Here is a 72089-nt window from a genome sequence, read left to right as displayed (position 1 = left end):
CTGTCCACCTCAATCGGACTGGTTTTTCATTACGCCCATCTGGTGCCAAAGGGATCAAAGTCGATCCGCCAAAAGACACTTGGTCATCCCATCTGTGACATTATCAGTTGTAGATATCTTATTGAGGCCAAATTTCCCTGAAATGACGCAGTCCCGAACAAAGTGATATCGAACATTGATATGCTTGGAGGCGTTGTGATGAACTTGATTTTTGGATAGAGCGAGTTGGAGTCAACTTGTCAAAACGTGTGCGCCAGCCGACCGAGCCATAAAGCCTCTTTCGCCGGATCGGACGTGGTTACGTATTTGGCCTGAATTGTTGATGTGGCAATGCACTCCTAAGTTTCAATTTCCACGAAATTGTTCCATTACCAAATTTCGTTGAAGTCAACGGCATGTTGTTGTAGGAAACACTTCACAACTAACCTGGTCTTGTACTTTGGGGCGGCTGAATCGGGCATCTCTTTGATTCAAGAGACCCATTTGCATGGAAGAGCACGTCAATTCTTCGGTAATTCAACCAAGTCCCAAGTTTTGTTCGCCCGAATGGAGTTCATTTCTGACTCCATCGCCAGATGCTAGGTGGCCGAATTGGCTGATGCTGATGCTTCTTTTTATGGCATCGGTTCACCAACGTCCGTAAAGAAGATTCCAAAAGAGTACCTCTCAAGGGGTTGCGACTGTCTCTCGGATCTTCGAGGTATGACTAGACTACTCACATTGGATGGTCCAAAGCCGAGTCATTCGGTTATGCCGAGTCGGTCTCTGCTGAATCGGGGCTAGAGGATTCGGCTACCCGTGAAGCTGACTTCGTGTTATGGGATGGTCCATCATGAAGGTTTGGCACTTTAGAAAAAATTACCCTTTGGACTTCAATAGACCATTCGGCCATCTTATGCATAATTGACTCATTGAACACTACATCCGAACTTCAGACAATCTGTTTGTGCTCAGGTCCAGAGACGGCATCCAATCTCTCCATATGGTCCATAGCCAAGGAAAATACATTTCATGGACCTCGGTTCTAATTTTCGGCGGTTGTCTTTTGGTATGAGGGTGTACGCCTTGCCTCCGAAAATCCTCAGCTTGTCGTAATTTGGTTTGCAGCCCATCCATAATTACTGAGGTATTAGAAGTCCTAGAGGCCTACTCGGCGACATGTTAATAATTTGTACTATTGTCAGTACGGCCTCTGCCCAGAAGCGCCATCCGACAGCGCGGAGTGTTGGAGCATGGAAACTATCTATTCTTGATTGTTCTGATTCATGCGCTTGGCAATTCCGTCTTGCTCCAGGATATAGGGTGTCATGTATTCATGTCGAATGCCACGTTGTTGGCAAAATCTAATGAATTCTTTAGACTTGAACTCTCCTCCATTGTCGGTCCGAAGGCATTTCAGCTTTTGACCAGACTGGTTCTCTACCATCGCGAGCCATTCGGAAAATATCGAGAACACTCGATCTTTGGTTTTGATCGAATAGGACTATACCTTTCAAGTAGAATCGTCGATAAAGCTCACAAAGTACAAGGCACCAGCAAGAGACTGATGTGGAATTGGGCCACAGACGTCCGAGTGGACCAAATTGAGTGGACTCAATTCTCTCGGTGTTGATGTCGGGTGTGATGCGACAATTTTTTTGCCATACTGGCAGTGGTCATAGAACTGATGATTGGAGAAGGAGAGAGGTGCGTGATGTCGGCCTTGTTGAGGGTTCTGAGTCATCCATGCCATAGTGACGACACGGGAATGTCAACTAGGAACAAGTCACTGTCTCTAAGTGTGATGTATAATGAGTACAATGAATGTACTTTTGGTACTCAAACAAGCAGGAGGTTCCCCCTATGGAGTGTCCACCGTCCTGATGAGAAGTCGACATGGATGCCTTCTTCATCCAATTGTCCGACTGAGATCAAAGGTCTTAAGAGCTCAGGTACATGTCAGAGTACTAATGTAGAACCACCTGGGAGGTTGAGTTCTACAGTGGCGATTTTGACAATAGCGCAGTGCTACAAATTTCCGACTCATACTGAGTCGGAGTGTCGGGCCGAATATTGCCAAAATTGGGATGTGTGAGGGGTCACATGGTAGGACAAACCCGAATCCAAGAGCCATGTGCTCAATTCCTCAATCGTAAGCAAAACTTTTGATTCAACTAGGTTTTCAATGGATAGTATGTTCGGGTCGTTCGACAATACTTCAGCTGAAGACCCGATGTAATTGACCTCCTCATGCCGGCTACTCTTTTGATCCGCTCATTGAACTTTGTCATTTTTGGCTTTGAGTGCGCGGCAATAGGCTTTGATGTGCCTGACTTTCTTGTAGTAATTGTAGACTCGATTGTCCCGAGATTTGCTTCGACTTCACTAGTTGTTCGGATGTCGGGAAGAACTTCTTCCTCGACTGTTCGATCGGTCAGTCAAACTTTGTACTTCATAAGCGTCATTGGCCAAATCGTTTGCAAACAATTTTCTCTGAGCTCCTTCAGTGAAAATTTAGCTCGTTAATGAGGAGTATTTTACGGCAGTAGTCGACACGTTACACATAGTAGTGACGAAAGTTTACCACGAAGGGAGGAGACTACTCATAAGCAACATTGCTCTCAGTTCATCTTCGATCGTTGTCCCCTGGGCCGCAATTTGGGAGCTTAAACTTTCGTATTCATTCAGGCGTGCCTAGACCGAGTCAGATTCTTTCATCCGAAGATTATAAAGGCGCTGAATCAAATATATCTTTGTGGTGGCAACCTTCTTTTCATAAGTATTAGAAAGTGTCTTCCATAATTAGAAGGTGTTCGAACACGATTGCACTGTGAAGTACACTGACTCCGATAGGTACATCTGAATGGTGGCGCGGACAATTCTATCAAGTTTCCTCCACTCATTCAGCTTGATTCCTTCTGGAGGGTTTTTGTTCTCAATTGGATCTATCTGATCTTTGACTATCAAATAGTCTTGCATCTGCTCCTTCTAGAAATTGAAATTTGATGCGTCGAATTTCCTTAGACTCATCTCTAACGAGCCGGATGTTGATGCCATTTGTGTCAATTTACTAGACTTTGTCCAGAGTCGAATACGAACAGTGGTGGAGTGTGGCCGAATGGCTCACTCGATGTTGTTCTAGTCGGATTTGGATACAAGTCAAATTGACTTCGAATATTGGCAGATTCTGTCCAAAGTGACTACTGTAACAGTCAATCGTGTAAGCCAAATTGGACTCAAATTTGCCTATTAGATGTCGAATGTAGATTTCAAGATGCCAATAACAGATTTTGTGTTGATTATCAAGGTCGATCCGGCTTTGAGTGACCACAATGATGAGAGGGACGACTTTGGGTGATTGTCATTCAGCCGAATGAAACGCAGATTGGGGTTGTTCCCTAAAGCCGGATCTGCTTTGTGAGGTTACAACAACTGAGTAGATAGTGTCTAACTTGGTAAATCATGATCGATGTCGATTTGATAGATATTCCACTCCTAACAGCTCCAATCATAGAAGCAAGGTACAACCGACTGGCTTACCTCAAGAGTGATCTAACTCGGTGGAGTGCAAATCTTCTGTTTTCTTTCTCTTCTGAAGATCAGATCTTGAACTTAGGTTCTTCAAGGGAGACGAAGCAAGAGTGTTGATGAAGACTGATGACGGTTGGCAACAAGTTGAAGAACCTTCGCTCTGATACTAGATATTGAGAACTGAGGTCGTCAGTGTGGAAACATCAACAACACTTTTGATATGAAGATCACCGAGTACACAAATCGAAGACAAGATCAGAGAACGGAATGAGAGAGAGAGAGAGGGATAAAGAGGCACACAAGGTATCAGTTTATTCACAATAGTTATAGTGTAATGGAGGCAACGACTTTCTCACAATAGCAACAACAACAAACTAGGTTACAAAGCCCCTTACATACTAACTGGGCTAGGGCAACTGCCGTTTAACATATTTACAAAATTATCCTAAATCTAGTTTATCCAAGATACAATGTGAATACAACCATTATAGACCAATATTCGACAACTCGTGCATCTTGTAAGACCAAGATGCATAGTTGCTTCTATCGAGCTTCTTTGTTGGAAGCGAGCTACCCACACCTCTGTCCATGTTCCTGTCTTTTCTTTTCCGGAAGACGAAAAACTTGTCTCTGTCTTGTTCGCTTTGTCTATAGCAGATGATTCTTCTAACCCTCATGCTTTGGTACCATGTAAAAAGATTTATGTGCGGAAGCATATACAAAAGACATAGAGTACACGATTAGTTATTCGGAAGTATAATAGTTAGGTAAACATAGAGAATGTAAGAGAGAGAGAGACTGAGTGAGAGCATATAGCAAAAGTTCTATTCCAAAATGCTAAGTACATACAATGTGCTCAATGAGCACTATTTATACAAGTCCTCAATGGATTGACGGAATTACTAACAAGCACTTCAATGCTCTTAAAAAAACCTTGACACTAACTGCCTTGTAAAAGAATACGATGTGCGGAAGCGTGCGTAAAAGACACAGAGTATACAGTTGATGTTCGGACATAAAACAGTTCGGTAAATGCAGAGAACTCAGAGAATGAGAGAGAGAGAGAGAGAGAGACTTAATTCAAACAATAGAATGTGCTCTGTACATAGGATATGCTCAAAGAGCACTTTTATACAAGTCCATACGGACTGACAGAAGTATTGACTCGTACTTCAATGCTCAGTAATGAGTCCCTCCACTAAACCCCAAAATATATTCCTCCATGGAATAGCTAGTTTACGCACCCAATGTTGAGCTTGTATCTCAACACTCCCCCTCAAGCTCAACTTGAGATTCCGCTTGCTCTTCTGATTCTTCGCTCCGGCTTCACCTAGCTTCACACCTTAGTCGCACTCCTCGACCCGTTCGATTCCCCACACCTCGACCCTTTCGGTCGGCTTCTCTACTCATGCGGCCTTTCCCCAACTCCCTTGTTGTCACGTTGTTGGCGCCACTTTCGTTGCCCTTTCTTCTACTTGGACTTTAGTTGATTCGGCGTCTCCGAATCAAACATTCGAACCGAATCGGTTGACTCCGATTCGTTTCCGGTTTTGTCTGAATTTGTTGTCTCCAATTTGTTTTCGGTCTTCAGGCTCTTGGCCACATCTAACCATGTCTTGGTGTTGGCCTTCTTGCCCTTCTTGGCTTCATCTCTCCCTCGTTCGGCTAACTTCCGGCTCTTCCCTTCAGTTTCTGCCCCTGTTTCCGCCTTCCGCTTCTTTAGTGGACCCGAAATCGAATTATTCATTCGACTCAGCTTTGCAGTCACTTCTGCTCCTTTCCTAATCTCTTTCCTGGTCTTTTCTCCCCCTCAAGTTCGGCACGTCGAGGTGCTGCAAACCAAGCGCACCCGAGAATTGCCGCAACTTGTCGAGACCAAGGGTCTTGGTAAACATGTCGGTAGTCTGCCGATCCGTCGAAACATATACTAGGTCAACTTCACCGGAGAGGACACACTCGTAGACAAAATGGTAGTGCACCTCAATGTGCTTGGTTCGGGTGTGGAAGACAGGGTTCTTCGCAAGTTAGATGATCCTAAGGTTGTCATAGTAGATTGTCCTTGGATCAGACACCTCCACCTGCAGATCCTTGAGTAGCCTCTTGAGCCAAATGGCTTCGCATGTCGCAACAGTTGCTCGTCGATACTCAGCCTCCGTGCTTGACAATCCAACTCTCGCCGACGAGTTTTTTGGCAATACCGATCCAATATAGCAGCGCCCTATCCTTAGTGTCAGGGACATAGGGCAATATCTGTTGCGTGCATTTAGGGTGTTCAGTCGTGGGTTGCGACATAAATTGACTGATCAGGCTGACTGGGTAACTGAGATCCGGTTGAGTGATCGTCAAATAAATTAGGCTTCCCAATATCTCGGCGAAGCTTGACGTTTCTGTCCCAAGGAGTTGAGATGGACTTACAGTTTGCCATCCTGAACTTGAAGAGCATACTCAGCACGTAATGTCGTTGACTGGTCTGTATGCCTTCGGGGGTGCGGATCACTTCGATCCCTAGGAAGTAATGAAGGTCCCCTAGGTCCTTCATGTCGAATGATGCCGCAAGCTGGGACTTACACAACTGATTTCATCCGCTGGCGATGACTAAATCAACAACATAAAGTAAAATACTAACCAGTCCATGTCGACCTTGCCGGATGAAGAATGAAGAGTCCGATTTGGATGTCGCAAACCCCATTCAACGTAGGCGCTACGTGATCTTCGCGTTCCACACGCGCGGGGCTTGCTTTAGTCCGTAGAGGAACTTCTTCAGTCAGCATAACGCCGAGGAGTTCTTTCTGGACTGAAATCCGGGGGTTGTACAATGTACACCTATTCCAGAGGAACCAGACTAGATGAGGATCGCGAGCAAGGAGGGAGGACACCACAAGGTGCCCGACGAAAGAACCAGTTGCCGCAGACACTAACACCACGATCCGAGCTCAAGTTGATCTTGAGGGGGAGTGTTGAGCGAACAAGCTCAACCAGATCCGGATCGGTTGAACAAGCCTGAGCCCCATCGTATCCAGATCGATGTCCGGATAAGTATCCGAAACGGATGGACCAGATCGGTATACGAGACCAAGAGCTGGATCAGGGAGCCGCACTCCAATGTGAACAGGTAGGCCGTTTTGAGGCCTACTCTTCTAGACAACTAAGTAGTCATGGAGTCATGGTCCTCGTAGTTAGTGTCAACCGCTTGTATGAGCATTGAAGTACATAGTACTTCTGTCAATCCCTTGTGGACTTGTATACAAAGTGCTCACTTAGCACATCCTATGTACAAAGTGTTTTTTTTAATAGAGTTTATGCTTTCTGTCCTCTCTATCTCTCCTGTGTATTCTCCGTTTTTTAAGCTTCCATTAAAGCTTCATTCTCTTTTTCTTTCTGTTGCTATCCAGATAAACCGGTTTGTCAAAGCTTCCACGTATTAACTTTGACAACAGGTAATAAGTACACCCTAGTGGCCACATACTACTTTACGAAATGGGTCGAGGCCAAAGCATTACAAGATAACACAGCAGCATCCACGACACGATTCTTCTACGAGCACATCTAGTGCCGTTTTGGATGCCCTATAGAGCTAATCAGCGATCAAGGAAGCCATTTCCTCAATATGGTAATCCATGAGCTCACCAACCATTATGCCGTAGTTCACAAGAAAAGCACGACGTACTATCCACAGGCAAATGGATTCGCATAATCGACGAATAAAACACTCCAAAACATCTTAAAGAAGATCGTCAATGACAACCGCACGAATTGGGACACTAAGCTCCATAGCGCCCTATGGGCATACCGCACTAGTTTCCATTCCGGCTGGTGTTCGGACTTGAAGTCGTAATGCTTGTGGAATTCCAGGTTCCGAGTTTACGGATACAAGTGCCAGAACGCCTCTCCGAACGACAGTCCGAGCAAGTTTGCTTACAACAACTGGTCGAACTCGGTGAAGCTAGACTCCACAGCATGGCAATCTTGGAACACGAACAATGACGGTGGAAGGCGTTCATGGATCGGTACCGCGGCACCAACGAGAAATGGTTTAAAATTGGAAAATTCTTCCTAGTGTTCCACATACGTATGGGACAGATGCCAAGAAAATTGTGATTCAGATGGACCGGACCGTACTGGATAGTAGGAGTAAAAAATGGGACATTCGCGTTGGGCACCCTGGTAAGAGAAGTGTTACCCCAGAAGATCAACGGGTTTCAGTTGAAACCGTATTGGGGTCCCACTCCGCCAAACCCTTTTCAAGTCAATGCGGACAAAATGATGACTGAGAGGAACAGTCACATGCCACATTAAGCGCAGCCCTAATTGTAGAAATGTAACACTAGTGTACTATAAGGACATCCATAATCGTTAGATATGAAAAAAAAAAGACATTCACGACTATTTAAGGGGTTACATGCATGCAAATCTTCACAATCTCTCTGCTCTCCTCACTCTTCTCACTCCCCTCGTTCTCTTCAGTCACCTCACCATCATAGAAGCTCTATTGCTCAAACCTTGCCTCTTAAACGTTCCCCTCGCTCATCCCAACCTGTCCCCGAGGATATGATGATTGACATCTCCCCAACCCTATGGCGGTGGGTCCACGACAAGGGCCTTGCAGGCTACATCTGAGTAGCAGAGGCACCGCCTCACCCAAACTCACAGGACATGGCAAAGAAACTCAATATCGACACCATCACAAATGCCAGCATCAAGAAGAAGCAAGGTCTGTCCGGAAATGGGGAACGCCACTTCGAGATCCCTCCAGCAAGGGTGCTCGAGTGTTACTTTGCGGAATACTCCATCTTGGCCAAATCCTACAGGACGCGGGATTCGCCTAATCCTTTCTTTCGCGAAGTTGCGAAGTTCTTACTCGAAGTAGGGTGTGTGCACAACAATGCGTACTGGATGCCTAAACAGAAAGCGGGCATCGTCATCGCGACGTTCGAGGGACAGGCCATAGATTGGGGAGTCATAACAGGGTCAACACTGCGAGAATGTTGGGAGACAGGCCCCTCCGGATGGGAAGGGAGAAGAACAATGCCGATGAACAAAGGCTGAGGCCGAAATCGGACTAGGAGTACCCGGCTACGGAGGACTGGATGGTGCAGACCCAGTGAGAACCGAATGAGGAGTACCCGGCTACGGAGGACCGGATGGTGCAGACCCGGTGAGAACCGGATGAGGAGTACCCGGCTACGGAGAGCCGGATGGTGCAGACCCGGTGAGAACCGGATGAGGAGTACCCGGCTACGGAGAGCCGGATGGTGCAGACCTGGTGAGAACCGGATGAGGAGTACCCGGCTACGGAGAGCCAGATGTTGCAGACCCGGTGAGAACCGGATGAAGAGACATATTCGTAAATATGTTTCTGAGAGTCCATCGTGGTTATATTTGTAAATAGCTGAAAAGTCATATTTGTATAAATATGACTTATGGCAAACTTATAGTTACTGTTGTTGTCATTTTCTTGTTGGTGCAAGAAAAGAGAGAGCGTGTAACTGTGTACAGAGAGAGAGAGAGAGAGAGAGAGAGAGAGAAAGAGGTCGTTGCCTCTGTTGTAACCGCCGCCTGTGGCGAAGATCGTGAGCACGAGGTCGTTGCCTCCGTGAACTCACTGTTGTACATTCTAGCATAGTGATAGTTTGCAGCCTGTGGGCTGCCGTGGTTTTTTCCCTAGTTTGGGTTTTCCACGTAAACATCCTGTGTACTCTTCTCTTGTTTGTGTCGTGCGTTTTATTTCCTGTTTTCTGTGTATGATTCTAAGCTCGGTTGCGGCCGAGCGGTGTGTATAAGGAGCGTTGTAGTTCCCGTCAGAGAAGGCCATCACGCATTCCAAGCCGAGAAGAAACCCCACCCCATCATTCAACAGTATTTGATGATATTGTTCCCTCCCCATGCCCTCACCGCTCAGGAAAAGACCCACCATGCAACCACGCCACAACCAACGAAACGGAAGCTCACCGAACTCGCTACAACTGAGTGGGAGGATGATGAAAATACACAGGTTACGGAACCCGTAACCTCAGAGGTCGAACAACAAGCTAACCCTGCCCCACGAGTCGAAACGCGACTTGATGTAGTTGCACGGGTCGAGTAGGACCAGGCCCCAAGTAGCCCAAAGGCCAAACGCCGCATACTAGACCGTAAGGATGGTCGCAGACTTGGGTTACAGAACCCATAACCTCAGAGGTCGAACAACAACCTAACCCTACCTCGTGAGTCGAAACGCGACCTGATGTAGTTACACGGGTTGAGCAAGACCATGTCCCAAGTAGCCCAAAGGCCAAACACCGCAGACTAGACCGTAAGGATGGTCGCGGACTTGTCAAGGACACGGCTCCAGAAACCGAGACCTCCAAAACAACCGGGACTGTGACGACATTGGAAGTGATTCCACACCCACGGTCAATCTTGACAGGACAATCAGAACGAGGTAAGGGCGTATTAACATCTGAAGCAGAAGTGTTGAGCTACCCAGACATTTCGGACACGACACATGAATTCGGGACCCTCTTGCAATTTGGCACCACCTTTGAACTCATGGAGCTCCTGGCTACACATCAGATTAAGGTATCCCAATGGCTACACATCAGATCAAGGTGTCCCAACGCATGGCAGAAGAGCACGCTGAATGCCAAATGATCGAACGCGCGCTGACTCCAATAGTTGAAAGCAACGGCGAAGGCCCGTTGGCTAGGGTTGAACGAAAGAGAAACTTCGGCGTTTGCCGGGTAGGCATCGAGCTACCCCCACTAAATATGGCCTTACTCAAAGTACATAGGAAGCTTGCTGCGGTTACCATTGGTGCCATGGATATGACAGCAAGGAACAAAAATCAATGGAACACTATTAAGGTAACATAGCAACAGCTGGAAAAGGCGCAACAGAGGATCGTAGAGCTGGAGAGCAACACACAAGCACGAATGGAGGCGGCTCCTACCCTAACCTCCCTTACACCAGAGATACAGATGCTACGGGAGGAAGTCGAGGCGCAATAGGCAATCACGGACAAAGCAAAACGCATCACAGAGCGGGCCGAGATGGAAATCGAACGGCTCCAGTCCGAACTCCGGCAATCCTCAGACAGAGAGGCTGATATTTAGGCTAAAGGGCGCAAGGTCGTAAAAGCAATTCAAGAAAAACTGGATGCCGAATTCGTCGCGCACAAATAAATGATCGTCGAACTCAACAAACAAAAGGAGGATGTAACCCACAAAGATAAGATCGTCACATCGCTTCACGAGGTGGGACAAAAGAAGCAGGTGTGGTAAGACAAATAGCTCGAAAACGAACGGCAAGTCACTTGAATAAGGAAATGGGCCGATTGGAGGAACTCCATGAAAAGGAGTCACAAATATGGAACGGGGTAAAAGATGGCAAAACCCGCTTGAATAAGGAAATGGGCCAATTGGAGGAACTCCATTGTTGAGAGACAAGCTCAACATTTGTGCGTAATACGATGCGTAACCAGTGCGTAGACTGGGTGCGTAAAATCGGTACGCATAACATGGTCGTAGCGGTGCGTAAACCACGAGGCCGATTGAAAGATATTCCTCGTAAGGAATAGTTTTGGGAGTGAGTGTCGAGGCTCATTTATGAGCAGTAAAGTACTGTCAATACTTGTGTCAACCCGATTGTCAGGGCTTGTATAAAAGGTGCTCACTGAGCACGATGTATGTATAGATTGAGAATTATTTTTGAATTAAGTTCTTGTGTTTACTCTATCTCTCTGTCTCTCCCGTGCGTACTATGCAAACCTAAGCTTTCCATTAAACCTACGTTTTCTGTTATTCGGTTTCCTATAATGCTTCTACACGCCATTCTTTTCATGGTATCAGAGCGCGAGGGTTGAGAACCTCTGCAGCCGACTTTGCCTGAAGGAAAAACCAACGAAGAAGAACAAGAAAACCGATGGACAGAGGAATGGCTAGCTCGCTTCCAACAGAGAAGCTCGACAAAACCAACTACACATCTTGGTCGTACAAGATGCACCAGTACCTACTCGGACACGGTTACTAAAGCTATGTCAATGGAGCAAATGACACAACACCCGATTCAACACACAAAGACTTCCCGGCGTGGGAGCAATCGGCGAGCAGAGTCCTGTACTGTTTCGCGTCTTGTGTGGGCGAACAACTGTTAAGCTACGTTCGGGATGCAAAAACGCCGAAAGGTGTGTGGGAAAATCTGAAGAAGATCTTCGCCGCGAGCACCACATCCAGGAAGCTTCAGCTTTGACAAGAGTTGAGCAACCTACGACAACGCGATTTGTCGGTGGCCGACTATACCTCAAAGATGAAGGACATATGTGACTCCTTAGCTTCCATCGATGTGAACATCGAGGAAAGCGAGATGGTCCAGGTCTATCTTGGGGGTTTGGCGTCAAAGTTTGGAGCGTTCCGAACTGCTGTGTGTACCAGGGAGAATACATCGTCGTTTTTCGACTTATAGTCGATGCTCCTTAGAGAGGAGAATCACGCGGGTACGTCGACAAGCACACATGTCGACAACAAGATGTTGTACATTGAGGGAGAGAGGACCTGTGGTCGTGGCGGACGAGGGGAGTCGGCACGCAATGGAGGCGGCCGACGGGATCAAGGAAGAAGGCACCGAAGTGATGTTGACAGCAATTCTGGACCCTCCAAAAACAGGGGGAGTCGAGGCAACGAGAACCGGCAAGGGAAATCCGCCGCAGAATGCTGGTACTGTGGCAAGAAAGGCCACAGGGAGAGCAAGTGCTGGAAAAAGCACGCTGAGTCAGAGAGAACCGGTTCTGGATCTGGTTCCGGACATACCGACAAAGGAAACCAGCAGTGATCGCACTATGCCGAAAGATCCGGAAAAGCCGGAAAAGGGTCACATGAAGCAAACTCAATGAACAAGTCCGCCCCGAAATCAGACGAGGTGTAGTACGTCGACTCCGGCGCGTCAAACCACATGACGTGCCACAAGGAGTGGTTCTTATACCTTGAGAAACCGACGCAACCAAGAGTAGTCACAACCGGAGACGACACTCCGCATCCGATCGCGAATGTCAAAGAAGTTCCCCTGAGCCATGTCGGGCAGAAAGGGAAACTCATGAACGTGCTACACGTTCCGACAATCACGAAGAACTTGGTGTCGGTCGGACAGATCATCGACCAAGGGATGCAGGTCCGGTTTACACACCTCGGGTGCTTCATTGAGGAAGAAGGCCGTATTATTGCGCAAGGGCGCAGAGATGGGAGGATGTTCATCCTCGACTCTACTGACGGTGACACCGCAATGTTCGCGAAGGGACAAAAAGTCGAGTCGGACATCGACTTAGGCACAATCGGATAGGCCACGTCAACTACCAACGGCTTCAAGACCTGCAATCGAAACAAGTGGTGTTCGGATTGCCCAAATTTAGTGGCCGGAAGGCGCAAATTTGTGAAGCTTGCCAGCTAGGGAAGCAACACCAACTTCCTTTCCCCAACGAGCGTAACTGGAGCCGGAACAAGCTCGACTTGATACACTCCGATGTGTGGGGGCCGGCACAAAACGTTAGTCTTGGCGGGAGCCGATATTTCGTCTCCTTCATCGACGACTACACGCGGCACACGTGGATCTACCTCATTGAGAGGAAGAGCGAAGTCTTCGACTGTTTTCGGGACCTCAAAAGGTTTGTGGAAACGAAAACAGGAAGGAAGATCAAGTGCCTACGGTCGGATGGCGGAAAAGAATACTTTTCCGGTCAATTTAACGGTTATCTACAATAGATGGGAATTCGGCGCAAATTCAGTTGTAGATACACGCCGGAGCAAAACGGCGTGGCCGAGAGGAAGAATCGTTCGATTGTGGAATCGGCGTGGGCAATGATTGAAGAAAAGATCTTGCCCAAGTTCTACTGGGTCGAGGCGGTACGAACCGCAGTATACATCTAGAATCGGATCGGAGAAAAAGTGTCGGCGCACGAACTATATTTCGGAAGGAAGCCGCAACGTTGTGTTTGACGAGTCCGCGTCCTGGTACTTGCCTCCGACTCCAGACCTCACCTCCAATCCGAGTTCTGATGATGAGGTCAGCGAGGCCGAGATGCCTCCAGATGAGCCTGAAATCGGGACCTGTGAAGAGAGTCTGATTTCGTTTCAGTTAAGCAGATCGAATGGACGACTGAGTTGGTTCGACCAGTCCGATGAAGAGCCGGCGAGTAGTGGAGACTCGGTCGTGCATTCTCTGCGCAGGAAGCCAAGGAGACAGCTTACGCGCAAAGAGAAAGGGAAGAAGAAGGTGTCGGATTCCGGCATGGATAGGAACAAGTCAGACCGACACGAGTCCAACTCTGAGGGAAGCGGTGTACATGGTACAACCCCCCGGATTTCACTCTGGAACAAACACGTCGGCAGTGTGCCGATTGAAGAAGTCCCTTTACGGACTAAAGCAAGCCCCGCGTGCTTGGAACGCGAAGATCACGCGACAACTGCATTGGATGGGCTTTGCGACGTCGAAATCGGACTCCTCACTGTTCATCCGGAAAGGTCGACTCGAGCTGGTTAGTATTCTACTTTATGTTGATGACTTGGTCATCACCGGCGCCGACCTAAGTGAAATCAACCGCGTGAAGCTCCAGCTTGCGGCATCATTCGACATGAAGGATCTGGGAGACCTTCATTACTTCCTCTGGATCGAAGTGATCCGTACCTCCGAAGGCATATTGATCAGCCAACGCCATTACGTGTTGAATATGCTCTTCAAATTCGGGATGGCAAACTGTAAGTCCGTCTCGACTCCTCTGGATAGAACCGTCAAGCTTTGCCCCGAGTCCGGAAAGGTATGCGACACGACGAGGTCCCGACAGATAGTCGACAACCTTATATACTTGACCATCACCCAACCAGATCTCAGCTACCCGGTCGGGGTGATCAATCAGTTCATGGCACGGCCTGCTGAGGAGCACCTTCAGTGTGCGCAACGCGTACTACAATACGTAAGCGGCACTAAGGACCGGGGACTGCTATATCGGACCAGTACAACCTCGGAGTTGGTCAGCTACACTGATGTTGATTGGGCTAGCAATGTCGCCAATCGCCGATCCACGTCCGGATACACGTTCTCTCTTGGGAGTGCCGCGATAGCATGGAGCAGTAAGAAGCAGCCGACAGTTGCACTGTCGAGCACCGAAGCTGAGTATAGAGGAGCGGTTGTCGCGACATGCGAAGCCGTATGGTTGAAGCAGCTACTTAAGGATCTGCAAGAGGAGGTGCCCGATCCTACGACGATCTACTGCGACAACCTCAGCAGCATCCAGCTTGCAAAGAACCCCGTTTTCCACGCATGAACCAAGCACATTGAGGTGCACTACCATTTTATCTGTGAGCGTGTCCTTTCTGGTGAAGTCGAACTTCAGTATGTTCCAACGGATCGGCAAACTGCTGACATCTTCACCAAGCCCCTTGGTCTGGACAAGTTGCGGCAATTCTCGGGTGCACTTGGGTTGTGTCACCTCGACGTGCCAAACTTGAGGGGGAGAGATCTCCCAAATGACCATGGAAGGAAGCAGGAAAGGAGCGGAGAAGACCGCGATGCCAAGTCAAATGACGAATTTGACTTCAGATCGGCTGAAGAAGCCGAGGGTGGATCTGCGGAAAAATCCCGAAGCGGACATAAGGGAGCAGCCGAAAGGAAGAGCCGAAGTCAACCAAGCATGGGGGAGATGACGCCGTCAAGGCCAAGAAGACCGAAGACAAGTTGGAGACAGCCAACTCAGACGAGAGCGAAAACCGATTGAAGGTAGCCAAGTTGGTTCGGATGTTTGATTCGGATGCACTAAATCAACCAAGGACCAAGCGGAGAAGAAGGCAACAGGAGAAGCGCCAACACTGCGACATCAAGGGAGTTGTGAAGGGCCATGGGAGCAGACAAGCCGACCGGAAGGGTCGAAGCGCGTGGAGTTGAACAAGTCGAGGAGCGCGAGCAAGGTGTGGAGCTAGGAGAAGCCGGAGCGTAGATCCGGCGGAGCAGGCGGAACCTCAAGTTGAGCTTGAGGGGGAGTGTTGAGAGACAAGCTCAACATTTGTGCGTAATACGATGCGTAACCAATGCGTAGACTGGGTGCGTAAAATCGGTACGCATAACATGGTCATAGCGGTGCGTAAACCACGAGGCCGATTGAAAGATATTCCTCGTAAGGAATAGTTTTGGGAGTGAGTGTCGAGGCTCATTTATGAGCAGTAAAGTACTGTCAGTACTTGTGTCAACCCGATTGTCGGGGCTTGTATAAAAGGTGCTCACTGAACACGATGTATGTATAGAAACACGTTCGCGTTCACAAGTGGAAGGATTGCGCATTCCACTTGTAGAATCTTCTTAAAACGAAGCAAATACACCCTCTCTACAATAATTGGATGCACTAGTATCACATGTTCCTCAACTTGATAAGAATTTGCAAATATAAAAATACATGATAAATCTACGAGTGGAGATCATTAGAAATCATGCAAGTTTAGACATGTTGATAAGTTAATGTAGGCATAATAAAGTTCAACTATGGCTCAATATGGCACTATTGTGCGACAAGGGAAACACTAACTTAAAGACTTATATTAATTAGGTAGGTTTTACAAAAATATGAGGTGTACTTGTATCCATACTAATAAAATGAGATATAATTTATACTTTGACCCATACATGCATGTATGTAATTGTGGAAAATGTAGGATAGTGCACATTAGGATAAGTGATTGGAATAACTAACTTATTAAAGTATTCAATACTTATATTAAAAGTTGATCTAATCTATTCCTCAGTTTGTTCATATGGGATCAAACCATATGTGTATATAATTGTGCACAATGTAAGGCAGTGAACTTTAGGATAATGTCGTGGAAATAACAAACCTATTAGGCATTCATACCTGCATTTAAAATTGATCTACTCTATTGCTTAGGTGATTCACACAAGATCAAAGTCCGAACGATAACGCAACTGGAACCATTATCAACACACTACACAATCTAAGCAGCAATGGAATAGAAACATAATAGTTTTAACAATATAAGACAAAGATCCATAATAACAACATGGACAGTCATGGCAACAATTATAGGGCCATGTTCTGTTAAGGTTAGCTTGGACCAAAATCAGCCTCCATTTAAGCTAGTTCATGTTTCTCCATAAGTTTGGTAGTCAGCTATGCACGCGGTGAAACCAATATCATAAATCTACTAATCAAGTATATAAAAATAAAATTGAAACATATAAATGATTATAAAGAATAGAATCCACTAGGTAAAACCCAAAATTTGTATTAATAATGTGAAATCTTAACAAATCGTCAGTGTCATATTCTTTATAGAGTCTATTACATAGCAATCAATTCATCAACGTCATTTTCTTCATCATCTTGTGTAGAACTGTCTTCGGCTATACGTGCATTGGTTTCCCCTGTTAGCCGAGCCAACGAAATATCTTCTATAAGCTCATCATCAAGCTCTATTAGCTCCCCCGGTTCGCCGGCTAACGGAGGAATAGGCTCTCGCGAAGCAGGTTGAAACCTTTCTGTATTGGCGAGGTTCTTTGCACCGACCTCCTCATCCTGGTCTGGGCACTCCCACAAAGCCTTAATCCGCATATTAATAAATATAACTTGGTCCTCGTCCTTCTCCAATGCAACTGTATTTCTAAACAGCTTCAATGCACATGCTGACGTAGTTCCTATGATGTAAGTAACAAGAAGATTTAGTTGTCAAACGAAAAAAAAGTGTTTGGTTATCTCAAGATCGTTACCCTAGTTCGAGGAATACCTGTGCCAGAAAAGAGATCTAATATCCAGTCTCCTTCGACAGAAAACATCTCGATCAAGCGCATCATAAGTCGTTGAGGTTTTTGGTATGGGTTGACAAGTCCCCGTTCTGTCGTGGTGACATGTCGCAATTTCCGAGTCACTGCTGGATATACCAACAGATTTGAACCTCCCACTTCATTAGAATGCTCTTTGATTCTCTGTTTTTTAATTTCATCGAAGTAGCCAACCGTTATGTATTCAATGGCATTAACGAACCGAAAAGTTGGCCCTCTATTTACATTGGTCTTGATCCTATAAAAAATAATTCATCGAGTTAAGAATAGATTCAACAACCTTAAGAATTGCAATATAATGAAAGACACCTACAAATAATCCTTACCATGCAAGGTTCTCGATGCCATGGCAACGAGATCTCAAAGCTTGAGCTACCGAGTACCCTTGGTCCATACTATGAAAGACAACTATTCGCCACAAGGATGCGGTCGTTAGCTCAGCGAAATCCTTGACCATCTTCTCCAATTGTTTAAACCTAAACGGTTCATCGTCGTATGATGACCCAGCCATTCGAAATCCGTAAGGAATATCCGCAATCATTAGCGTATATTCCTTCTTTGGCACCTTCTGGATCAAGTCGATGACATCACCGCAAACCACATTGTAGTAAAGATCTCTCGTAATATCTTTTTTGTGGCTAAATTTTTTAAACGAGCCATCTTCCTCCATTTCGTACGCCTTGACTAAGCGACGATCCTTTTCTTTTCTGGCTCGCTCGAGATGTGCAAGGAAGGATGTAGGGAAATCGTGTATATCCTTAACTTCTCCTTGTTTCTTGCCTCGACACGGTTTCTAATAGAAGCAATAGGACATCAGGTATTATTATACAAGCTCTACATATGATGAAAGGGTAATGAAAAAACATGAATACTAACCCAATCCTTGAATGCAATAAAATACTCTGATAACGCCTTATACGAAGACGTTAGAGGATAATCCTCGGTCACTTGTTCCCAAGTTATACATCCAAGTTGTTTCATCATAACTTCTTGGATCTTCATGTACACCTTATGACTGTAAAATTAGAAATCAAGATTAGAACTTTGAATTACACCAGATAGACTACAATTTCAGTATTTGAAAGACTTACTTATTGAACTCAGTGACCATTTCTTCAAGGCTTAAATCTTTCGCCACAACCCTTGACAAAACCGACACAAGAAGCTGCTCGTCCTTAATACCTTGCATCGCTCTCCATAGAGACAGCTTCATGTCGTCTGCCGCTTCTTCAATTGTCAAGTCAATTTTCTTGGCGGCTTGTGACTTTAATTCTAGTTGAGGGTCAACCCTACATTTCTTTTGTCGTTGACCCTTTACCTCCTTATTCTCCCACATTGAGAAGATTTGATCTTGGAGGTCCCATACTTCTCCATCTCTAAACACCAATTGAAACCAAGACTCATACTTTCGAAGACCATCGGACCTAACATTATCATCTACCACAATGCCGACTTCATGCAGACATTGACGTCGAAGGCCTGGATGTAACTTCACACCAAACTTTTGTTTCACATCTAAATACTCGTGGTGGAAGAACCGTATACGCTCAATAGACGACATTTTCTGCCTATAGTCATTATCATTATTATGGTCCCATGCCAATAGCTTAGCCTCTTCGGTTGTGAGCCCAACATAAATTTTGCACTCGGCATACTTGAAGAAGAAAGTGGTTGGATGTTCTCTCACAAGTTGCCGACATGCCTCTGCTGAATGCGATCCACCAATGACAAAATAATTATATTGATCATGCTTTCTAATATCAAAATCTTCAATGGTTTCACATTCTTCAGGATCTACCATAACAATAAAAGGCACCACAGTGGCATGAGGATTAATTTTCATTTTTTTCTTGAGATTTTGAACATGCATGCGGTGAGGCTCTCTAATCTCAAGTGGTCTTCGACCTGCTTTTTCATCAATAGGGGGCCAATGGATGTGTGTTATAGGCAAATTAAATACTTGCCCTTTCCTGACCAGCTTCCGTTGCATTAACTCTCTCCTTATTTTATTCTGCTCGGATGACAAAACACCCGAGGCTAGCTCGGCTCCTGGCGTCCCCTTATTATCCTCTTCTTCATTTTCACTTGTTGAATCCGTATCCGACATTTTCGTTGTCTTCTTCTTGGCTGGTCTTGACTGGACTTTGGATACCTTTTTTGTGGCCTTCAAGGGGGCGGGCTCTTCATCTCTTAGAGTTACATGGCCTTGTATATAAGGCCTCAAGGTAACAATCAGGTTTTGTGAGTTATCAAGTGCTTTTTTGAACACTTCAGGCCCACAAGATTCCTTTACTAAAAGGTCTTCTGAAAGGAACACTTTACGTACCCCCTTGGAGCACTCTATCATTACCAGTATGTTGGCCGAATCTGCATCTTCGTAGTCAAATCGTAGAATTCGGCCATACATAAATGGGGTTTCTTTTCCAAGCTGCCCCTCACCCTTCTTCTTTGCTGTATACAATACGACTTTTTTCTTTGAGTCGACATATTGCATACACCATTCCTTGTCCGTTAGATCTCGGTCAGGAAGGTCTTCGCCTCCAGTAGCGGCGACAAGTTTCTTTTGGCTAACATCACTATGTGGCTGAGATTTTGTCTCTTCGTTAAAGAGAAGCTTTTTTCCTCTCTTCATGGTCTCAGGAGCTACCTTGGTCTAGGCTTCGATTGGAGAACCTTGTATGCGAAGCTTAATTTTCTTCACGGGTCGGTCCGACAGGTTCTCAAACGACCTATTTAAGAAAGTATATGCAAAAACATAAGTTAGACAGTCACGTAGATTGAAGTTGTATATTATAATGAAGAACAGTTTCCAGGAGCAGTAACATATTCAAAAATCTATTATAGGCAGGGCTATTCAACCTAGAAAATATATATCGTAATAAGTAAAACGGGTTATATATTCTTTTAAATAGTAGGTATGACTTATATAGATTCTAAACCTATATTGAGGAGAATTTGCCATAGTAAAGGCAATTTGTAGATCATTTTCTACTATTTTAAGCTAAAGTAGGTCATAAAACCCCTATAATTAGAGCATGTATTTCTTTAAAAGTAAGTAAAGTCAACATAAAAAAGACTGATTTTGCCAGACAATTTGATATCATTTCCACCCCATAAACGATTTTTCTCTCTCAAAGCCTTCTTATATACAGGGACTCGATACGCCGTATCGAGTTCGTGTTTAAAACCTACACTTTAAACACGAACTCATTACACCGTATCGAGTTCGTGTTTAAAGTTTGAATTTTAAAAAGGAACTCGATACACCGTATCGAGTTCCTATTTATAGTGTAGGTTTTAAACAAGAACTCGATACGGCGTATCGAGTTCATGTTTAAAACCTACACTTTAAACAGGAACTCGATACGGCGTATCGAGTTCCTGTTTAAAACCTACACTTTAAACACGAACTCGATACGGCGTATCGAGTTCCTGTTTAAAACCTACACTTTAAACACGAACTCGATACGGCGTATCGAGTTCGTGTTTAAAACCTACACTTTATACACGAACTCGATACGGCGTATCGAGTTCGTGTTTAAAACCTACACTTTAAACACGAACTCGATACGGCGTATCGAGTTCGTGTTTAAAACCTACACTTTAATCACGAACTCGATACGGCGTATCGAGTTCGTGTATAAATATTTGTATTCTATACATGAACTCGATACGCCGTATCGAGTTCTTGAGAAACGAAACATATTTACAAAAATGTCCACAGTGCCAGAGGCCTACCTGGAGTCCTCGCGCTCGATTCTCTTGGAAGACATGGTTGTTCGTGTTGAAGTGGAGGCGGAGATCGCGCTTTCGTGCTTTGTGCTCTGAGTGCTTTGTGTGCTCTATGTGCTCTCTACGTTCTGTGTGCTCTGTACGCTCTGTACGCTCTGGTGAGTGAAATATGATGAGGTCTTCCTATTTATAGGGATTGAACACATGGTTAAAGTAACCATAGTCACCTTAACCAATGTTGGTAACTTTGAGGATAGTTAGTTGGTAACCATAGTCACATTAACTAGAGTAACTTATGATTGTATTAATGATTACAAAGTCAAACTAACATATTGATCAATCTTTTATAGTCATAACAACCTACAATGACTTCAAAGGTTATGAAGGAGACAATGATAGAGGTTCATGAATGTACCAATGATTGATTACTAAAAGCAACAATTGTTATGACTCTCAAATGTTATGTATTAAATATGTGGGCATGAATTAACCAATGATTGATAAGTCTAATATTTAAAATGGTGAGCATTAAAGAACCAATGCGTGAGACGTTCTATATCAAAATGGGTGTCATTAATTAGCCAATGATTTTAACATTAATCCAACATATTCAAGGCTTGTTAATGATTAGTTTTATATTTTACTTGATTTAACATCATTTAGATCTAGTTTATATAATGATTGATAATTTAAGTAAAATTACTTTATTAAAAATAATTTTTAGATGTATTGTATTAATAGAATATTACATAATATAGACATTCTATTGATTTGGCTTTTGTTTAGAGAGAAGTTTATGTTTAGGGAGGAGTATATGTTTAGAGAGGAGTATAACTTAGAGAGCCCTATCTAGACCTCAAGCCATGAGTGAAGATTCACCGTTCTCGATTGAAGAATATTGTTTGTCATCAGACCCATCGTTTTCTACTGAAGAGTATTGTTTGTCAACAGAGTCACCATATTCGATTGAAGAATATTGTCTTTCGACTGACTCACCATATTCTATCGAAGAATATTGTCTGAGCTCATCTACAGGGAATGTAAATAATGACACATGTGAAGAGTTCTCTATTGAAGAATACGATATTAATAAAGATACCGAGAATGAAGGAAGTGCCCAGGAAACATTGAATAACATTGGCGATGGTCAGAACAGAGAATTAGACTGTAACAAGGTTACACCAACCTCTATGCAGGAAGAGAAATCTGGGAGCCCTATGCATATTAGAAGAATCCCACGAAGAATTCGTCTGGCTAGATTTAGCTTGGTGACATCAGATAAACAGATTGGATTTGATGTCAACAAAATATGTTGTGCCCGTGGTTGTATGTCTATGATTGGAAAATCAAAGTTGCGAGAATTAAGGCGATACTATTTTTCGATGACCGGTGATGAGCAAGACACTTACCTCGGATCACATATGCAACTAGTATCTGACAAATGTACGGGGATCAAAGTATCATTCGAGTATTATATCTTCCATGCGCAACAGATATGTAGAGTTGCATTCAAAATTGCGTTATGTGTTAGTAACATGCGGCTACATAGAGTACAACAACGTCTACTTAGCGGGGATCAGATGCTCAATTGTAAAGAGGTTCCAAGTATGAAAGGTGCAATTGGAAGACTAGCTATTGGCTGGATGAAAGCTTACTTTCAGTTAAATTGTGAAGTAATGCCCACTACAGGTAGGATGCATCTTTCTGATAATTATACCCGTCGGGAAGTTTATGATGTCTATCGATCTGAAATGCTGGGCTCACGTAATAAGTCTATCACCTATAGCCAATTCACAAGATTATGGAGAGCTCGGTTTTCAAATGTTATTATTCCTCGTAAAGTACGTATGGGGTATTGCTCCATTTGTGCAAATCTTAAAAGTTTGGCTAAAGGTGCAAAGACATCAATGGAAAAGGATACGAGTAAGAAGTTACTACAAGAGCATCGTGAGGCACAATCCTTAGAACGAAGGAAGGCGATGCATCATAGAGAGAAGTGTTTGAAGAGGCCTGAACAATACATGTGCTTAATGATAGATGGCATGGACCAGAAGAAGACATGCTTGCCGCATATGCGGAGGCTCCCCAAAGATGTCAATGATGAGTGCCTTGTTCAAATGCACTTGGTGGGATGCTTGGCTTATAATAGGTCTGTTCGACCTCACGTCTTCATTACTTACCCCAATGTTCACAATGACCCTAAACTAACAGTTACAGTGATTCACCGAGTTTTGATGTCTTGGGGACAACCTTTCCCCCCTGTTCTATACATTCAATTGGACAATACTGCTAGAGAGAACAAAAATTCAACTGTATTTGGCTATCTAAGTATGTTGGTCAACCTAGAATTGTTTAGGAAAGTGAAAGTCAATTTCCTTTTGGTTGGCCACACACATGACCATATAGATCAGATGTTTAGCACATTCTCCAGACAGTTGTCTCGGCATGATGCTTTCACTTTACCTAAACTATTTGATGTCATTTGTGATGCATATACACCACGCCCAAAAGTGTTACACTTGAAGGAGGTATATGACTTTAAGAGATATATATTAGATGGGGGTGGTGGGAATGTTAAAGTGCTTGCTCAGTTAAACAATATAAGTTTCAATCACATTTTTTTGATAAAGAAAAATGGAATAAGTGGTTCTACGCTTTTGTATGCTAAACAATATTCATCTTCTACAACATGGGAACCTGAAGGTGGTTGCCAGTTATTACTTTGTATGCCGAGTACAATTGTCCATGGAGCTAAGCAAATGCCAATTGAGAAGAAAGGACAGTTGCAGAGCGACTTGGTATCAGAACAAAAACGGTCATGGCTCCAAGCCTTAGAAGAAAAAAGAAAGCATATTGAGGCCGCCAAGAAATATGCCGCACAACAAGACACGTCATGGTGGGATGTATTTTATAGTGATCAGAATGAAATTATAGACAATTGTGTATCTGTTGATAATTGGAATTTGGAAACGCCATTCACATGGTCGCTGCAACATGATCGCGTAAATAGAAGTCTGGAGCGACTAGTAAATGCGATTAATGACAGCTTGGTCCATCCACAACAAAGAGACATTTATGTGGGACCAAGGATGACCAAAGCAGCCGAAGCTAGATGGCAAGGAAATTTGCAAGAGCTCACCGCGGGGATGTTGATTGCAACGCCGGCTGATGAGAACTCACATGGCCACCAATTTTGGGTTGGTAAAATTCTAGAAGTGCTAATGCATGAAATAGAAAACACGATCAAGTCTATAAATGTTCATTGGTACAACACTAGAAGTGCAAATGCTTTTACAGGTAAGTATACATTGGAGATGATTGAATGCCAAACAAGAAGGGGAGGTAGGAAGAGGAAGCGAAACATTCGTAACACCTCGACCCTTGATATCTCTGATGTGGATATCATCGTGTACGACTTCACACTTACAAAAGCCGGACGATTAAGGAAGTCAACAATAGATATAATAAAAGAAAAATTACCAGGTCTACAAGGTGGCTCGAGTCAAAGGCAAACGAGATCTGCTACATATAATCTAGAGTCAAACCATTTGGTTTATGACGAAGATAATGCACTGATTGGTACATCCGAGGATGATGAGGAGGAATCGTCATTGTATATTAGTTATAGTAGTGATTCTCCGTAAAGGACTCTATCATGAATGTATATTTGGCTATTAAGTGTAACTACATTCCGCTTGTAACAAATCGAGTAATATAAAATCATGTGTTTTGAATTCTTATGATTTCCCAAAAATCGTTTCTTATAAAATAACATTGGTTGTAAAGTTTGTGATATAAATTGAGAATGTACGTTTTTGATATTCGTCTTTTTTTAGTTACTTCTAAATCACAAAAATAGTGGATTTTTAACCTTTTTCATAGTATGTTTGAACTTGTATGATACTGGTATCAATGTGTTTTGTAAAATCATTGAAAAACCCCTAAAATTACCCTTATCCTTCCATTTATGCGCGATCCTTCCACTTGTGAACGCGAACGTGTTATAGATTGAGTATTATTTTTGAATTAATTTCTTGTGTTTACTCTCTCTCTCTGTCTCTCCCGTGCGTACTGTGCAAACCTAAGCTTTCCATTAAACTTGCGTTTTCTGTTGTTCGGTTTCCTATATTGCTTCCGCACGCCATTCTTTTCATCCATGAAAAGGATTCACAAATATGGAAAGGGGTAAAAGCAATCTACGAAGAAGTTGCGACTGCCAACACACGCAAAATTGATAACCTCCAAAAATGTCTCGAGGACTTACAGGCACACACGCAGATGAGCACTGAGCGCATTCGCATTTTCCTCCAAACAAAGCGCGAACTCTTCACAACCCAATTGCAAGCGGCCCTAAACAGAGGTTGGGCCGGATGGGCGGCGCAAGCGGCTAACCTCCACATCTACAGGGCGGATCGAGAGAACCGCTAGAAGGAAGGAAAATGCTTCTACAAGCTAAGAGAGGAAAGCATTGCCACAGTCCGATAGGACCTTACTCAAAACTACCAAGCCTTGGTCGATCGCCACTCCGAAGAGATAACCCAACTAATGGAGGATTTCGGTGATAGCTAACTTCATACCTCCCTCCAACTCCAAGCTATCGAAGCCGAAAAACAAAAAACAGAGGAGGCGAAAAGAGTGGCGGCCATCATACTCCCAAACAGCGACTCCGGGGAACATAACACCCACGAGCCTACGGAGGGGGACGACGAAGTCCTAGAGGTTACCATGGCACCGCAACCACCAGAGCCCACACCAAGTGATACCCACCTTAGCCCCGAAGTCACGGCTGACGTAGCATGGGAGGAACCTCAAGAAGAGCCACTATGGGAGCCTTCGGCCGACAACCGACACGAGGAACAAGCGTCAGGCAATGATCCCATGGAGTGAGCACCACAATCTCGGACGTAGGCAGCGGCGTCAAAACCCGAACATCCTTTCGGGTATGTGTCAGAACTATGTATATCTATGTATACGTATGTGGAAAACGTTTGTGGACCTGTTCGCTTATGCACAGAAAACAACACACAAAAAATACAGTGAATCGAGACTTAGACAGTCGATCGAGCTTTAATGGAAAGCTTCTTATTACTTCGTTCTCGCTCAGAGATACAATACTCTTCTCGTCATTACTCATTACAAACATGTTTGCATTCACAAGTGGAAGGATCGTGCATTCCAATTATACATTCCTTTGATAATCTTGCAATTTTAGGCGATTTTCAGAAACTTGATACACCAATATCACATGTTTTAAATAACATGTAAAATTTGTTAATTTTTTGAGACTTAACAAGTTTCAAAATGATCATTTTTAAAATTGAATAGTTTTTCAATAAATTCTTAAACGTTGATGGTTTGCAAATATGAAATGTAGTTAACCTAAAGAAAATCACAATGGTTAACTTAACACACAAGTTAAGATTAATGGTTTCACCATCTTGAGAAGATGTAGATTCCAGAAGTGGAAGTTACATCTATTGTTAGACTTGAAAATACTTTAAGTATAAGAGGTAACATTGTAATCCTTAATGCCATTGTCTATAAATTTAGTGCTCATTAACATCCATAAATTCACAACTCAAGAAATGTATACAATATTCATAAACAATTTTGATAAATCCATAACTCCTAAAATGTAGATGATATTCATAAACTGTCAAAACTGCCAAACTTAGATGTAAACATTAATATATCAATTTGAACATATCACATACTTATCAAGGTATCCACAATGCTCTCCTCTTCTTCATTTTGAGAGCTCCCCAACAAAATTTGTGAAGTAAATGGCATTTGCAAGGTTCAATTACCATCAACACAATTATTAATGGTTTTTTGTTAATCAAGGAAGCACATGTTCACCATAAGGTATCTTGTTGTGCAATATAATTCTCTACAACATCCATATGCATCTTTTACTCTTGTCAAAACAGATATTTTAGTACAATTCAAGTTCATGTAAACCCTAAACCTCTTTTATTTGAAAAAAAAAAAGATTTCTAAACATGAACTCCATACATTGTATTGAGTTGATGTAAAAAACAGAGTTTTCATCACAATTCCATACAATGTATCAAATTTATGTTCAAAGTTTTTTCCCCCGAATTTAAAAAAATAAAAAATTCGAACTTGACTTAATGAAAAACCCTAATTTTTCACCACAATTCAGTACAATGTACCTAGTTCATGTTTAAAGTAATTTTTTTCAAATTTTTATTTATTTATTTTTTTTAATTTTTTAATTTTTTTTTTTTGGAACTAAGGATGACAACACGAGCATAACTCAGGTGACAAGGAAACTTGCAAGAACTCAAGGTGGGGATATTAATAGCTACACATGTAGATGGTCATCACCTAGGGCACCAATTCTGCATTGGTAAAGTTTTGGACGTGGTGATGCATTAAACTTTTGTAATACATCTATCATTGACATTAGTGAGGTGGATATCATTGTGTATGACTTTACACTAACAAAAGTTGGATGTTTAAGAACAACAACGACAGACATAATAAAAAAGATATTACCAAGACTAGAAGATATCTCAAATTGAAGGCGGACAAGATTTAGTGCACACAATTTGGAGACACCATTTAGTGAAGACAATGATTTGATTGGTACATTTAAAAATGAGGAGGAAGAGTCACAATTGTATATTAGCTATAGTAGTGATTGTCAAGAAAGGAATAATGATAGTGATGCAAATAACTCTTAAATGTATTTTTTGTGCAACGATATGAAAGAAATTTAGACAATATTTCATCAAATAAAATAAAAAAGTTGATTGTTTTGAAATCTTTCGAGTATGATTTCGTTAGGATCTAAAATACTACTAGTTGTAATTTCTCCTTAAAAATACACAAAGTTACTTTTTGTATTTGGCCAAATTTTGGCATTTTTCAATTTTACCAAATGGTGAAAATTTTAGCTTTTTCATCAAGTTTTTGAGAACTTGTGATACTGGTATCAAGGTGTTTTGTGAAATGGCAAAAAAAACCCCAAAATCAAACGGAATATTCCTTATCCTTCCATTTGTGCGCGATCCTTCCACTTGTGAATGTGAACGTGTTTACAATGTTAGGTATTCGCTTATATACTAAGCCCTAACTTATTAGCGAGTTCACACTTGGACGGATACAATTTGGAAGGAGACGGCCTTTTATGCCAACAAACTCCCCCGTAAAAGGACTACTCTTTCGTGCATGTACAAGTGTTTGGGATTATCTCCCCCGTAAGCCTAGATTACAAAATTGATCTAAGTTTATATGTTACAAGTCGGTCAGCATGCAGCCGAGTCGGCAGATGTATAGGATGTGTCGTTATTGTTCCGATCAGATCTTACCTTTTGCTCCTCGTTCGGCTTTCTTCTGCTTGGTCGCTTGTCGTAGCCCCATTTTCATCCTTAGTGCTCCGAAGCGTAGATCTTGGAGTGGCTTCGTCAGGCAATCGGCGATGTTCACCTCGGTGTCGATCTTCTAGACTTCAAGTTTCTTTTCGTTTACGAGATCCCGGATATGATGATACCGCACCTCAATGTGCTTCGTCTTCACATGATAGATGGGATTGTTGATGAGGTGAATTGCGCTCTGTGAATCGCAATAAATGGTCAGCGTTGGTCAGTTGTTTCGGTTTGCAGTTCCAAAGTCGACAGTCAGTCGGTGCAGCCAGATCGCTTCCTTCGCTACTTCCGATGCTGCTATGTACTCGGTTTCTGTGGTAGACAGAGTCGTGCACTCTTGAAGTTTCGACCTCCATGATATCGCATCGCCACCATATGTGAAGATGTAGCCTGATGTCGATTTCTGATTGTCCGTGTTCTCGGCATAGTCGGAATCGGTGTAGACTTCGACTTCGACTGAGGTTGTCAATCCGAAATTCAGTTGTGCATCCGTGGTTTCTTTTTGATACCTAAGGATGTGCTTGACGGCCTCCCAGTGCTTCTTTCTTGGGTTTGACATGTACCGGTTGACCACCCCTCCTGCATAGACTAGGTCGGGTCAGGTTGCCACCATTGCGTACATGATACTTCCTATTGCCGATGTGTAGGGTATCTTTCCATTAAGCTCTCTCTCCTTGTCCATTGCAAGAGAGTCTCTGTCTGATAGTCTAATCGACGTCGAAAGCGGTATCAATGTTGGCTTCGCATTCTCCATGTTGAAGCGCTTCAGCACCTTGCGGATGTATTCAGACTATGAGAATCAGAGAGTTTTGGTCAATGACATCCGATTTTGCTCTATCCTCATGCCCAGTATGTGTCGGGCTTGTTTGAGTTCCTTCATGGCGAACTTTGCGTGAAGGCTCCACTTCAGTTTACCGATCTCTGCTTGATTGCTCCCTACAATCAACATGTCGTCGACATATAGGATCAGATAAATCCTTGACTCGTCGGCCAGTTGCCAAACATACATGCATGGGTCGGAGTCTATTCTGTTGTATCCAAGCTGTCGTATGTAGGAGTCAAACTTCTGGTAGCACATTCTTGGCGCTTGTTTTAGGCCATATAGACTTTTCTTTAGTCGACATACGAGGTGATTGTCCTCCCCCGTCGTCGTGAAGCCTGCCGGTTGAGACATGTATATGTCTTCTTCCATATCTCCGTGTAGCAATGCCATCTTTACGTCCATCTGCTCGAGCTCTAGATCTTTTGTCGCCACGACTCCTAGTAGGAGTCGAAGGGTGGTCATCTTGACTACTGGTGAGAATATCTCATCGTAGTTGACCCCATATTCCTGTTTGAATCCTTTCGCGACAAGTCAAGCTTTGTACTTGGGTTTCTCTGAGTTGGATACATACTTGTATCGGAAAACCCATTTGCAAGGTAGTGGCTTCCTTCCAACTGGTAGTTCAACCAACTCCCATGTCTGATTCTGATGAATCGAGTCCATTTCGGATTTCATGGCTTGTAGCCATGCTTCGGCGTCCGATGCAGCCATGGCTTCTTCATACGTGCTTGGTTCGCCTACATCCCGTAGTTGACATAGTCAAGGCCTGGTTGATAAAACTCTGTTTTCCTTCGAGCTCTTCCAAATCTCCTAGGTGCCATAATATCTAGTTCAGATCCTTCGATCGGTTCAAATTGACGATCGTTATTTGTTGAACCAGTTGTGTCAGGAGACTTGTTAGGTGTCCCACCCCCGGATTGGGATTTCAGCAGTGTCTGGTTGTCCTCCCCTGTGGTTGTCATCGACTCTTTTCTGACTTGTCTCTTGGTGACTTTGCCTTTATCGATCCTTGTCGATTCAGTTGTGTCTTTGCAGACTTGGTCTTTGAGTTCGACAATAGGACTTGTTGCCGATTCGGTGTCGGCAAGGAAGTTGGCAACTTGTTAGAGTTTGACTGTTTGTCGAGTCTCCGATTTGGCCCGTTGGGTCGATCCTTCTACGATAGTGATGTCATCTTCGAAGGATACCTTCTTACCAATTGTTTTCTGTTGGTTCCGCTGAGAGAAGATAGAGTCTTCCTTGAAGACTACGTTGCTACTCCGGATCAATTTCCAGTTCTCAGGGTCCCATGGCCGGTAGCCGAAGTCCCCATCGGTTCCATAACCGAGAAATATGCACTTTGTTTCATGGGGTGCCAACTTCTTCCTTTTTTCCCGAGGGATGAAGGCGTAGGCTTCGCATCTGAATATACGGAGCCTATCGTAGGTCGGTTGTTTGCTTGACCATAGTGTCTATGGCACTTCGAGCCTGATTGCTCTTGACGGCGCCAGATTTATCAGGTACACTACCGTCTGCAATGCCTCGGCCCAGAATTCCAGCTTCAGTCCGGCTTGTTGGAGCATTGCCATCACCCTCTCTTGGATCGTCTTGTTGATTCGTTCTGCCACTCCATTTTGCATGGGTGTGTAGGGAACGGTCTTTTGGTGTCAGATCCCTTTTCCGAACAGGTACTGTTTGAAGGCTCTGGAGGTGTATTCATCTCCGTTGTCGGATCAGAGTGTCTTCACTCTGTATCTCGACCGGTTCTCCACTTCAGATATCCATTGAATGAAGACCTCGAGCGCTTCATCTTTGGACTTGATGGAGAATGCCCAAACTTTTCGTGTACAGTCATCTACGAATGTGATGAAGTACCGGGAGCCTCCTAGTGATCGCTCTGGTATGGGCCCACATATGTTTGTGTGCACGAGCTCTAGGGGTTGTCGTACTATCTCATACTGGAGAGAGTGTGGACTTCGGGTCTGTTTCTCATATTGACAATGCTCGCAGAAGTCCGTCTTTGCCTGGATTTTCGGGATGTAGCCTACCGACATCAGCCCATCAAGTCCGGCTTGAGACATGTTGCCAAGTCGGCCATGCCATAGGTTCGGGTTGGTCTTTACAGCTACGTTCACGGCCCCTTCAGGGTTGATCACCATCAATGGGTATAGATTATTATACTTGCACCCACTACCGATTTTGAGGTTTCCTCGGCTAATCACCCATGTTGACTCATATAGAGTCGTTCGATACCCGTCTTCGGCTAACATGCTGATGGAGACCAGACTCCTCTTTAGATCGAGTACGTGTCGAACTCGGTGCAGGGTTATTGTGTTGCCATTTGGCAATCTGATGGGAACCCTCCTAGTTCCGGCTATCTTGCACTCTTGCCCGTTTCCCAACCGGACTGTGCCACTGGCATCGGCTAAATAGTTCGAGAATCATTCAATGTTGGGGGTCACGTGAAATGTGGCATCAGAGTCTAGTAGCCACGTGTGTGCAGCTTGTGCACTGTAGAGGACTTCTCCGATCATTGAGTCCTCTAAGGAGAGGATTTCTCCGGATCGGGTGTCGGCAACATTGATCTGGTTGCCGACTGGAGAGTGGTTCGAGTCGGAACGTCCCCGATTCTACTCGGATCGCCGACCACTCTCTTCTCTTTTTAATGACCAGTAGTCGGAAACATTGTGGCCAGCTTTCCTACAATGTATACATTACTCACTTGTTCGGCCCGTTTTCGACTTCGACCGTTGTCGGTCTCCCCTTGTTTTCGATCGGCTGTAGCGTCGACCGGTTCTGTTGGCTTGTTCTTTCGTTCGACTCGGTCGAGTGGTGGGCTTCTGCCGACTCATCGATGGTTAGTCCCATCGATTTTTGCCTGATGCCCTTTGTGAGGACTTGACCGATTGTTTCGTCCAAGTTTAGGATCGGTCAGCTATTGGCGTATGTCGTGCAGAATACCTCCCAACTCGCCGGCAAGCTCGACAGGAGGGCAAGGGCTTTCACTTCTTCTTCGAAGTTGATCCCTTGTGACGAGAGCTCAGACAACACCCGGCTGAAGGTGTTGTTGTGGGAGGTTGCCGGATCAGTCTCTCTCATCTTCATGTTGAACAGTTGTTTGATCAAGATCAGTTTCGAAGATGAGGACTTCTTTTCATAAACAGCATGTAACTTCCCACAATGAGAACGTTGTCGTCTCTTTTGCCATGTTGAAGTAGACGTTTTCGGCCAAGTGCATTCTGATGGTGGATCGTGTTATTTCATCCACTGATCTCCACTCTTCTGTTGTCATCAAAGTAGGCTTTTCGTTGTGCCAAATGGCTTCAACCTGTCTTCAGATGATCAGCACGTCCTGCATCATCTCCTTCCATAGGGCAAAATTTTTTCCGTCAAACTTTCTAATTTCAACTCATGTTCCGGATGTTGAAGCCATATTCCTTTTATGAAAGTAAGATTTCTAACCTGGCCTTTTCCTCTTAGCTTCTTCTATTGTCTGTTGTCGTCGTACAACAAGGTCGCTCTGATACCAGTTGTCAGAACTATGTATATCTATGTATACGTATGCCGAAAACTTTTGCGGACCTGTTCGCTTATGCACAGAAAACAACACACAGAAATTACAGTGAATCGAGACTTAGGCAGTCGATCGAGCTTTAATGGAAAGCTTCTTATTACTTCGTTCTCGCTCAGAGATACAATACTCTTCTCGTCATTACTCATTACAATGTTAGGTATTCGCTTATATACTAAGCCCTAACTTATTAACAAGTTCACACTTAGACGAATACAATTTGGAAGGAGTCGGCCTTTTATGCCAAAAGTATGGCCCCACGAAACCAAGTTGACGGCCGAAGTCCGACACGACCGAGCCAAGCAACGTAGCGGAAACTCCCGCCACGACTGACATAAGAGACCGCCCAGAACCCAGTATTCTCGACATTTTCGACAAGGAATAAAGGGTGGAAGTAGGTCTGAGGTGCTATAGCACTGTCCCACAAGCGTGCCAGGTGTTGTCTGCCGAAGTCGACCTAGTGGGAAAGGATAGAACAGGGCGAAGGCATGGAGCCAGAAAGTACCGTAGCATAAGGATGAGGGAAGCGTAACATTAAACTGAAGCATTGTGAACATTGTAACGGTTCATGCTCCAAGCGTAACTGACCACGACCTTGTAAGTAAAGGGTATGGGAAACCTGTAAAAGCTAGCGTAGTTTTTCTCTGAAATATAGTCATGGGATCAGATACTACCATTTGTCGGACTATTAAGCAGGCCATTTCAGCTTATGTTGATCCCCTTGACCCCTACATCAGTCATGGGATCAAATACTACCATTCGTCGTCCATGCATATAACACATCGATGCAAGAATCTACTTGCATCAGTCCATTCCGAGCTTTGTATGGCTGAGACCCGCAGTTGCCTCCCGACATCCATGCCATCAAAGCACAACCCCGCCGCAATGATGCTATAGAGTGGTGGCTCCATCTACAAACACATCAACCTCTCCTTCGGCGCGCTCTTCAATACAACCTGCATATGGCACAATGAAGGCAGAAACGATACTTAGATGCATCACACATTCCTACCGAGTTATAGATGGGTGAGACGATAAGAGTGTACTACCCAATCAGGAAAGTTGGGCTTTGTGAGTCCTTCATGCATAGATGGCTAGGACCATACACCGTCGTGGCAAAGATTGGGCAACACACTTATCGCCTGTAGAACAACCAATGGATCCAAAACGGTGGCGCATATTAGCCGGATCAAACGAATACCTACAAGTGATCTAATGGCCGAGAGTATGGCGGTACATGCACATACAAACTGACCACATGCTTATAGTTGATTGAGAGAGTTGTTCATTCTATTTGATTTTAGTTTTTAAAAGGGGAGGTGTCGTGTATGACATATTGTAACAGCCAAGACAAGTCATGCCAAGAATAGAAAGTGAACGGTTATAACGTTCATCATGTAATTGCATTATGTAAGTAATAGACAAGCCATGGTAAAAGGGACTGGTTATTTTGGGGAATTACATCTTGATTACGTCCTGAACGCCACAATACTATAGTTCAAAACCAAAAAGATTGATGATACCTTTCATATTGCTACTCCAAAATGTGTGCTATTCTTCCATTACTATATTGACCTTGAGACTCTAGCAAGTTTGATTATTAAATGTTTGATACTTTGTGCCAAACAACTACCATGGTAAGTTTTTCCACAATGAAAATATAGCATAAAGTTTATATTCAAAGTTGCCTTGGCCTTTCCTTATACTTCCCAAGTCGAGAACTTGAAGAAAATAGTAGACCGTGAAACAAATGTGTATGCAAAGCATTTAAAATCTTTTATCCACCAATTACAAGAAACTTTCACTAGTAGCCATTGTGTATAGTTGTTGCCAAGATCATTATATTCCCCCTACTTTGGCTGCTTGGATCCCTATATTGTTAACTTTTATATGCAATTATGGTTGCATTGGGGTTATTCTCAAGAAAAGGCACAATTACTATACTTTCCCCTACTATAACAAAATCTCACATACCACAGACTCCCTATGATGGCCTGAAACAAGTTGATTGATGTCCATAATTCATGAAGATTGAAGGTGATGAATGCTCTTACAAAAAGTAAGGTAGTCTTTAAAGAGGAGTTGAAGGAAACTAATTATTATATTATACCATTGTTTGTGTCCATTTATAAAAAATGTTATACCAACACCCATCGATCAATATCCTATAATTAGCACAATCACTAAAGACATACTTGGTGATACAGTATTTGTTCATCTAATTGAGGAGAAATTGAATACATAAACTATAAAAAATGTCTAGAATACAAAGTTACATGAAGAATATAATAAATACTAAACAAAAATGCCTCAAGATGAAAAATTGTACCATCCAAGTGTTTGTCAATATTAGAAGATAAGGGAATATATTTCATCTTTGATGGTAAACGAGATCTAATTCGTACACAATTGTCGGGTTTATAATATCTTGATTTACACTTGCAAAATACCTTGACAAGAGCCCATATTTCATCTATTAACATGCATACCAACCCCCTTGGCATCGTTGGGTTTGATTGAATTTACGTTTATGACTCTAGAAGGATTTCCTGCCATCTACCCAAGAAGGATAGTGATGGAGCATATACATTTGCTTCAATGATTTGAAAAATATGAAAGGGAACTAAATGCCACCCTATGATTGACTGAACCCATAAGAAATTGCGCAAGAAGCTTTGTTGGAACAGACAATAGTGATGTGCTTCTCATGAATTCAAGCACAAGCGGAGGAGCCAACATGGGAGCTCGAATCGGAACCTCCACCAGAGATGACAGACATTGTGTCGTCTCTGTGCATGGCCTGAACAATATTAAGGGAGGGAACCGATCTCAATGCATTATTACTTCTTGATCGATTGAAAGGTGTGTGGTGTTTGTGACAATTGCTATGCGGTGTAGACTCTGGAGTTCTTGTTGGAGTCGGGGTGGTTGCACGTGTAGAGGACGACCGACGTGGTGTGCATGACATGCTTGAAGTGCTTGATCGTACCCCTCGCTTAACCCCGGGAAATGTGCCTTTGGTAGGACTTCCCTGACTACCATACAATGCTTCCTTCTCAATCAAAAACAAGTCCTGCATCCGCTTTTGATCCTGATATTATGAAAGAATACAAAAAGTTTCCCCAATTTTAACACCATATATGTATTGTATCTTCATCTGTATGAGCTTTCAAGCCCTGTATTCTCATTGTTCACCAGCCATATTCTACATTTTGTACACTACTGTGATTCTTTTTGTGGGGTTTTCTAGACCACATAATAACTTCTCCCACTAGTAATATAAGTTAACACCAAAAGCAAATTGAAAATATTGTCTTATCTCCAATAGTATGCAACTTGGGAAAAAAATTCAGCATATCCTTACATGTAATAGAAATTTAGGACAGTATACTCGCTTAATTATTCAAAATTACCAAGCTATATTCTGTCATCGTTACGCTCCTAATCAAACAAATTGAAAGATGAAGCACATCATTAATAATTATAACTTAAAAAATGTTATGGAAGTTTATGACGTTTCATCTGCAATACATACTTGTTAAGAAACAAGATCTCCTAATTACATGATTTAATTCTTAGTTCCTAGAGTGCCTTAGGTGGCACTTAAAAAGTTGCATTTGATCATTTATGCTTGTAATTAGATAGTATACGAGACCATTAGAAGCTTCATTATAGTATTAAGCTTAATTTGCTAATTAACGGCTTCAATAAAATATTTGACTAATCAAGAGACTATAACATAGATTCTAATACTCTTTGAACTGTTTGATACATAAGAAGCATATTTTGGTAATTTTTCCTAGAAGTTATTGCCAGAAAAAAAACTAATAAAAATATAATATTGCAGGTTTCTCTATATAGCGCTTTAAGTTAATACAAAACTAGTCAGGCAGGTACTAAGAAAAACCAATGGAGTTGTGCAAAAAGAGCATAGAAAAAGTGAACATGACAGTTTGTGCGAGATGTAGATGTTACCCTTATTCGTTGCTTTTCATCCTCTCGCTCATGCCTATTGAAGTTGTAATCCTCGAGCATCGAGAGCAATCGCAACTGCACGCCTCAAAACATAGCTTTTACATATCAGTAAAAAGATTCAAAAAAACTATTTAAAAAATCCTTAAACTTTTCTTTGCATAACTGATCACATGGCATAAGTAAAAAAATAAAAAAACTTTAATGCTAAAATCAAAGAAATTCTTAAAACGGTTTTATTCATGATTGATGAGATCTTACCCCATCAAAGAGAAAGCACATGCCTTTTTCCTCCTCCCACGACCGGATTTTCGCAATCAAACCATCGACTAAAGCTATACATAGTAAAGTGTTTAGCATTGCAAATCTCCCTTAAAAAATTATGAATAATAAAAAGGATATATTTTACATGGTAGCTTAGCGACCATAATACGAGCTTTCTCAGCACGTTTGAGATTAAGATGGGCACCTTTGGTGGCACTATATCTATTCTCATCCTGTGAAGGAAAGCACTGACATAAGTTTAGATAATCAATCACCTCTGGCATAAAGACTCGTTGTTTAGAACATAAACAGTCAATCTGGATTTATACTCCAAAAATTATACCATGTTATAATCTTCAAGCCAACGCTCTTCTTCACAAGCTGCGAGCCATTTCTCAACTCGGTCCAGGATCTCTTTCCGACTTTCTATCTCTTTGTGGGCACGTATGATTTGTCCCTCGATATCTAGCAAGAGTTCAGAAGCATCGAGCATTCCTACAATAATACAAAAAACAACACATGTTTACATGCTAAATCACAATATAACAAGCACAATATCTATAAATGAGAAACATTTTTAACTTTTAATTCACATGCCAGAATCTATCAAGGCATTCGTCTTTCCAGATGATGTACTTTGATTGGCCTCCATGTGTCCTTGTCTATAAACATCCTCTAACACTAAACTTCGCTTTAGAATAAGCTCCTTCATTTTGCTTGCTTTTAGCTTTTCCAACTTCTGCACTTCAATCTTCACCTGCCAAATCCGAACTTAAGTTTGTGAAGAAACACCATATTCATATACAAATATCACGTGGACATCCACATGTGTATTTGGATGGATAGGATCAAAGTTGTATGCATTTATGTATGTGTGTATGTATCTGTGTACATGTTTGCATGTGTTTCTGTATGCCTTTCTTTATATGTGCGTTCATGTACATTGTACATGTATATGTATAAAACTATGCATATATAGATATACAAATGTATATACATATGGATGGATGAAAACACATAATAATTGTTCGTTCACATATGTAAATCCAGGAGGGAGCATATATATCAGTATTTTAAGGTTCACGTATGAAGAAATAATTCATGAGAAACAATCAGTGGTTCAGAACCACTGTAAGGAGTTAGTTGCCAAAAACGGCAATCAGTTCCCCCCCCATTGAGAGAATATACGAAAAGATCCTGCTAACCTGTTCGATTGCCTCCAAACTTAGTCTTCCAGGAGCACTTGTTAGAGATCCTTGGTGAAGCATGTGATGGAAAGACTTTTGTTCCCTAAGAGGTGTATCCAAAAGCTTCCACAATTCCATTAATGTCACCAATGAAGTTTGTAGCTACAAAATAACAAAGGAAATTTTCATATTTGTAGCCATTCCATATTAAAAGACAATGTGGCCATACTAGAAAATAATCAACATACTTTGTCAAGGCTTCATTGAAAGTGCATGACAAAGAACATGTAGAACAACAGATAAATCTACGTATAATCTGTATTGGCTTCATTAAAAGTTTTGAGCCGCATATGATACCATTTTTGTCCGCTTTTCTTTTTCCTCTGTTAACATTCGTACAGTATTCGAGAGACGCTCCAGGGTATCATCACTAATACTCTTCACTTGCAAACCCGAGCTTTTGTTCAAACTGGGATGTACATCGTTGATCATCTTAGCAAAATCCATCCCCAACACAGAACACAACCCATGAAGTGTATTTACACAATCCAAAACCTTATGAAGCCGTTCGCTCTAAAAAAAATGTTTAAAACATGATTATATATAACCCATGATTCATCCATGTAGTTTATAAAAGTTACAAGTTGATGAGAAAGTTTAGAAACCAACCTTTTCCCTTTGCAATGCCTGAAGTTGAGCACGGTAGTCATCTAGCCTCCCAAGAGATAAGTCCTCTTCATCGCTAGAGAGAAGGTCAATACCAAGTTCAGATGGATCCCCCGTTATTTCACTAGATAGTTTTCCTATCTGTGATCTCACTTCTAGGAATTGCTTTTTCCGTTCTTCCTTTTTGGACCGAAATTCTTCAAGCTGAGGGATTATGACTGAAAGCTGGGCTTTCAAAGAGGTTGTTTTCTTATTGGGTAACTGAAATTGAGCACACAAAAGGGAAAAGTAGGTGTTTTTAGATTTTAAGATTTCATCCCGATTTGTTTTGTTGAAATCTTTCCTTTTCTGTCAGTTTCTTTTCGGTTATCTGAACTTAGGCAACATAACGCAAGTAAGTCTTTTTAATTTAGGCTTTCATCTTCAATTTATTGTATAATCTTTACTTTCTGGTGTATTTTATATCGCAAATCTAGCAGAAAAACCACGTAGTAGAATAGAACCTATATCATGAATCTGAAAAAACCTTTCTTACACACATTTTGAAGCAGAATACATGCATGCAAGTTCCAGAAAGCAACATTATAAAGATGATTAACAATGCAAGATCACCTTCCATCTCATGGTTAAAAAAGCAAATGAATATTAAGGGGAGATAAAGATATTTAAAAATTTTACCTCAGTTGGATGGACAAGGCGCTCCCCTAGGACAACATAGAGGGCGGCGAGCTCGGCCTCTTTCTCGGCCACACATTGGTGGAGCCTTAGCCGATTTTGGTTCTCTTGCTCTACTTTCCTCCGATAGACCTGTAAGCATTCCTGTTCTAGCTCTAACAAAGCTGTGTCGATCTCTGAATCACTCTCCCCTGATTCCACCCATATTTGCTAAGGAAGAGACCAAAATAGACATTAAACTCTCTCTCTCTCTATCTATCTCTCTCTCAAGACAATATAAGCATCGGTGCCCCACAATATAATCCGGGCAGAGATGGGAGCAGCACCTATAATAACTGAGGCATTTTTCCAATCAGTGACATTTATCCAACGTCTTTGGGAGCTCCCTAAACGAAGGTACCCAAGGTTGGCTTTTATTTCATCAAGACAACTGGCTGAAAATGGAGACACTCATTGTTGGTATGCTGAAATGCAACAATGGTTCGAGTCACATGACATGAGTATAAATGCACTACCCCCGTTCCAATATACCTTGGACTGTCCCCATCTAAATATGACCAAAGTGGAAAAGAATAGAGTGACCTGAACTGATATTATTAACTTGGAAAACAAGATAACATGGATCAGCCCCAAAATACCACTTGGTACAAAGATGGCCCACTATAAGACACACATCGGAGGATGAATTCATCATCAGGCCACCTTATATGGATATACATCTATCCTATGCGCTGCGTAGTGTGATAGGGCAGCTGCGAACTTCATCACATCAATTACAGATTGAGGTAGGCAGATATTGTTGAGAATGTTTAAAAGTTATAACGGCTAGCCCAACGGCTAGTTGTTTCCAACAGCTAGTTAGCCCAACAGCCATATCTTGGCCTTTATAAAGAGGAACTTTCTCCTCATGTAAAAATAAGCGATCTCTGTATTTTCTCCCTCTAGTTGTGACATACCAATGTATATTACTGAACAGATGTGCCTTCTCATTTTTCTTTATGGTATCAGAGCATAGATCCACCCCTCTGCAAAACCCTAGATCCACCCTTCTGCTGGTATGACAGCGATTGGAACAGCACTGTCCTAGCATCCAAGAGAGGAAAGGGGGATTTTTTTTATTTGGGATGACATTGCAATGTGATTGAGAGGTGACTTGAGAAAAGAAGTCAGAAGAGGAGAGCAGAGATAGGCCAAGTTGAGAAGATGGATGAGGTGTTTTCAAAATTGAACGAGGATGAGGTGAAAACATTGGTGAAATACATGAAGCAGGCTGAGATTGTAGCATCTGGAGATGTGACAGGAACACAACCGCCACCCCGACTTGAACTCCTCCCAGTTGAGTTCAAACTCGATGGACCAGCCACATACTTGAGCTGGTCGCGTCGGAGTATAGGTGCCTTGGCAGGGAAAAGCCTTGACGGCTACCTAACGGGAGAAGAGAAAGAACCTCTAGTCACAACGAGCAATGAATGGAAAGGATGGAGAGCTACCCACATGTCTTTGTACACGTGGCTTCTCAACTCCATGATTCCATCAATCGCCACAACAATTGATGGAATTTTAAGTGTGAAGGAGATATGGGAGAAATTGCAAAAGACATATGTTGGTAGGGGAAACAATATGAGAGTATTTCAAATCGAGCAAGAGATAGATGTTGTTTGGCAGGGAGATAGGATGATTCAGGAATATGCCATAGAGCTGGAGCGTCTATGGGCAGTATACGATCATTTCTTGCCTGTGACAATGTGCAATGATCCTCAATGTAAGAGCAAGGAAATTTCTGCTCAAAGAAGAACCATGCAATTTTTGAAACATCTCAACCCATCATTTGATCAAAGAAGGGCAGTTCTTCTAGCCAAGGCTGAAATTCCCACACTTGATGAGGCAATTGCGACTATGATACAAGAGGAGCGTAGAATGAAGCTGCTCTCTGACACTACCGGACTTCCACGGGTACGATCAGCACTAATGGTGTCAAATTCAAGCGGAAGTGAAAATCGAAAATGCTACAATTGTGGTGAAGCTGGTCATTTAAAGAATGCTTGCCCTAAACCATTGAAGGAGAGAGAATATGGAGGACATGGACAAACTAGAGGTCGTGGTCGAGGGGGCCGAAGAGGTGCAAGAGGAGGTCACCAAGCAAACTTGATGGTAACAAAAGAAGAGGAAGGAACTAAGGTGGTGTTCACCGAAGAGGATCAAGCTCTCTTAGAAATACTTAGGAGGAAGCAAAGAGCCGCAGATGATACTTCATTCATGTCAAGAGGTAACATTGCCACCTATGCTTATTCAACCACAAGTACTAGCAACACAAATACTCTTGCCTCTACACCAGAATGGATCATTGATTCTGGTGCATCTAGGCATGTAACAGGTAATACTAATGAATTATCCTCGTATACTGACTTATCAATGCCAGAAAGCATTCAAATTGCTGACGGTACAACACAACCTGTAGTGGGTATAGGTACAGTAAAATGTACCGACTCTGTGACATTGTCTAATGTGTTGCATGCTCCTTCTTTCCCAGTAAACTTATTATCCATAAGTTCTATCATACACCAACTAAACTGTGTTGTTTCTTTTGATATTCCCAAGGTGATATTCCAGGAGAAAGGGACAGGTCGGAGACTTGGGACTGGCACGTGGCATAATGGACTATGGTATTTGGATCGTGAAGGGCTGGATTTAGCATTAGCATCTATGGTAGAGGGAAAGATGTAAGGGGATCTAAAATGAGTTATGAGGAATTGTTGATACTTTACCACCAACGTATGGGACATACCTCTTATGGCGTTTTGAGTCGGGTGTATCCAAACCTTTTTGAAAAGGCTGATAAAACAAAACTTGTTTGTGATGCATGTGAATTTGGTAAGCTTAGTAAAAGCTCATATGCTAGTTCAGGTCATAGGAGTTCCCATGCATTTGATGTAATACACTCCGATGTTTGGGGACCATGTTCCACAAGTTCTATTAATGGATATCGATATTTTGTCTCTTTCATTGATTGCTTCTCTCGTGTGACTTGGTTATATTTGATGAGGAAAAAGAATGAAGTATTTGCTTGTTTTAAAGATTTTCATAGAGCAGTTCAAACTCAATATGGTGTAGTAGTAAAAGTGTTGAGGTCTGATAATGGAACAGAGTATGCTAACATGACATTTAGGGCATACCTCTCAGATCAAGGAATACAACATCAAACTACATGCCCATATACACCAGAACAAAATGGAGTAGCAGAGAGGAAGAATAGACATCTTCTAGAGGTAACGAGAAGCATGATGATTTCTATGAATGTCCCAAAGCAGTTGTGGGGACAAGCAATTTTGACGGCTGCCACATTGATCAATAGAATGCCCTCTAGAGTATTGGAATGGAAGTCTCCATGTGAGTTGTTGCAAGGCAATAACTCTGGAACCCTTCCTTTAAAGGTGTTTGGATGTGTGTGTTTTGTAAAGGACAATAGACCATCTGTAGGAAAACTTGATCCTAAAGCTGTAAAATGTGTATTTGTGGGATACTCTGCCACACAAAAAGGCTATGTTTGTTGGAGTCCAGTAGAGAAGAGATTATTTGTGAGCATGGATGTGCATTTCAGAGAGTCAGAGCCATATTATAAAGAAGGGGTAACTTCACCCATTGATGACTTAATTGAGACTGAAAATATGAGGGAAGGAGATAATGGTGAGAGGTTGCTAAAAATAGGATCAATTCCTTTACTGATCCCTACATCAGCTGAGAAAAAAGTGAGTGTAGGCGGTACAGAAGAAGGAAACGAAGACGAGAAGCCTATATGTGTTGGGACTCAAGCTGTGGGGGAGCTAAAGGTGTATACAAGGAAGAGGAGGCAGAAAGAAGGAAATATGAACACATCTTCAGTGCCACATGTGCCATCAAGTTCCATGTCCCGACCTGCCTCGACTTCTGAAATACCTACAGAACTCCCAAACCCAGAAATCACAGGTGATATGATTTCCTCTCCTTCTCCTATAGAGATTAGGAGGACCTCTCGCAGTAATGCAGGAGTCCCTCCTGATCGTTATGGTTTTCCTCATGATATTGCTCAGTTTATCTCTTATTCCAACATATCAACTACCACATAGAGCATTCACTGCATCATTAGACTCTATCACTTTACCCAAGTGTTGGCAGGTTGCTAAAGAAGATCCAAAATGGAAAGCAGCCATGCAAGAAGAACTTGGAGCTCTTGAGAAGAACAAAACTTGGGAGATTGTGTCACTACCACCAGGAAAGAAGGCGGTTGGGTGCAAATGGGTGTTTACAATAAAACAAACCCCAGAGGGAAAAATAGATTGATACAAGGCACGATTGGTGGCTAAAGGATATAGTCAGACATATGGCATTGACTACGATGAGACTTTTGCACCTGTGGCAAAGATGAGCACTGTTAGAACGCTTACTTCCTTAGCAGTGAATAAGGATTGGAAATTACATCAATTAGATGTAAAAAATGCATTCCTTCATGGAGAGTTGATGGAGGAAGTGTACATGGATGTCCCCCAGGTTTTGGTACAATTCAAACAATAGGTAAGGTTTGCAGACTAAGGAAGTCGCTTTATGGACTGAAGCAATCTCCTCGAGCTTGGTTCGACAACTTCTCCAATCGACCAAAAGATCAAGCTAATTGAACTTGCAGGAGAGAAAGTTGATCGTGAAAGGTATCAAAGATTGGTAGGTCGGCTGATTTATTTGACTCACACCCGTCCCGATATTTCATTTGCAGTAAGTGTGGTAAGTCGCTACATGCATGATCCGAGGAAAGATCATATGGATGCAGTGTACCATATTCTGAGATATCACAAAGGTGCCCCGGGGAAGGGATTAATCTTTAGAAAACATGGTCATTTTAACATTGAGGGCTATTGTGATTGTGATTGGGCTAGTTGTGCTGATGATAGGAAATCCACATCAGGATACTACATGTTTGTTGGAAGCAATCTGGTATCTTAGAAGAGTAAGAAACAGTCAGTAGTAGCAAGGTCAACAGCCGAAGCAGAGTATAGAGCTATTGATATAGGAGTTGCAGATATGTTATGGCTGAGAACTAAAGAAGAATCAAGAAAATCAGATGATGTTGTGGGGTGACAATAAGTCAGCAATCAGCATTGCCAACAATCCGGTACAGCACGATAGGACCAAACACATCGAAATTGACAGATTCTTTATCAAGGAAAAGCTTGATAATGGAATATTAAAATTAAGTCATGTTTCTACTGAACATCAAGTAGCATATTGTCTTACAAAGGGACTTGGGCCAGTAAGTCTAACTAGATTGTGTGACAAGATGGGCTTAGTGGATATTTTTCGCCCATCTTGAGGGGGAGTGTTGAGAATGTTTAAAAGTTATAACGGCTAGCCCAACGGCTAGTTGTTTCCAACAGCTAGTTAGCCCAACAGCCATATCTTGGCCTTTATAAAGAGGAACTTTCTCCTCATGTAAAAATAAGCGATCTCTGTATTTTCTCCCTCTAGTTGTGACATACCAATGTATATTACTGAACAGATGTGCCTTCTCATTTTTCTTTAGATTATACACAACTACCTCTAGAAGAGAGAATTTGCCAATTGTGTCATCAAGGAGTGGAATCTGAGGAACACTATATTTGTCATTGTAGTGTCTTTTATGAAATCAGAGGGAGATACCATTGCCTCTTTAAACAAGGCTTTGGCCCACTACGCAAGGTAATGGAATATGAGGACCAACGATGCCTAGGACTTTTCTTGCTAGAGCTCAAGAGACATCGGGAAAAATTGTTGAAGAATACAGCCACACAATCTCATCCACAAAGAACAATCACAACTTTCTTTAGCCCCATCACTCCTACTAATGCTACAAGTTCATCACGGGATACACAAATGGGCCCCAGACCAGGACATAACAAAGGGGTTACAATTGATCGAGCAATAGCAATTTGCCGTGCATGTAGGGCCCGCCCCATGGACCACGACCTCGACACCCTTGTCATCGATCGATAAAAGCCATTATCTCCCGCCATCGTAGGTGCTTCCCTCGCCTCGGAGACATTTCCATTCTAGATCGACCTATGCTAGAGATCTTTCGAAGACAAAAGCTACAATATACCTAACTTGAGAATCTCACATGTGCCAAAAACCAGATTCCCTCGTTTCTTCTCTTTTCATCTTATTTACTTTTATATTTACTGTGTAATATTTATTTTATTTTGATTTGTTCTCAAAGACGAGAAAACACTCAAGATGTAATCTCTTATTTGGTCTTATAGGCCATTTTGGCCTCTCTCTCTCTCTCTCTCTCTCTCTCTCTCTCTCTCTCTCTCTCGGTTTGTTGTTCTCCAAGATGAGAAGACATTTTCAGATGTAATTTTGTGCTTGGGCTGAAAACCCATTTGGCCTCTTGAGATACGTTAATATCTCTCTTCTCTCTCTTGCCACACACACACACACACACTCTCTCTCCACACTCTCTCTCTCTCTGCATTTAGGGTTTATGCTCTGCGTTTAGGGTTTTGGCTCTATCTGTCTTTTCTGAAATGTCTGTCCTCTGTATTTTCTGCAATGCCTGATCCTGTGCATTCTCTTCCAAATCTGATTTCCTGTATCTTCATCTGTTCCTGTATTCTATCTGCCCAGTAGTAATTTCTATTCTTTCTGCCCTCAACATCTGACACCATGGAGTCCGAAGGGACAGACACTGAAAAGATGGATCTTAACACGCATGACGAGGGTCCAGATCTATTGAAGACCACAAGAAGATATCATAGACGAAAAGGACGGGACCTGAATAGCGTCAGAAGGGCGCATAAGGAACCTAGAACACAGGCCCCATCCGACATTCCATTCAATGTCGAAAATGGGAAACATGATCTTCTACGCCATTTGATTGCGCAAGAGATCAACCTTATTAGAGAAGATATCGAAATAGCACTAAAGGAAGAAATGAAAAATGAGATAGAGAAACAGAAATCAGAATTGTACGCCTCTATCAAGGCTGAGTTATTAGAAGAGATGCGGAAAGACATTATAAGCCATGTGGAGAAATCACACTTAGAGCTCAAGGATGACATGACACAATACCTTAAGGATGAAATATCCTCAAGTAAGCTTGAGTTAGGAGCTATAAAAGTGGATTTCGAAAAAGGACAAGAAGCAGTGAAAAGATGCATCTCTACAGTGAAAGCCAATGTCACGAAGAAAATGCAAACATGGGCAGACATCGCCAAAGATGCCAAAGCTCAAGCTGAGCACGCCCAAAACGAAATTAAAGCAAATGCTCCTTGGATAGAGGTAGTAAAAAAGCAAAAAGGAACATCCATGGATAGGATGGCAATGATGAATGCTACTTTAGAAGAAGAAGCCAAGAGGAAAGCTCGTGTGTTGCATGTACGAGTGGTTGGTTGGGCCGAAAAGGGAAGTCCACAAGAAGATGCCAAGAATCTCGCAACAAAGATTGGAGCATCGGATATTCCATTTGCTTCGGCGTGGAGAGTGGGAAGAGATGAGTCTAGAGCTAAAGCCCTTATCATCCGCTTCATGGATATTGACAAGAAAAAAGCTTTCCTCTCTAAACGAAAGGCACTCAACGGTGAAAAGATATACTTAGATGACGATCTCACTCCAGCCCAAGTGGCACACCGCAAAGAAAACATGCCACGAGTGCTTGATGCAAGAAAGGAAGGTAAATGGGCCGTATATAGAGACGGCAAGGTCATTATTACAGAGAAGAGATCCGCATGACGATATATGGCCTATGAGACCCTACGCATGACCATATGGAATTGCAACGGCTCTCTACGGACAGATGTCGGATATTTTGAAGATACATTGAAAAACACAGATATTGCTATGTATACAGAGACTCACCAATGTATGGCTAGCAAACTCCCCGAGGTCCAAGGATACAGATGGGAGTCAATATGTCGCCCCCAACCTCGGACACAAGGAAGCACTAGAGGTTCGGGAGGAGTGGCTATGCTATACAAAGAGGAGCTCCATGGTAGAGTGCATGTTGTACATAAGGATGTGGATGCACGCTACATGTGGATATGCATAAAAAGAGGGGATCTTAGGGAGCTATATATTGCAATTTGCTACTTTCCACTTGCCTATTCAAGGTTTGCACCTCTAGGTGAATCACCATATCTACCACTATATGATGATATCATAAGATTTGCTACTATGGGGGATATAATACTATTAGGAGATTTTAATGCACGAACCAAGGATGAACAAACAACTATATTTAACACCGACGAGGCTGTCTATGGAGAAGTTATGGCGGAAGAGGTTGGTCTAAAGAGAAAAGCTCAAGATATGAGTGCTATAACTGAATATGGAAAACACTTTCTAGCCTTGGGAAGCGCGCATGAACTTGTGATATATAATGGCTTGTCACAATGGCCTGGATCAGATGCTTTGACATGTTGGAACACAAAAGGGGGTGCAAGCACAGTCGATTATGTAATGGGATCTCCATCTCTTATACCTGAAATAAAAGTGTTCACTATATCGGGAGGACCTATTGGCTTGGCAGCTGATCATGCATATCTACGCTTTGAGGTAAAGGATGGATGCACAAAGGATGTATATGCTAAGGAGAGGGGGCTGGCTAGGTATCTATTCATTCGCGAGACAATTGATGTCTATAGTTGTGGTGTATACAATGGCATGCTAGATTTGGATCCTTTCGCACCCCTTGAACTTACCCAAGGTTTATCCAAATCATTGCATAAAGCAGCCACAAAAGCCTTCCCTCACACAACGGCTAACCCCCCCAAACTCGGTAGAGTAATACAAAATAGTTGGTATGATGATGAATGTCGTGATACAAGGAGATGCTTGCAACGTGATGTAACTCGGGGCATTTATACACACAACCAAGCGAGAGCAACCTTCCAACGCCTCGTAAGGAGGAAGAAGAGATTGTATTTGGCTAAATTTGAAGATCATTTGTATCGCTTGTTTCTAGGACGAGAGAGTAAAAGAGCATGGAAAATGTTTAATGAGGCAACCCACCACACAACTGACCTCACCTCAGGTGTGGCACGAATATGCAAAGGTCCTATATGATACCCCGGGGTAACCTCCTCTTCCCCACCCGAATGCCTCACGCCCACATGAATCAACCTTCTTTACACCACAAAATGTAAGAAATGCCATTGATAGGCTACAATTCGGGAAGGCCCAAGATCATGATGGATTGGTGGGTGAACACTTTATCTATGCCCGTGACACCTTGCTCCCATTGCTAGCACACATCTTTAATAGAGCCATGTGCGAAGGTTTTCCTACTAGATGGACTCAGCATACCATTGTGCCAATCCTTAAGAGTGGAGACCCCATGATGCCAAGCAACTATAGGACAATCATGATTGGCCATTACTTGGCTAAACTATATGGCTCGATTCTGGAATCAGAATTGAGTATATGGGCAGAGCAAAATGGATGCCGTTCAATTGGACAGGCAGGCTTTCGGAAGGGTTTCACAACTTTGGATCACATATTCACCCTCCGGGCCCTTATTGAGGAGGGCAGAGCCCACAATAAGAGGATTTATTGCTGCTTTGTGGATTTTCGAAAAGCCTTTGACACTGTGCCACGTGCTCGGCTTATGCAGCGGCTAGAGGCCATTGGTGTTCCTATAGATATGCAATGGGGAATCTATGCACTCTATGAATCTGTTTCAGGAAAAGTTCGGTCTCCTAAGGGCTTGTCAGAGGCGGTGGCCAGCACAATTGGCGTGAAGCAAGGATGCCCACTATCCCCCACACTCTTTGGTCTCTATATAGATGAGGTATCACAGTACATAGAGAGATTTGGTGGTTCCGGAGCACACCTAGCAAGTATAGCTATACAGATATTACTATATGCTGATGATATTGTGCTGATTTCTGACTCTCCGGAGGGACTACAAAGACATCTAAATGCGTTAAAACTATTTCGTACGGACAAAGGTTTATCAATCAACATGAATAAAACTAAAGTGATGGTGTTTAACACCACCCAAGCATGGGTAACAAGATCAGAACCAGAATTCTTCTTGGGAGAGGAAAAGGTGGAATACACACGCTCCTACACATACCTAGGAGTAACATTTACATGACCTAGGTTCTCCTTACAGGAGGCCGCTTGTGCCCGACTTTCTCATGGATATGCAGCCCTTGGTGCTCTCGAAAGACAATGTGCACATTTGCAGTTCCAAGAGCCACGGACTAAGCTATGGTTATTTGATACACTTGTCACACCAACTCTTCTCTATGGAGTAGAGACATGGGGACCGAGTCTTAACAAGGCAAATCATTGGAAAGATTTAGAGAGACCTTTAGTGTCAATGATTGCTCACATGATAAGGAGCAAAGCATCGGTGCCCCACAATATTATCCGGGCAGAGATGGGAGCAGCACCTATAATAACTGAGGCATTGTTCCAATCAGTGACATTTATCCAACGTCTTTGGGAGCTCCCTAAACGAAGGTACCCAAGGTTGGCACTTATGTCATCAAGACAATTGGCTGAAAATGCAGACACTCACTGTTGGTATGCTGAAATGCAGCAATGGTTCGAGTCACATGGCATGAGTATAAATGCACTACCCCCGTTCCAATATAGCTTGGACTGTCCCCATCTCAATATGACCAAAGTGGAAAAGAATAGAGTGATCCGAACTGATATTATTAACTTAGAAAACAAGATAACATGGATCAGCCCCAAAATAGCACTTGGTACAAAGATGGCCCACTATAAGACACACTTCTTACATACATCGGAGGATGGATTTGTCATAAGGCCACCTTATATGGACATACATCTATCCTATGCGCTGCGTAGTGTGATAGGGCAGCTGCGAACCTCATCACATCAGCTACAGATTGAGGTGGGCAGATATACACGACTACCTCTAGAAGAGAGAATTTGCCAATTGTGTCATCAAGGAGTGGAATCCGAAGAACACTATGTTTGTCATTGTAGTGTCTTTTATGAAATCAGAGGGAGATACCATTGCCTCTTTAAACAAGGCTTTGGCCCACTACGCAAGGTAATGGAATATGAGGACCAAAGATGCCTAGGACTTTTCTTGCTCGAGCTCAAGAGACATCGGGAAAAGTTGCTGAAGAATACAGCCACACAAGCTCATCCACAAAGAACAATCACAACTTTCTTTAGCTCCATCACTCCTAATGCTAGAAGTCAACCCCAAGATACAGAAATGGGATCCAGACCAGGATATAACAAAGGGGTTTTGATTGATCGGGCAATGGCAATTTGCCGTGCACGTAGGCCCCGGCCCCATGGACCACAACCTCGACACCCTTGTCATCGACAAATAAAAGCCATTATCTCCCGCCATTGTAGGTGCTTCCCTCGCTTCGGAGACATTTCGATTCTGGATCGACCTATGATAGAGATCTTTCGGAGACAAAACCTACAATACACCTAACTTGAGAATCTCGCATGGGCCAAAAACCAGATTCTCTCGTCTCTTTTCTTTTCATCTTATTTACTTTTATATTTACTGTGTAATATTTACTTTATTTTGATTTGTTCTCAAAGACGAGAAAACATTTAAGATGTAATCTCTTATTCGGTCTTATAGGCCATTTTGGCCTCTTAAAAGACGTTAATATATCTTTCTTTCTCTCTCTCTCTCTCTCTCTCTCTCTCTCTCTCTCTCTCTCTCTCTCTCTCAAACAAACAAAAATGCAAGAGAAGTGATTGTATTGATATTGTGTAGATTTGTGCAAGGGCTTTGACACTATATATACCAAGGCAATGTCTCCTACAAATACTTTGTGTACTCAAAAATGCTCTAACATGGTGTAGAAGATATATACACTATAGTAGCAAGTGTTGGGACACATTATATGTCTAGGGGGACATTAGACGTAATCACAAGCACCATTGGTGTGAAGCAAGGACGCCCACTCCATCTAACCTACCCTCTTTGGACAATATATCGACAAGGTACTGAACTACCTCAAAATGTGGAGGTAGTGAGGGAACCAATATATCTTGTACACCCTTCCATATTTTTCTTTATGTTGATGACATAATCTTGGTCTTTGAATATCATGTATTTTTAACACATTATCCCAATGTGCTATATGGTTCTTTCCATGTTCATGGTAAACCTCTTGGTCTTTGAATCTCATGTATTTTTAACACATTATCCCCATGTGCTATATGGTTCTTTCCACAAAAAAGAGCTCATGGTAAACCTAGGAAAGTCTTACGTCCATGATCTTTGATAAATTCGTGTCCAAAAGCTGTCTTCACCCTATCATTAGGGGAAATTGAAGTAGTTGATTCTCGCGTGTACCTAGGATTCACACACAAGCACAAATGGATGTTTCTCCATGGCTCAAACTCACTCAAGGATATGCAGCTCTAGCTATGCTAATATGACCCGTACTAAAGTATGGTTATTCGACACCATGCTCACCCATGCCCTTGTGTACAGCAAAGCTATATGGGCTCCAAGCCTTCCCATGTACATGTAGATGCAAATAGAACACCCATTATTACATAGCAAAGAATCCACACCACATGAGATCATCCATGCTGAATTGGTAGCATTCTCCATGACAGTAGAAGCATTGTTCGAAACAATAAACCTCATGAACCTGATTTGAACCATACTGCCTCAAAGAATTACATGTAAGTTATCTGAAGCATTCAAACAATTGGTGACAAATTACAATAGAACATGTAGAAGGATCATGGTACTCACAAGATATGAAGTGGCTCAGCAACAATGGTCTCGAAATCGAGATCTTGCAATCTTTTGATATTATACGCCTATCCAAACTGATGAACAGAACAAAGTATTGCTGCAATATTTATGCCAGCTCTATACCCACAAGAATCAGATCACACCAAGGGAGCCTCTCCCCTCAAAGATGCCCTATTACAATGATCATTCATGAACTTCTCAGATGATGGATTCATAGAGAGACTGAGGTACATGGGTGTCTACATGCCACATACTTCTCACAAAGCAATAGACCAACTCAGAGTTCCCTTCCACCAACTACTAGAGATCAAACCAGGGCAAGACAAACTTCCTAGAGCCAAAAGATTTTGCAAATTATGTGAAGGAGAGATCTAAAGCAAGGAACGTTTTGCATGTAAACGTCCAACTTACAAACACATCAGAAAGAAGCATGACACCCTCCATCATCATTCGATAAATGATGGAGAAGATTGATCCACAACACTAAGGCCAAAGGTTGCTCAAGATTCAAATGCATAATGAATCAACCCTTATGTTAGCATGTGGATGCTACGGCAATTGCACATCACTGATTTCTTCTATAGCTCCACACCTCCACTAACAACATGTCAAGGAGTTCCCATAGAGCCAAATGAGGAGTGCTAACAACAATGAACGCCATGAGAAGCAGGATATAAGACGCATAGTGCATACCATCATTGGATTCATGGAGATCATTGCTCTTCATACATGATCTACATGAGAACACCCATGCACTTGTTGAATTCATCATGGCCTCATTCCACCACGCCAACCAACTTTGCATACAGTATTCAAACATATCTACTCGAATTATGCTTGTAAAGTATCTCCAAAATCAGTAAATATTAGTTGTGCACGTCACGCAACTTTGGATACAGTAAATATTAGTTATGCGCGTCACGATTGTAAAGTATCTCCAAAATCAGACCATTTCATGCATTGAGATCATTTTTATGGAGCTTTAAGAAACCTAGAGCTTTTATTTTTTATTCTGTATTCACAACATGAATTCGTCCACATTTGTAATCACTATTTGTCTAGCGGCCCGGACTTTGGCCTCATCACAATGGTCCATTACCATCACCAACATCATGGTTCGTGGTCATCATCCTCACTACCATCTCTAACCCCCCGCCCCCAAACTCATGTTTCTATTTTCTTGTAGTGATGTTTCTAGACCTGAAGTGCACCCAGAATTATTTGGCTTTACAAGCTCTGTAAGAATTACTATATCATGTATCCTACAGCTTAACTACTCATTGGTCCCATAGCTGAGAAACTCTTAGTCCTCTCTCTCGCTCGCTCTCTCAGAAGCAAACATGCAAAATGAAATTATAGAAGAATATAGAATTCTATACTACAGTACACACAATTGGAAGAAATACCTGCAATTCTCTTAATAGGGATCCAAAAGTAGCATCTGAAAGTTGGGAAACTGCCTTGGACATGGTTTCTCAGATCAGAGAAGTATTTGAACTGTGTGTGTGTGTGTGTGTGTGTGTGTCTCTCCTCACGGAGAGAAAATGAGGTCTATTTCATAGGAAACGGAGCTGTGAGTGTGTGTGTGTGTGTAATGGAGAAAAGAAGAGAGTAAATGATCGTTAGTGTGTTTTCAGTAAAAGAGAATGTATGAATTAAGTCTCTTATACACTCTCTCTCTCTCTCTCTCTCTCTCTCTCTTCGTGTGAATAAAATCGTAGAGAGAGAGAAAGAGAGGCTTCTTGGCAAGAGAAAAAATGCATGCCCCTTGAGTGGACATATTTTAATAGGACACTTTTTCTGTATGTGCCCTTGGCCATGCTCACACTTAAGGCCATGTTCATCGTTCACACACACATGCACACCCATTTGTGGGTGTCTGACTCTGTATGCGTGTTGTGTGCCCGCCATCGCACACATTCAAGTGGTTGGTGCAATCATCACTAATGTGAAGGCAATCTAGAGTAAATGTTGTAGGAGTGAACAAAGAAACTAGAATCAAAAGGCATAAGGGTAGAGAGAGAGAGAGAGAGAACTAGAAAGCTAGCATAAAATACGTTGAATCATCAATTTAAGGATTTGAAACTTCGTGCACATACTTACATTGAGATCGTAGTATTTCATGCTTGCATGCTACCTCATCTCAAACTCAAATGGCATTACCCCAATAGCTTAGGAGAAGGTTTCTTATGATCATTATGGTGATACTCTTGGAACTATTGCGTTATTAAGATGGCAACATCTCAAGAAACAAATTTCCAACTACAACTTCTTGTACATGTTTCATTCACAAAGGTGATTTGGAGATTTATTCTACTGCAAAACCTTGCTTGAGTTGTGCCTTGCAATCAAAACTTTTTCTTGCACTTTAGTTATAACTACTTTCATGAAGTTAAGAAACTTCAACTTCAAGTTATCAATGTAGTTAAGGACTGAATTAGAAAACAACATTTTAGAAAGATGAGTTAGTTTATGTGTCAAATGTTTTTTTGCAACTCTAATAGCTAGGTTTGCATAGCTTTGGAAAGACTCCACGGACAATGTTATAAAAGACTCCACGGACATAAATGGTTCATTGATCCGATGGGTGAAGTTTCAATAACTTTGTAAAATGGTTGTGATGCATCAAAGTTTTACTATTATAATTTCTCATAACTTGCAATAACTAACCAAATCACAAGACAATGTTTGCATAGTTTTCCAAAAAAATAGTTGTGGCATGCCCCGCATTTAACAATCGGCAACGGTTCGGTTTGAACTGAACCGAACTGCGAAACCGCGGCTTAACAGTTTCAACGGTTCGGTTAAGGCTTTTTAAAACGGTTCGGTTCAGTTTTAACAATCTGAAACCACGGTTTTATGGGTTTTTTTTTAATTTAAAAATTTGTTTTTAAACAATCTTTTCATTTTTAGACCTTATTCTCACATTTTTGGAACATCTTTAAAATTTATAAAATTTAAAATAATGAAATATTATAAATTTTTAAATTTTTAAAATTTGACCTAAGTTGAAAATCGAAATCGAACCATGAAACCACGGTTTTTACAGTTTGAAAAATGTTTAACAGTTTGGTTCGGTTCAAGTTTCAAAAAATTTAATCAGTTCAGTTTTGACCCTCTCAAACTGAACCGAACCGTTGTCAATTGTTACCCGCATTAACAAGCTACAATAAAACAACCCACGCATCTAAAAGGCCATACCTAGATAAATGTCAACCATGTAGGAAATAAATAAGGCGTTCTCTTCAATAATCTGACATATGAGAGACATTGGTATTTAAACTAGGGACTCACAAGACATAATGGAATCAAACACCTAACCATTTAGAGAGATGGAATAGAAAAGGTGAGATTAAAGTGATTTGTCAAATATAGGGTAGAATTGACCATAGGGCATTTGGTTCAACAAAAAAACCTAGTGGTTATGAATACCTACATGAATCATGATTCAAAATTGAAGAGTATGGAGCTTGTGAGACAAAATATCGAAGGCATAGAGTGTGGAGAGTAAGATAGGATTAAATAAACAAAGAGGATGGAAAGCCTCTAACCAAACCCCAAGCGATGTTGCATGCCAAGGAATTTAAGAGGGAATAGTGAGATAAAAGGAAGAAAAGAAAGTTGCACGATGTGTGGTGTGTAATATTGATAAGGTATTTCAATTGTTTCAAAATGGGACAAAGCATGAGTAGGATGGTTAAAATATTTAACATTGTTTTGATACTAACATACTCTAACATATAACTGCACATGGATTCGTGAAACCTTACAGATAACTCTAGGACCATGGTCATTATAAGGATCCTTCCCATGTCTAGACCCAAGAATTATGACACATAACTAAATTATGTATAACATATACATACATATATATATACACATCCATTGCATAAATGTTGTCCAAAATTAGCGAAACTTTCTCGTGGATAAAATATGATTTCTTAACTTATTTAGTGATAGTGCTACAAAAATGTAATGTTTTAAAAATCATGTAGATCTACTCAATAAACTTGAGAAATCAAATTACAAATTTATGTAGAGACGTAGGGACAAATTGTTCAAGAGTGGAACTTCAAAGAAATCAAAAGAGAAACAAACACAAGAATGATCTCCTTGGATCTCAAAATTGACATAGAAAATTACAAAAAGGGACTCTTACTTTCTGAACATAGTAGAAGTTATAACATACACAAAAGATACAAAACCAAAGCACTATGAACATCGGAAGCACCCAAAACTCAAACAAGATAGCTTCTTGATATCAAATGAGCACACAACTTTAGCAAATATGAGCACTAGTTATCAAATGCATTTGTGAAGGTTAACCCGTTTGTGCACAACTTCACAGTAAACAATGCTTCTTTTAGTAGCACAACAAAAGAGGCCTATGACCAATTGAGACATCAAACTTGCGGTTATTTAATGAATTTAGCTTCATTTTAACTATTTGATTATCTACTACATAGTAGTACTTCAACTCCGTCATGATTGGTAATACTTACCATCAAAACCAGGGTTTGTGTAACTTATGCTATATCTTCCTTCCTTTTTTAAAAACAATTGAGTACTTTTTTGAAACATAAATCTCAAATGGATTTTAGGTCATTTCTAGTGGTTCAATCAACCCTCTCTTATGGATTTTTTTGGTCAAGAACCATTATTGTTAAATATCGAATTAAAATTTTGAGCCTTAATTATTGAAACTCCTAAATTAGTTTATAGGGAAAAACAATTTGGGTGTATTTTTTTATCGAAAAATAATCAAGAAGACTTGGCAATTTGAAGAGTTGCTTATAAAAACAAATAATAATTATTAAGTCCACATATGGAGCGAGTGCCATGTAAATAATGAGCTGATTCTTTTTTTCTAAACAACTCTCCATGGCTATCATTGTGTCATTAAAAATCAATCATATCATGCAGACACACACATATCTTGATAGAAGGGTCTATTACGCACACTCTTTACACAATAAGCACATGTCATTCTCACGTTACGGTTGATCCAAGACAAAGTATCAATTTGTGTAATTTACCACCTACCAGATTGCAAGCACTCAAGAAGAGAGGTGATATGTTTGGTTACATTGAGCTTAATATTTATTACCTATGTTTAGATCCCTTTGGTACACATGTAAATATTGTTTAGCTCTAACTTGTGTCTTTGTTACAAAATACTTTAGAAATGAGCTACTAGACAAAATAAAATTTATTTTATAGGTCAAAATGTTGTCATGACTTGTATAGTGAGTAGACAAGGCCTATTAGCAATCTTGATGTTGTAGCTTCTGGTGAGTAGAACCATTACCCACTGTGACATTTTTGAAGGTTTTATTTATTTATTATTAACAATGTGTTATGCTCTACATGACAATATTTCATTAACGTCATGTGGATTTTCAAATAGTTATTATTATTATTATTGCAAATTAGTTATCTTTTTCAAAAAAGAAGTGGCAGGTAATTTTTATTATGAGATAAAAAATCATATCACAAAGAAATAATAGACTCAATGGTCTATTAAACACACTCTTTGACAATATTCACAAGTCTCTTTCATTTAAATTCTCTTCTAATCATAACATACACCAAACATGCAATGTGCTATTGTAATTTGATTTGTGTGCATGTGAAAGACTTAACATCACTCTAGGTGTCAATTAAATATTTTCAAGGAGTTTTCTTTGTTGCACATATTGTACCTCGATTGGTACCTTGGCTCCTAAAATTGAGGTTTGTGCAATACCAAAACCGAATTCTCAGTTTTTAAAACTCTTTCTTACACATGAACCTCCTTAAAAAGATAACATGGTTATCCCTTTAACGTAATAAATGAGGATCAATTTATATAAAACCATTTATAACTTTAATTGCTCAATTTGTTTAAAATGTGTTGCAAGTAACTATAAAAGAGGACACATTAGCTGATCTTCCTCCTTAGATTACACATCCTCTTAGATTTTCCTATAAACATAGATTGACATATTCGCATTTGTGGGGCCTCCTCCACGAATGCATACGAATACAATATTCGTTTTATTTTTAAATCTTTAAAAAATAAAAAAATTATTTTTTCTAATGCTAGCTATTGCAAGCGAGCAACACCGAATAGTTAGCGAAGAGGTCGCACCTTGCATCCTATACATGATGCTTACACCCTCACCTCCCCTTGCATCATGTTCTCGGCCTGCAAATTAGGGTTTTGGTTGAAAACCCTTATTCCAATTGAAACCCTAATTTCGACCATATTTCTTCTTCTCGACCTACATCCTCGCCTCCCCCTCATCCTCTAAGTGACACCTACATATTGTTCTCAGCCTCCAAACTCAAGGTTTTGTTGAAACCCTAGATTTGGCTGAAATTAGGAGCTCTAATTAATTAATTATTCATGAATTGATTAACATTTTAGTAAATTAATTTATTATTAATGAATTAATTAATATTTTAATTCTGGAAACCCTAATTTTAATTGAAATTAGGAACCCTAATTAATTAATAATTTAGTGAATTAATTCTTTTTTATAGCGAATTAAATAAATTTTATTATGTAAATTTAAAACGAATGGTTTTGTAATATTTTTGGGGTCATTTTGTATTCTCGAATATTACGGATGGCGAATATCACGTATGTGCCAATCTATGCATATAAAAGTAAATGCTCTTATAAGTTTTGTCATGTACTTATATGTTAAGGTAAAAACGTCTTTTATTTATATCCATTATCTAGCATTAGATCTAGAGAATAAACTCATGTACCTTTGACATTTTGTTAATATGGTTCGAAACAACTTATTATATTTGGGAATATAAATGTTCAGAATCAATCAAAAAACTCGACGATGGAGAGAGGCAAGCAACAAATGGTAGCCATGAGAAGCGTGGGGAATCCAACCAACGCCGCAACAACAAAGAGAACGAATGTGACTAAGGTAAGCCGTCCTCTCTTGCTATCAGAAATAGGGAAGACGTAGGGAAATGACAATCACTAAGACTGACTAGAAGATGTACTCTGTGATGTGCCTCATGAACACACATGTACAGAGAGATGTATAGTCAAACAAGGAGATCATGCACAAATCGGTGAAATGGAAAGATGCTATAGAAATGGAAAATGAATTATACTTGTTGACACATGAATAAAAAATGAGAATTATGCTTCTGAGCTCAATGGGGGAATGCACAAAGGACATGCAACCTATGCACATTCAAAGCAAGTGGAGTTGTCATTAGATGTTGTAAGGTGTTTGTTGGAATATGAAGAAGTGAATGTTATGTATAGATAGGATGATGACCTGGTGAGGAAGAATGTACTCAATGTGGAAATGCACAAAGGACATGCAAGCTATGCACATTCAAAGCAAGGAGAGTTGTCATTAGATGTTGTAAGGGGTTTCTTGGAATCCGGAACAGAGCATGCCAATGTTATGTATAGACAAAATGTAGAGGCAAGAAAGAATGTGATTAAGCTCATTCAAATCATTCCACTCGACATGTTAATAATTAGGCGATTAATTATGGGTTAATTAGTACCTAATTATGTGATTAATTGATAAGCGGAAGATTAAGTGATATGTGTGTGTATGTGTGTGAGAGGAAGAGAGAGAGGAAGATACACTTATGAACAACACAGGATGGGGGATGAGTAACTCTATATTAAATTAGCAACATAATCATCAAATACAAAAATACCTACAATGATATATATATAGATCTCATGTGCAAGGGTGCACATGTGTGAGGATAATATAGGTACAAAAGTGTAAGTCCTATATTAAATGTACTTAGGAGTGGAGGATCTAGAATATCCCACTTAAGTACAAGGTCCTATTTAAGGCGTTATAGTCAACACTTCTAACTAGATTCTATCTAGGTAACTACGAAGTTACATGGTTGACTAACTAACTAAACTAAGTTGAGCTTGATCTCTCAACACGCCCCCTCAAACTCAAGTGTGAGGTGACACATCCGAATCACTGTAGTCGGTGTGATCGACTTCGTATTCGGGCATCTTACCTTTGCCTTTGTCCAAGTTTGTACTTGGCCATGACGTGCTTGGGTCGTGTGGGGGTGTCAGGAATAGTACCGAGACAAAGAATAAATTAGTACTAAGAGAGGAATATTAGTACTAAGAGGAATAGAGGGTGTAGAACACTCGAGAGAAGGAGAGAGAGAGAGAGAGAGAGAGAGGGAGAGAAAATGATGATGACAGCGATATATTATGTGAGAAGAATATACAAGGAAGGCTAAGAGGCTTAAGACTGGCGTTGTCATGAATCTGTGAACATTATGTGGCTTCTCTTGGGCTTGAACCCAAGACCTTGTAATACATAATCAAGAACCTAACAATTAAGATAACATATGATTATATGAAATAATAAAAGCTACTTCTTGTAATAGACTGATATTGTAAATGTTCTAGAACATTCTAGACTATCCTAGAACATTCTAGAATATCCTAGAACATTCTAGAATATCCTAGAACATCTTAGAATATTCTAGGTCTAGAACATTTTAGAACATTATAGAAATCACTAGGTTATTCTATAGGAACCTATAAATATGGGCATACAATTCTTCTCAAAACCAATTCGAATCAACACCAATCTTAAGCTCTCATCGCCTATCTTGTATCCATTCTTATTTTACTTTAATGCATTCATTCTTCTCTTATCATTTCATTCCTCTTATTGTGATCTCTTTATATCTTTCTTCTATCACTTTACCTTCTCTCTTGGTTTTGACAGTTTGATTCGAATTGTTGTAAATGAGGCCACCAAAATGATCACTTCACTAGCTCCATGGTCTTGGCAATACTTAAGTGTCCGGCCATACGGACATCATGACAATGCTCCAACACTCGAAGGCATGGTGATCCATCAAGGACATAAAGTAGATTCTTGTAGAAAAATAAGTTATCTTGCCACTTGAACTCCTTAGAGCGTCGAGATGTCCCTGGCAATATGGAGCAAAATGCATGATTTGGACCAAGGTGGGTGAAGACATCCTTAGCAAAATCATCAGAGTTAAGTTGTTGTCGAATAGTATCAAGGAGACTTGAATCCAATGGCGTGGCACAAACTGTGGTTGCTTGTAGCTTTGTTGGACCAAGGAGAACTTGCTTTTAATTGTCGAAAGTTGGATCTCTAGGGCAAAGTGCCAAATATGAGCGTCGAGATAAAGCATCTGTTTGCCCTTGTTGGTTCCCTAGGCGGAAAATGATATTGAAATCAAAATGAGTTAAAAATTGCGCCCACAGAGCTTGTCGCATATTTAGCACTAGAGCCGTCTGAAAATATGTAAGATTTTTGTGGTCACTATAAATGATGATTTGATGAGGCGAACCTTCCAGGAAATGTCGCCATTGCGCAAAAGAGTCGACCACAGCTAGTAACTCTTTGTCATGCACCTCGTAGTTCATCCCCGCAACATTAAACTTTCTTGAGTGAAACGCGACTGGATGTAAGTGCCCATCTTCACCTGGTTGTGATAGGATGCTCCCCAATGCAAAGTCGGATGCATCTGCCTCAATGATAAGTAACTTTTCTCGATCAACATGAGCTAAGACAGGAGCTGATGTGAATGCCTCTTTCAACCGAGTAAAGGCTTTGTCTGCTTCAGGAGTCCAAACAAATGCTTGATTTTTCTTGGTGAGTTGAGTAAGTGGCAATACAATCTTCGAATAATTCCATATGAATTTGCGGTAGAAGTTGGCAAATCCAAGGAAACACTAGACATCGCGAATGGAACTTGGAGTATGCCATTCCAATACTGTTTGAACTTTCGCTGGATCCATGAAGATACCTTTGGATGAAATGGTATAACCCAAGATCTCAACTTCTTTGCAATCAAAAGTACACTTCTCTAGTTTGGCATAGAGACCATACTCTCTTAAGCATTGGAGTACCTTCCGGACATGTATATCATGCTCCGCTTGTGTTCTAGAGTAAATCAATAGATCATCTAAAAAGATGATAAGAAAGATATCTAGAAAATCTCGGAAAATGTCATTTGCCATATGTTGAAACACGACAGGAGCATTTGTGAGCCCTGTTGAGAGATCAAGCTCAATTTAGTTTAGTTAGTTAGTTAACAATGTAACTTCGTAGTTACCTAGATAGAATCTAGTAAGAAGTGTTGACTATAACGCCTTAAATAAGACCTTCTACTTAAGTGGGATATTCTAGATCCTCCACTCCTAAGTACATTTAATATAGGACTTACACATTAGTACCTATATTCTACTCTCACATGTGCACCTTTGCACATGAGATGTATATATACCTCATTGTGGGTATTTTTGTATTTGATGATGATAATGCTAAGTTAATATACTTACTCATCCCCTATCTTGTGTTATTCATAAGTGTATCTCTCCCTCTCTCTCTCTCTCTCCCTCTCACACACATACACACATAATTAGGTACTAATTAACCCTTGCTTAATTAATTACCTAATTATTAACAAGCCCAAAAGGCATAACTGTATACTTGAAATGGCCATATCGTGTGCGAAATGCAATCTTCCACTTGTCTCCCAGTCGAATATGGACAAGATTATATGCACCCCTTAGATCAATCTCGGTAAAATGCTTTGCCCCACCAAAGTGCTCTAAAAGACTGGAAATTAAAGGTAGAGCATACCTATTTCTTATTGTCACTTTATTTAATCCCCGATAATCCACGACCAAACGAAGAGAGCCGTCCTTTTTCTTCACAAAAAAGATAGGAGCACTAGCTGGAGACTTTGAATGTCGAATAAATCCACTCGCAAGATTCTCGTCAATGTATGCTTGAAGAAACTCAAGCTCACTTGGTGACAGATTGTAGATCGGACCCCTTGGTGGCTCTTTTCCTAGCTGTAGATCAATGGGACAATCGTATGGACGATGCTTTGGAAGTACACTAGCTTTGACTTTGTCGAAGACATCAACATATTCTTGGTACTTTTTAGGAATGTAGACCTCTGACTTCCCTTGAGTGTCACTAGAAGGTGCAGCTAATATGGCAAATAAGAATAAATCTTCTTTTGCTCCTTCTTGGCATAATTGTTCTAGGGTCTTCTTCATGAAATTTGATGAAGAAGAACAACATGTTTGGTAGAGGGTGAATTGGTAACACTATGTTTTTCAAGGGGAGGATCCTGGGTTCGACCCTTGACTACTATGTTTCCTTTTGAAGGGTACCTAATTTCTCGTCGTCTCCAATCAATTCTTGGGTTGTGTAGTTCGAACCATGGCAAACCAAGGACTATTGGATGCTCAGGGCTACGGATTATGTTAAAGGAGACTACACATCCTAAATCACCTAAGAGTATGTGTATTGGCTCAGACTCTTCAAATATCTTTCCAGAAGCTATGGGACGTCCATCAATCACTACTACGGAAACTGGGCAAGGAAGTTTATGCAAGGCTATTTGATGTTTTTGGGCAAAATCTCTATCCATGAAATAAGAATTGGCTCTGGTATCTAAGAGAACTGGGACATGAAGTTGACAACTTGGTGTCCTAACTTGTACTTGGCTTGAGAAAACTCTACTAATATGCTTGGAAGAGATGGAACCCACACTAGGCTATACAGATCTAGGACTGTCCAACCAAACGGCTCCGATTTTGGCCGGACTTATTCGTTTGACTCCTCTTCTAATTGGCTTAGGACCTCAAACTTATTGGATAGAGTTAGATTACTAGAAACACTAGTTGGCACCGTTTCAACAATGCTAGACTCATTTCTATTATCAATAATGCTAGACTCATTTCTATTATCATAGTTAATGTGATGTACCTGACGTCTTGGTCTGTGTGGACAATGAATGGCAATATGTCATGGACCTCCACAATATAAGCATAATCGATTTGCTCAACGACGTTGTTTCTCTTCATTTGATAAAGGTCCTCGTCGCCGGGTCATATCAATCTCCATCAGTGTCGGGCTATCCATTGGTGTTGGGCTACGTGCTTGCCGTGGAGTTGGGATGGGGCTATATTGTTGCCTTGGAGATTGTGTCGTCACTGATGCATAAGTTGGCGTAAATCTTGATCTTGTTTGTTGTTGTTGTCACTTGGACCGACGCTGAAAAAGCCGATTATCACACTGTATTGCTCGACTAATAGCTTCTGTAAGGGATTTTGGATCCTCAGGGAAGGTAAGAAGTAAATCTTTTACATCTCCACGGAGGCCTGAACGAAACTGCTCAATTAGAGCTTGTTCGTCCCAAGGAATATCACTTGCAATGAGACGAAAATTGGCTGCATACGTTGATGCTGGTTGATCCCCTTGTCGCAGTGTGCGAATCTTGTTGATTGTCGTTCTTACACTATGTGTGTCTCCGAAGCAAGCCTTAAACTCTTTGATAAATTCTTCAAAGTTGTTGAGTAGGGGCGAATTTGCTTCTAGCAATGGAGCAAACCATGACAATGCCGTGCCAGTCAATAAAGTGCCCACTAACCCGACTCGAGATGAATCCGTCGGATAACGCATGGGATGCATCTGAATTACCAACTGCACTTGATTTATAAAACCCCGAAAATGTGCTCTCGACCCATCGAATTTAGCTGGGAGGCTGATTTTGGGCTCCTTAAGAACTCCTTGACTGTCGACTTTTAGTTGTTGTAAAGCTACTATTGCCGACTCTAGTTGTTGAACCCTTCGTGTAAACTCATCGTGTATTTGTTGCTTCTCTATTGAAACCTTCTGTAGGTCTTCAAGAAATCGTTGATTCTCCAGCTCTAGTGATGCAAACTTGCTTTTGAGATTCTCCATTTCTACAACAAGGGTGAAGTATTCTTGTGGGTTGCCAGCAGCCATGGGTACTTACTAGTGTTTGTGGAAGAGGCTAGACGAGAAGAATCAATTCTCCATTCAAGGTTGGTGATTAGGTATGGTTGTTATGCCGTCACATAAAGACTACTCGACCGTGTGATAAACTAGATTATAAACGCTTGGGTCCTTTTGTCATCACGAAGTGGATTAATGATGCAACATTCCGTCTTGATCTTCTTGCAAGTTTGCGTCTTCATCTAGTCTTTCACAACTCTCTTTTGGAACCTTACCACACCAGCTCGATTCCCAATCGTGTCGTGCCGCCACCGCCTCCTCTCCAACTTGCTGATGGCCCAGAGTATGAGGTAGCCTCCATTCTTGATTCAAAGATTGCGCGCAATAAGTTGTATTATCTAGTTGATTGGCTAGGCTATACTCCGAGCGATCGCACATGGGAACCTGTCGATAATGTTTGTAATGCTCAAGCTCTTATTGACGACTTCCATTGTCGGTATCCCAACAAACCCGGTCCTGCATTATTAACAACTCCTCCACTTGTCATTTTAAGAGGAGGGATAGTGTCATGAATCCGTGAACATTATGTGGCTTCACTTGAGCTTGAACCCAAGGCCTTGTAATACATAATCAAGAACCTAACCATTAAGATAGCATATGATTATATAAAACAATAAAAGCTGGGTTGAAGCAAGCTACGGTGTACCAACTTTTGGCCAAAAATTTAGTACTAAATCGAGGAAGAAAATAAACATAAAAAATTGAAAATAAAACAATTAGTGCAGAAAATAGTGGTTTATCATCCATTGAATGAGGTTCAAATTCATATGACAAATTCAATACGAATGTACAAAGATATTATACGTCACAATCGAAGTGTCCCAAGGCCGTATTTAATACATTAACTATAACTTCATTCTCCTAGGTAGAGTTGTACGAAAGCTGAGAGAGCTCTACCTGGAGAAGGTTTCGAATGTGTTAGTTGGTCAGTCTAAGTCTCTCTCTCTCTCTCTCTCTCTAGTATGGGTAGTTGAACGTGTCAGTTGGTCAATCTCTCTCACTCTCACTCTCTTTCTCTCTCTCTCTCTCTCACACACACACACACACACACACACACTCTCTCTCTCTCTTCTGTTTCAAAGTTGTCATTCAGATAGTGGCAGGAAGTTAGAAATCAAACACATATCTATTACCTATCTCTCTCTTTCTCTCTTGCTCTCTCTCACTCCACCTTCGATTCTCTGTTTCCCCGCATAATTCTTGTTGTGTTCCCTCTGTGCATGATTTTTGTTGTTGTTTCCCTACGATCTCTAAACTCTATATATGTAGAGATTGTTGTTTCCCCTCTACTAACGTTGTTCTTGTTGTTGATGTGCTTTCTCTGTGTATGCTCGTTTGTCTCCTCTACAACAACCTCGTCAACAACCTCTTGCATATAGGTGATTTTCTCGGCTTGGTGTGCTCCCAAGGTGAAGAAATCAACACGGTGTGGTACCTCTGCCTTGACCTTGGCTCCATCTGCCTTTGACCCATCGTTCCATCTGCAACTTGTACGACCTCCAAGAATTCTCTGTGCTGCATTTTTAGGGTTTGATTATTCATATTCTATGTGCTGCATGCCCAACTGGTATGTTTTCGTTTTCTTTGTGTTTCCTATTTGTTTGTTTTTATTTTATGTGTGTTTGACATGGATGAGTTTTTTTCCGATTGTTTAGGGTTTGATTATTCATATTCTATCTGCTGCATGCCCAACTGGTATGTTTTCGTTTTCTTTGTGTTTCCTATCTGTTCATTTTTATTTTGTGTGTGTTTGACTTGTGTGTGTTTTTTTCCGACTGTTTAGGGTTTTTGTGTGTTTGGCATGGCTTGTACATGCAACTTAGATTGAGTTGGCTATGATGATTTGCTGGTTGTTGATGGTATTTTGATGAGTTTTCTTCTTGTACATGCATATTCTTTCAACAAGAATAGTGAAGACTAGGATAATGAAGAGAAGGACACCCATAAAGAAGACATTGGTGAAAGAGAAAGTGAAGACACCAGTGAAGGAAAGAAAAAGGACACCTATCAAAGAAAGCAAGAAGACACCCACAAGAGAAAGGCTAATGAACTCATCAACTCAGAGAAAGAAGACGTGCCACTCCATCATTCGAGACACACCTCTTGGATGGCGTTATTTCCTTTGAGCATGATCTGAAGTTTATGAAGAGCTGAGAGAGTGGTTGATAAAAACCTTGGGGGTCACCACATCCCGATACAAGGTGAGGATTCCACATAAGTGGATTGAAGAAGGAATGTGAACTAATTGAAGACGAGATATGAACATGTTTATGATACTAATCAAATCTGTAACAATGAGGTGGGTATTGTTTTTGCAGGTGCATTTGCATGTGAAGTTCAGGGTGGCATCGACGTAGATTGGGACGATTTTAATCGTCACGGATTAGAACATTATAAAGGGTCCTCTAGTACCAACACTGGCTTGAAGTAATCGAGAACCTCTCATGTGGATATTCCGGCTACAACACCTGACCACCAAGTTCAATCTGCAAAGCTACAGGCCACAATGACTGAAAAGCATGAACAGATGATGACCGGTTGCATAGCTTCTATGAGCTCAAGAATACAAGCACTACTTGCTGATTTGGAAGTAGTTAAATCAGCTGAGATACAGGCAAAAAATCAATTGTCTTCAATAAAGACTACATATGAATGGATTGCATCGACAATCCAAAATTCAGAAAGTGAGGTGTTGAAAGAGGAGTTGACGAAAGAGCTGAACAATATGGGCACTCAATTAGGATCACAGATGAGAGACCTTGATACTTGCAGAATTGCACATTGTGAACTAGATAATAAGTTGTCAGCTTAAAAGTTGCATTCCAAGAACCTTGCGTGCTTGATGTAGGATTTAAAACGAAAAGGTTTTGAAACTTTGTGTCCATCTGTAATTGAGCACCCAAGTGGTATGGAAAGTACCATTACTAGTATAGCTATATCACGGTATTGGCTTTAAAAGTATTTCTACTTCTGTGGTATAAATATCATATTAGCTAATATATTATAACTTGTGTCTAAAATCTGCTAGGTGTATATTTTGTGACCTTGGATTCAAGCTTGAGGCTATGGATGTTGTGATTACACCGTGCTTGCACACATATCATGTGCTATGTGCTAAGTATCATTTTGAGAAAGAAAATACATGTATGGACTGTAAAACTACAGTTGCTGCTGAGTGGTACTATGCTTGGGGTTTAAAAGTACACCCGTACGGTATGTGGCTCTACTATTCTATTGTTTGTATTATATGATGTTAATTTACATTTGGATTAGAACTAGTGTATGCCACAATCCATACTTCAAATTTAGGAAAACAATGGATTAGTACTAGTGTAGCTCCAATAACTAATATGTGGAACCCTATTTATGTGGGTTGGTATTGGCAGTACTCTTAATATATAATTGGTATGGGTAGTTGAACGGATATTTTCCAGAATTAGTACTATTTGAGTAATTTGGGAACCATGTGTGACATTGTTCGGGATTGGTACTAGTTATGTAATTTGAGCACAAGGTATGTAGTACACTGTGAACGATTAGTACTAAACGTGTAATTTGGGAATTAGGAGTGTAGAACACATATCATGATTAGTACTACTTGTATGCAAAATACCACTTTAGTACTAAAGAAGGAAGTTGTTTAGATGTATTTGTTGGATAAGTTGTTCGTCCAATCTATATTACAACTTGCCTAGTACTAGTTTAGTACACACTATACTTGTAGTACACTGTTAACTATTAGTACTATTTGTGTAATTTGGGAATTAGTTGTGTAGTACATTGTTCACGATTAGTACTAGTTATGTAATTTGGGAACAAGGTGTATAGTAAATTGCTGAAGGTTAGTACAGTTTGTGTAATTTGGAAATGAGGTGTGTCAAACACATATCACGTTTAGTACTAATACTGTTGAAGATTAATATTGTTGGTGTAATTAGTACTAGTTATGTAATTAGGTGTGTAGAACACATATCACCTTTAGTATTACTTGTGTGCAAAATACAACGTTAGTACTAAAGTCCAATCTACATTTGTTGGATTAGATGTTAGTCCAATCTATATTACAACGTGCCTAGTTCTAGTGTTAGTACACACTATACTTGTAGTACATTGTTGACGATTAGTACTAGTTGTGTAAACATCTCTTCTGAGTTGTACATTGTTGACGATTAGTACTAGTTGTGTAATTTGGGAACTAAGTGAGTAGTACATTGTTCATGGTTAGTACTAATTGTGTAATTTGGGAACTAAGTGAGTAATACATTGTTCACGATTAGTACTAGATGTGTAATATGGGAACTAGGTGTAGCCTAATGATTTAGTAATGCAGTTCTTGTGACCTACATTGTATTTTTTATATCACGGTACTAACGTTATTTTTTATATCATGGTACTAATGTTGAAGGTTTTTTTGTTTCTTGCAATGAATGTTGTAGTGTCAAGCAACTCCACGCCAGGGAAGGTAATGGAACAACCAACCCCTATGCCTAAACCCTCGGTATCTGCTGCACATTCCAAGGTTCAGGGACCATCATTACTAGTAACCTATGAGTTTTATGATGAAGATGAATGTATGAGAAGGGCCATTGGTGCAGTGGAACATATGCTTCTACAAACAAATTCCCCAAGCTCCGGTCAACATCAAAACAATCCAGGTAACACAAATTGAGTTAGCATATCTTAATTCTCATTTCTGTGTATGTTGAATGCCTAATGTATTTAAAAAAGAGCGCACTAAGAAGAGGAATGCTGCAAGAAAGTTGTATGGAAAGGGCAAGAAAGGCAGAGTTGAATGCAATGGTGAGTCATATATGTTCTCACCTGTCCGGAGAGTTGTCAACCTAATGCATTGTCTAATACAATGTACTTGTGTTACTAGCTGATGACGAAATGATCTTTGGTGAGGGAGATATGAGTCCAAAACCTGATCATGAAGACGAATTTATCACACTCCCAGGTACACGTGAAAGGCCCTCTAAGAAAACAATGATTTAGATCATAACAAACCTATTATAGTGGTGCTTTTGGTGCATTCTATCGATACTATTATGAAATCTTCTATTGACAATGAGCTCCAACCTATTGAACACTTAGATGTTGTGGAGAAGATGACTGAGCCTACCACTTGCAATGGGTTGTCTACGACTGTACAATATGACGATGTAACAATAGGTAAAAATGTGGCTATTAACCCTATGTTCATTGTTGTTGGTATGTTTGCAAAATTTTGAGTATGTGAGTTGATACTAATATTCTCTAGAATCCCATTATTTAGGTTTACAAGAGCATTCCGATTCCCAACTGCAATCAAATGAATCGGGAACTATATGGAGCACAAGTGTAGAGTCAGATTCTGGGATTAACCTTTGCACGGAGGCAGACTCTGGGAGCACATCTTCCACACATGAGGACTGTGAAAAAAAGGAAGCATTCATATTTGAAGAGCAGCTGGCATGTACAAACAACAATTTGTCTAAAGAAGACCATGAGGAGTGTGGAAAGAATATCGCTAGTACTAAAGAGGAGCCTGATTGTACTAAGAATGTGCTAATAGTGTCTAAAGAATCCCATGAGGAGTGTGGTAAGAATATCGCTAGTACTGAAGAGGAGCCTGATTGTACCGAGAATGTGCTTGTAGTGTCTATAGAAGCCCATGAGGAGTGTGGAAAGAATATAGCTAGTAATGAAGAGGAGCCTGATTGTACTGAGAACGAGCATACTAGCATCACCCATGAGGACCAGGCAATAAAGACCACCCAAGAAGGGGAGCACGGTTGTCTTAAGAATGAGGTGACAACCACCGTGCAAGAGGAGTTGACCATGAGTATTGCCACAACCCACATACAGGAGTCTAATTGTACTAAGAATGAGTATACTAGCATCACCGATGATGATAGGGCAATAAAGACCACCCAAGAAGGAGAGCATAGTGGTCTTAAGAATGAGGTGACTATCACCAGCCAAGAGGAGTTCACCATGAGTACTCTATAGCCCACATATAGGAGCCTAATTGTATTGAGAATGAGCATACTAGCAACAACATGAGTACTAAAACAACCCACATACAGTAGATGAGTGATAATTTGACTATCAACAATACCTTTGTGGATGTGTGTACAAGCATTGCAGTTGCAGAAAACATAGTTTCTCTCTCAAGCTTGCCACTGGTACAAGGTGCCCGTACATCCACACCTGTCTCTGATGCCTCTGATGATGAAGTGCCACTTAGTAAGCTAATACCTAAAGGCTTTAAGATAAAGAAGAATGTAAAATCACAAAAAATTGGCACCAATAACAAGCACATTACAAGATCAGCGAAATTGTGAAATGGTGCCTGATTGTCTTTCGATTGTACTTGAACTATAATTGAACTGTTAGTGATGTCTGAACTTGAATTATTTGGTATAGCAAAATACTGTCTAAATTGCTAATGTGAAATGTTGTACTGACTCCAGTTCACTCATCTAGTGTTGTTAACGTAATGTGAAATTTTATATTGCCAATTGCAGAGAATGAGAATGTATTCTATTGTTAATTGTCATGCAACCATGATTGTGTTGAACTACAACTGAACTGTTTCCAGCGTACTGTCTAAATTGCCCTTGTGAAATGCTGTGAAGATCAAATCACTCGTCTAATGTTGTAGTGTAATGTGAAATTCTATATTGCTAATTGTAGAGAATGAGAATGTATTCTATTGTCAATTGTCATGCAGCCATGAATGTAGTAGGGAACCATTTGACATTCATATTAGTACTAAAATAAGATGTATGTATCCGTCTAACTGAGATACTTTGGTAGACTACTATGTATTAGTGAACACTTACAATTGACATTAGTACTAAACTAATATGTATATTGATACTTGCGAAGTATGGTCTCCTTGAGTGCACATAGTCAGAGTCGAATAGAGACTTAACACAATAGGGATTAGACTTCTGGTATTGATA

The 72089-nt window shown here is 41.3% G+C and overlaps 2 protein-coding genes and 1 pseudogene across 4 annotated transcripts; 2 read left to right on the top strand and 1 right to left on the bottom strand.

Moving 5' to 3' along the window:
• Positions 1-35096: 35096 nt before the first annotated feature.
• On the bottom strand, positions 35097-53925 carry LOC147860215 (65-kDa microtubule-associated protein 1-like). Of its 3 annotated transcripts, none has more exons than XM_087324289.1 (11): positions 53713-53925; positions 39583-39789; positions 38908-39165; positions 38596-38811; positions 38257-38400; positions 37649-37808; positions 37395-37546; positions 37197-37284; positions 37049-37122; positions 36791-36865; positions 35097-35906 (listed from the first exon to the last, which is right to left on the bottom strand). In XM_087324289.1, exons 1-11 carry the CDS (start codon positions 53773-53775, stop codon positions 35529-35531), a joined length of 1815 nt encoding a protein of 604 aa, XP_087180415.1. In that variant the 5' UTR covers positions 53776-53925; the 3' UTR covers positions 35097-35528. The 3 variants fall into 3 exon arrangements, with proteins under 3 accessions (XP_087180415.1, XP_087180416.1, XP_087180417.1); XM_087324290.1 differs by having other exon boundaries at positions 37049-37116; XM_087324291.1 differs by having other exon boundaries at positions 37257-37284.
• Positions 40585-42422, top strand: LOC147860217 (uncharacterized). Its single transcript, XM_087324786.1, has 2 exons — positions 40585-41845; positions 42178-42422. The coding sequence occupies exons 1-2, from the start codon at positions 40783-40785 to the stop codon at positions 42231-42233; spliced, it is 1119 nt and encodes a 372-aa protein (XP_087180912.1). The 5' UTR covers positions 40585-40782; the 3' UTR covers positions 42234-42422.
• On the top strand, positions 47320-51013 carry LOC147860216 (uncharacterized; annotated as a pseudogene).
• Positions 53926-72089: the final 18164 nt, after the last annotated feature.

Source organism: Azolla caroliniana, unplaced genomic scaffold, assembly GCF_043228905.1.
Source record: "Azolla caroliniana isolate FFs.n. ecotype wild unplaced genomic scaffold, voAzoCaro1.0.p SCAF_9, whole genome shotgun sequence".
In the NCBI taxonomy this organism is placed as follows: domain Eukaryota; kingdom Viridiplantae; phylum Streptophyta; class Polypodiopsida; order Salviniales; family Salviniaceae; genus Azolla; species Azolla caroliniana.
This window is presented reverse-complemented; position numbering and strand designations above follow the sequence as displayed.

Coding starts and splice junctions, on each gene's coding strand:
- LOC147860215 (XM_087324289.1), bottom strand. CDS start 53,775: ATGTCCAAGGCAGTTTCCCAACTTTCAGATGCTACTTTTGGATCCCTA. Junction 38,812..38,907: donor AGGCATTGCAAAGGGAAAAG/GTTGGTTTCTAA, acceptor CATTTTTTTTAG/AGCGAACGGCTTCATAAGGT. Junction 37,547..37,648: donor GAATGCCTTGATAGATTCTG/GCATGTGAATTA, acceptor GTATTATTGTAG/GAATGCTCGATGCTTCTGAA.
- LOC147860217 (XM_087324786.1), top strand. CDS start 40,783: ATGGATGAGGTGTTTTCAAAATTGAACGAGGATGAGGTGAAAACATTG. Junction 41,846..42,177: donor TACTTCATTCATGTCAAGAG/GTAACATTGCCA, acceptor GATATTCCCAAG/GTGATATTCCAGGAGAAAGG.